Source organism: Lonchura striata, chromosome 9, assembly GCF_046129695.1.
Source record: "Lonchura striata isolate bLonStr1 chromosome 9, bLonStr1.mat, whole genome shotgun sequence".
In the NCBI taxonomy this organism is placed as follows: domain Eukaryota; kingdom Metazoa; phylum Chordata; class Aves; order Passeriformes; family Estrildidae; genus Lonchura; species Lonchura striata.
The window spans coordinates 743,287-813,788 of NC_134611.1; the positions used below are offsets into that span (position 1 = coordinate 743,287).

Here is a 70,502-nt window from a genome sequence, read left to right on the forward strand (position 1 = left end):
AAAGAGATTTATTCCTTATTTCCTGCAACATGCTGTTTTAGACAATCAAAGCCCACTGTCAGACATCTACATATGCCCAGTGTGCCTGCAGCAAACACCAGGCTGCAGATCTAAGCCACTCTACCAGAAGAATTTCTCATGGCTCAGCTTTATTCTCCTTCCCTGATGGTGCAGCCTGGAGCATGGAGTATCTCTGCTGCCTTCAGGGCTTTTCCATGGCATTGTCCATCTCAGTTTGGACACAAGTGCTGTTTGTCATAAATCAACCCCCTCCTCCCCCAGGCAGGAGAGACAGGCATCACCAGCAAGGAGAAAGATCCTAATTTCCCCAGGATGTTTGCGTGGAAGAAATGCCTTTTGGGCTGCATCTCCTCTATTCTTCATGGAGATAAATTAATTAGGTCCTAATTAGGTCTCCAGAGCCCAGAGGGAGGACAGCAGGTAGGGGAAATGGTTAAGGCTATAGGACAAGGCTGAGTGAGCAGTGTTAAGGGATCTTTGGTGGGATGCTCTCTGATGAGACAACACTCGTGCCCAGAGGGACTTTCCCTGGGGATATCCCTGCGTGTTCCCAAAAGCCACATGAACCAGTCTGGCTGCAGAGGAGCTCCTCGTTGTGTTCTGTGCAGCTGCCCATGGGGAAAATCTGCAGAGAGGAGCGTGGCTCCCTCCAGCACCTCTTCTTTGGGGTTTCTCACGGGAGGACATGAGCTGCCTTTCCCAGAGCTGCCCAAGGCTGCAGGGAAGAGCTCTGCCAAGGCTGAGAGGGGCTGTGCCTGGAATTTCAATGCACAGCTCCACCTGGATGCAGCACAAACATCCCGAGCGTTTTCAACGGGTTTTATTTTGTTTAATAAAAAACACCAACCAAGCTTGCATGTATTATCTTATATATATAAATATATACAGTATATATAAAACAAATGCATCTGGACAACGCCTTTCCCTGTGGCACAAACTGTAAGGCATAGAAAGGAGTGTCCTGACAGTCCTGTTCTTGGCACTACAGAGATCCCCCTGCTACACTCCCCCTGCTCACACACCCACGCTGGCTTTGCTCTCTTCTTTGGCTTCTTGAGGCAGCAGTGCTGGGAGTACTCAGCAAGACAATGGAGCTCTGCAGAGCCCAAGGAGCTTTTCCAGGCAATTCAGACAGCAGGAATCCATCTCGCTGCATTAAATGGGCTTCTGGCAGACTGATAGGAATGTGCTGCCTCTGTGGCACAAGGGACTGGAGGGATGAAGGTCGGGTGGATATCATGGAAATTGGTGACCAAACAAATTCTCCTCCTAGGGTGAGCTGGGGCAGCGGGGGGATGAGCAAGCTTTGCACCTCAGCGTGCTGGTGGTGGCACTCGTCCGTGGGCTGAGATTGGCAGAGGTTTCTTTTTGCAGTAAAAAAATGGAAACCAGCAAGGGTGAGACTGTCCTTTACTGAAGAAGCTCGTAGTATATTGAGCAGAAGCAATAAACCCGACGATAACAAGAATAAAAAAAAATGGTGGCATTATCCCAAAAGGAAGGAGGAACCTTATCACTCACAGGTTCAGTTTGCTCCCTGTGTTCAGTTCTAGGTGAGGGTTGGCTTTTTTTTTTTTTATTTATTATTATTTTTTCTTTTTTTTCTCTTTTATTTTTATTGTGGTTTTTTTTTGGTGTTCTCTTTTTCTCTTTTTTTATTCTTTCAGCACAGACAGGTTGCGAAGCAGGACGGGTGCTGTTGTGTTTTCTCCTTCTGCAAGGCAGCTGCCCCAGTCGTTAATTGACTGTGGGCACCTGATTCCTCTGTAAACTATATTCCTTTGCCTTCAGTCTCAGGTTGGCAATACTGTTGGCCATGTTCATGCCCTGCGCCGGGCTGGTGTTGGTACACGTGGCAGAGTAGGTGGCCATGGCACTGAGGGATGGAAAGAGAAACATCACGTCAGACATGGCCTCCAAACCACAGCAGAGCCCAAACCCTGGTTTTTTCCATACCTGTGGGATGTACTCCTGGTGTGGTGTCAGCAGGGAATTACCACTCCCCTTATTTAACACCCCAGTAAATCTTTCCCCTGCTGTTCATTTACCCAGCACCAAAACTGGCTGAAGTCAACAGGAAAAATTTCCACTTCCTATTTTCTAACCCAAAAAAAGGTTTGCAATGAGGTCAGCCTGCCAGTTAGACCATTGTCCTTAAAAGTATTCCCACTGGAAGCAATGTCTTTTTGATGAGACCAATTTCTGGTTTTACAGCCTGTGAAATCACGTCACTTCTGAAACACATGTTACATTAAAGAAACATTCTGGGAAAAACCCATTTCAACAGTTGGGATGTTTTCTCATTTCAGCCTTTTGGAATGAAAATTTCCACATTATTCCCCCCCTCAAAACTTCAGCTGATTATAAAGAACATGTCCTAAATGCTGAAGGAAAAAACCCAAAACATAAACCACTTTTTCTCCCTTCAAACTTTATTAATGAAAAACCTCACTTCTGACAGCAGAGGCTGAACAAAGATCTCCAGCTCCTTTCTTATGCTACCAAAAAAATCTGCAAAGCTGCTTTCCTGACCACTAGAAAACTTGTTTAATCCATGTGTCCCATGGGTTTCTGTGAAAAGCAGCTCCCCCTGCCAACTCCCCAAAACCCAGCAAAGTATTTGCTGCATTTCCTTTTACATGGGTCCACAAACCAAAACCAGTTGAGAAGCACCACATGAACTAGAGGTATCCATTTAGCAGAGAATGTTCAGGAGGAAAGCCCAAATGCTCTGCTGGAGGCCAGCTCAGCTCTGGTGCTGACCTTTCCCATCTGCCTGCCTGGTGGCTCACAGCTGAGGCTCTGGGAAATGCTCTGCTCCATCCACAGACAAAAAAAAACCACCAAAACCAAGATGGGTTGGGGTTTTTTGTCTTTTTGTATTTTCCTTTTTCTGTCTTAAAAAAAAAAAAAAAAAAAAAAAAAATTCCAGCACTGAACTCCACAACTGGAAATGCCTTTGCAACAGCAAATATCCCTGCAAGGACACAGACACCTGCTGCACAGATCCAGGCTGGAGGCTGGAGCTGTGCCTGCTCACCCCAAAGTTCTGACCTCCCAGGAGTTTATCTGCCACCCAGTGCTGTGTGAATCCTCAGTCTGCAGCAGATCCAGACCAGGGAATGTCAGCATTTCAGCAGCATCCAGAACACGTGGATGTGTGTTTCTGGAGCTCTTCTCAACCAGCTGCACCCCCTCATTTCCTCTCCATGGCTGGGCAGGTTGCTCTCCTCACCCCCAGGTGCTGCCTGCAGGAGGGTGCAAAGCTCCACAAGGTCTAAACGTGGTGGCTACCTAAGCCCCCATGCCCATCAGCTTCTACAGGGTGCATCTCTCCCATGTTTTTGAGCTGGAAGAAGTTTGGAGACCTTTAAGGCTACTCTGAACTAGATTAAAACAGGGGTTTTCAGTCAGGGCTGTAAACTGTCCCCATTCAAGCCAGGCTGCTGGCCAAGTCTGGGCTGAAACTCCTGGGAGCCTCAGGCTCCCAGCTCCCCAGAGGTGTGGGGAAGATGATTTCACTTACTGATGCCCAGTGAAATCCCTGCTAAACCAGGGATTAGAAGTGCTTTCTTTCATCAAGTTATTCCAGCAGGAGCAGTGCACAAGAAGGCTGTGTCCAAACACCAGAACAGCTTGAGGCTTGCTCCAGAGACTCTCCAGAGTCTAATAAGGGTTGAAGTCACCCTGCTGCCCCCTCCCTCCACCCCATTCAGGGAGAGAAAAATCTTCCTCCACTCAGCTGTCTGCTTTCACGAAACACAGAGGAGCATCGTGTTTCTGAGGCCTAAAATCCTTCTTTCAAATAAGGTTTTCAGTGGCCCGTGGAGCCAAAGGTTGCTGGAGTGGGAAGTGCAGGCTGCCAGTCTTATTTTCTTAAGAACCTATGCTAAAAAATGCCTAAGTAAAACATTTCTCAACTTCAAAAAAAGCACGGTATCTTCTTGGCTGTCTGCGTGACAGAGATCTGCAAATAGCTTTGGTTGACCTGTGGCTGAATGTATTTGGAGAATAAACACATGGATTGAAAACTTTTTCCAGATCTGAGAGTAAAACCAGCCCTGGCCACGCTGCTCCAGGTCCTCCCCAGGAGTGGCTGCTAATCAGGGGCTGCTACAGCACTGCTGGTGAAACATAAACTTTAAGGAATTTAAGATTTTAGTTAGAACTAAGCCTTATTAGAATTAATTAAAATAATAATAATAAATGAGTAGTCCTTGATGAAGTTAAGAGTTAGTAGTTAACTAATAACTGATTGCTTGTTAGCATAATGTTTAGTTAGCTGGGTTTATAATGAAGAATATAGAGACTGACAAACAGCTTTTAGGAACATCAGACAATTGTGTCCTCCTCTGTTCTGAAACCAATTGAAGACAAGGAATGGGAGTTCTACCAAGAGTTCATTTGTCATATTTGCATTGAAAAGGTAGAAAGGTCAGAAGGAGGAAGACTTCATTGACTTCCTCATTTTGGGACCCCTCCCCATGAAAGGGACACCGACCCATTTCAAGGGACAAACCACGCATGCTGAATGGCTTTTGGAGTGATCAGCATACAAAGCGAGGAATGGGATGTACCAAAATGATGAATATGTATTTGTATTTTGGGTATTCAATACTTGTATGGATAAAAAGACTCTGTAATCACTTGGAAGCTGCAGTGTGGATTTGGGAGTGATCCTACACACAGTAAACACACACTTTCTAACTTTATACTGTTAGAGAGTTTTTGTCTGTCACAGTTGAATATCAGTACTAGATCAATATCCATATTTTTTAATAAATCACTGGAAAGATGGGGAGGGAGCAGGGGGCCATGCAAACACTCCACATGGCTGGAGGGTTTCACTATTGGAATATTTGCATGACTTTACTGCAAAGCTTTAATGAACCTGTCCCTTTCAGGTGAACGTGATTGCCAAGAGATGATGAGTAGGATCAGAAACCCTGGGGAGCAGGGAGTGCCTGAGGATCCTGTGCACCCCACAGTGTGGGCAGCAGCTGCTTTGTGCTCCTCTGCCAGTGCAGGACAGTGGGAGGGTGCCACTCCAGCCTGCTTTGCCTTTGCTGAAACATCTTGGCTGCAGACAAGGCAAGGGGAAGGTGTGTCTCTGTGGATAGGCACAGCCTGGAGCTGAGGGGCTGGAAAACCATCCCTAAGGCTGTCCCTTCCCCAGGTTAGCACATCCCAGGTGCTCCAAGTGACCTCAGACAGCCCTTCCCAGGGCACCCTTGGGAGTTACCTTTGCAGGGCCTTCTCCTAGCAGTGATTATGAAGCTCCCTGTGTAAACATCAGCTCGGGAGGGAGAATCTCTTCTCAGGAGTGTGAGAGGTAGAAATAAGCCATGAGCATTGAACAGGGGTCTGGTACTGTGACCAGTGCAGTCTCACTGGGCTGGGGAAGGAACTCGCTTCCCTCCCCTGAGCCCACCTCCCCAGAATGCTACACCAAGCAACACTGCACAGGGAGGAAGCCTTAATCCCTAAAAGAAGGATTTTCACAGAGAGCAGCCTTCAAAAAAAAAAAAAATCCAAAGGATAAGGGCCATTTCTAAGATGAAGCTGGTGGCCACCAAAAGCATCCTTTTCCATACCAGGAGTGGGTGGGTCTGTGGCTTGTTCTTCTGGACATACAGGGTGGATGAGGAGGACCCCACAGAACGAGCAGGATGACCAGACCATGTGTTTGCAGCTCTTACTGTGCAAACAATGCTTGGAGCAAAAAGAGGGTCAAGGTGACCCAGCAAGAGAGGTCCTGTGCAGGACTCCTGGCAGGCAGTGGGAAGCTGGCAGTGACCAGGCCAGATGAACAGGAAGAAATCCAGCCAAAGGCTTCATGGTCCCGACCAACAATGAAGCCACTGTGCTAAAAAACACCCGCCAACCTCATTTTTAACTGCCTGTGAGCCAGCTGGCTCCCCACAAACCAACACATCCTGTGGATCTTGAGCCCACACCCAGCTCCTGCAGAGCCAGGAATGGCACAGAGAGGACAGGGAGGCCTGTGATGTGCATGGACATCCCAGATCCTCTGAGGCTGGGCTTGCCACAGCCATGCTCCTTTCCTGCCATCCCTTAAGCAGCACCGACCACGGGAGCTGGACACTGAGCACCAGTCTGTCACCTGGCCCTTCATGCAGGCAAGCCACAGTGCAACATTCACACACAGACTGTGCTCAGGCAATAGGAAGAAAGTGCCCAGCGCTCTCACCAGCCCAGTGCTGAGAGCTCTGCTCCACAGGGATGCAGTGAGCTCCCAGCCCTTGCTGGCATCCCAAGCAGTGAGTGCCACGGGACAGACACAGAACTCCCTCTTCTGGACACTGTCTGCTGGCTGAGCCTCCCTCTCCTGGATCTCTGTCCCACGGAAAGGTTTCCTCCTCGCTATAAACCAGAGGCACTGGGGAAAACCTTCTGTTTCCATGTATGTCTACCTGAACATCTTTCAAAATTCCCTGAATGTGCAGAGAGAGCCCCCCCAGAAAAGAAGCTGCCAGAAAGACACAGTGACTCTGAGCTGGGACCACAGTGTAAAACAGGCGAGGAGATAGGGAGGGAACAGGTGAGTTAAAGCAGTGGATGGTCAGAGTGCTGGATCCTCCAGCCGTGGCTGCATCAGAGCTGTCTGAGGGCCGCTTTTGGGATGGTCAGCACAGTCCCCCACTCACCTGTAGGGCGAGGCGGTCCCCCAGGAGAGATAGTCGGTGGGTCTCGGGGCGGGGCGAGGTACTATGGGCTGCTCCACGGCCGTCACGTCCCCTGAGTAGGATTTGAGCAGAGAGGCGTTCTTGCTGGCCAGCATGGCCCTCTCGTTCCGGCGGAACTTGGCTCTCCGGTTCTGGAACCACACCTGCAGCGGGGACAGCGGGGCCACCAGCCGTCACAACCGGCTCTGCCGCTCGCCCACCCCTGTGGCACCGTGCCCTGCGGGCTCTGGGAGAGCTGCCTGCTTCCCTGGCTGCCCCTGGGTGTGGGAGCCCCCCCCTTGCTCTGGGGTCCCATGTGGTGGGGAAATTCCTCCTCCAACCCGTGCTTCCAAAGAAAAACTGCACAGGCTCTTGCTGTTCGGTCTCAAGGCAGTTTATTGTTAGTTATCTAAAAGATTTTCTTCTCACGCTGCTGTGGTTTGCTCAGCAGCTCAGGCAGAGGCACACACACACCCTGACATCCTCTCTGACTGCTGTCTTCTTCTTCTCTCCCCCCGCCCAGGGCTGCTGCTCTCTTTTATATGATATATTACGTGTTACATGTTTATGGTTTTCCCCCAAAACCTACTACCTATATTACAAAGTGCTTTTCTACTCTAAACCAATCTGTGAGTGCCAACATCACCAAAAACATGGAGGCAAGGAAAAAGAAGGAGGAAGAACAGGATCAGCCCAGTTTCCTCCATCCTAGAACTTCTGACCCCCATGTACAAAGTAAAAACCCCCCTGTACAAGTGTTAAAACCCCCTGTACAATACTAAAAAAAATTCCCCTCTGTTTTGTAACTACTTTTACTATCCTATCTAACCCTTCGTGACTGCTTGTTCCACCTCCAAAGTTGGTAACTTCCATGGCTCAAACTCAAAATCACAGCTGTTTGCAGCTGCCTGCCAGGGTCTAAAATGCTTCTGACCAAGGCCTGGAACCTCTAAAAATGTCTGAGAGACGTTTTGAGTTCCAGCACCTGGGAACCCGAGGGGTGGCATAATCCTGGTGCCTGCTCTGGCCAAGCCCTTGGGTGAGGGGCTGCCTGAGGGACACGGGCGATGGCAGCAAGGTCTGGCAGTGCTGCCCAACACGCCGTGTTCCACGGTCTGCTTCGACCTGCAGAAGGTGCAGGCCTGCAGGCTGAGAGCTCGAGGCAACATCAGCAGCCTGAGCATCCAACATCTTGGCCATATGGACACACCTGAGCAGGCAGCTGGTGAACGGGGCGGCAGGTCAGGCCTGGCAGTCTCCCTCAAGGCAGGAGCTTGGTGACCCTTGTGTGCCACACAGACCTCAAGGACTTCTGCTGCCTCTCTGGAGAGCCCTGATGATCCCCCAGGTGAGGTGTGCCGGGTGTGAGCCGTGGCATTACCTGAACTCTGGCCTCAGTGAGGTTGACTCTGCGTGCGAGGTCTTCCCGTACGAAGGCGTCGGGGTAGTGTGTCCTCTCAAAGACCCTCTCTAGTGCCTGCAGCTGGCTGCTGTTGAAGGTAGTCCTGTTCCTCCTCTGCTTTCTTTTCTTCTTCTCTTCTGAGTTCAGCTGATCATCTAGGAGAGACAATTGGGGATGTGAAAAGTGAGAAAGCCACGAGAAATCCGCAGCCACGGGGTGAACGACCTCAATGGTTTCAAGAGGGAAAGGGTTTAGGAAGGGGCTTGCACAGTTTTAACCCCACAGGTTAACCACACTCTGTTAGTCCCCACATAAAGAGGAGATGGAAAGTGCACTGATCCCAAGCATTTATTTTTTAATTCCACTGTATAAGACTTGTGCCGGATCTCTTAAGCTACCCCAGGTCTCAGCTTCCTTATCTCTAAAAAGCAGCAAAAAAAAAAAAAAAAAAAAAAAGCCCAAAATGCATCTCCCCACTCCTGAAAATCCCGGAAATCTCTTCTGATGGCAAAGAATCACAAAGCCCTGTTCTCTCTGCTTCAGATTTCCAAGGACTGCTCTGACCGGGACGTAACACAGCTCTCTGGGGTAAGAGCACACTTTTGGACACTGCTAGTGAGGAGCAGCTGTGCCCTCTGCAGCATCCTCCTTGCCTTGCTGAGCCCAGCAAGGTGTTGAACAACCACCCATAAGAGCACATATTCTTTTTCACCTGGTTTGCATTTACTCAGAAATTAATCACCACATCTGCATCATGCCAGCATGTGTGGGGTGCCACCAAAAAATCCACATTACCCTGGGGGAACCTGAGCCAATATTCATGTCAGCATTAAAGTGCATTAATATCTGAATCCATAAAAGTGCATAAGCTAGTGAATCATATTTTAAGTTCATCACTGTACATCTTGGCCCAGGTGACAGTGTCACCACTGAGAGTGCCAGGGCTTGACCTGCTATGTACAGATGGAGAACAACCTCTAAACAGTTACTCCTTTTGCCATGTGCAAATATGACAGCTCCTCTTATCCCCCTCTTCTCCAGGGGGTATGTTAGGCACAGGCTGACAAGGAAATTAGAGTCTGCAATTGCTGTCCTCACCACTTGTTTGTGTTGCTTTTCACAGCCCATCTGGTACCAGTTCCTGCACCTGTACACCTTCAGAGCAAGGCCCATCCATTTGAGAACAAAAGGACATTCCTCTTAAATTAAAGCATGGTTTTCAAATTCCTTCAGGTTTACAATGCCTCCATCCCTAATCCTCCTCCAACAGCCTGATGATCCCCTGAGGATCCTGATGAAGGCTCCTTTCCAGCCTGGGGATCCCTGGGTGCAAGAACACACCCTTGGTTTTTCCATTTCCAAGAGGAAGTGTTTGGAACTAGTTTTTAACAGGAATGCTGAGTTGTAAAGCTGAGCTGGAAAGGGGCTGGCAGAGGCAGGAATGTGCAAGGAAAACAAAGGCATGTAGGAATGAATCAAAGCAGGGCTACAGGTGAATCTATCAGCTCAGGTGGTGGGAAGCAAAGCGGTGGAGCAGAGGGATGGGATTGAACTGCTGCTTGTGCAGAACTCCCTGCACACATTTCTCCCCGCTGGAGGGTTTAACACTGTCCCAGGGTCCATCCCCTATAAAGAAGAAGAAAACCCCTGTGTGTCCCTCTCTTGACTCATCACCAAACCCTTCTCAAAAAGGGTCAGCTATTTCCCCCTGGCTCTGCTGGCAAGTTTCGACATAGCTGTGCTGCTGTGCACCACACAACACAGCAAACAGAGCCTCAGGGCACAAACGTCCCTCCAAATGCCACAAACGCTGCAAGACCAGCTGCTGGAGAGCCCAAAGACAACACGGCCTCCTTTGGAGTTACCCACTTCATGCCATTTTCTAATCTAAACCCTGTCTATGCAGAGCATATGAACAAATCAATCAAAGCCTTTGGGACCCCTTCAGAATCCTATCCAAGCCTCTGAAGCATCATTTCTGCCCAGAACACAACACCCGGCTGGAGGGAACGCGAGTCTGGCCCTTGCTGGGTCCTGCGTGACAGCTACACATGAGGAAGGGTGAGCACATCCCTCTGGGGAGCGAGGAGAAGGGCCAAAGTCTGTAGAACACCGGAGAACAAGAATTCCCCCTGCCAAGCACGTTAGCATAATTTGCCTGGTTTCCTCCCGGCGTAAAGCGAGACGCCAGTGATTCACAGCTCACCTCGTAATTACTGAGCCCAAAACCCAAAAATAGCCGGGCTGGGGGACGGAAAGTGTCCGTGCTGGGTGACTCATGGCTGGGTCACCGCTGCCTCAAGCACCCCAGCCTGGGCTGCCACGGAGCAGGGATGTCAGTCACCCCCTTTTTCCAGGACAGAGCTGCGTGGAGGTGACAGCAAAGCAGGACCTGCCACAGGGAGCCGTGGAATTTTGGGATCTCCTGTCGCCGCACCTCTGGAGCGCGCGAGATCCAAATGTCAACAGGAGCGATGTGGGCAGCAGGGAAAAAAAAAAAATAATAGCAGGATATTAATGCAGAGTAGCACGGGGTTGGTCAATCCTTGTGTCTTGCCATATGCTGCTAAGGAGGGGCTGCACACACCTAAACCCAGCCTGCCTGCCAATGTCATCTTGCTCACAGCGCTCCGGGCTGCCTCCAGCATGTCAGCACCGTGTTCCTTCTTCTCTGACAATGTTTCCTTATCAGGAAACAACCCTGAACCCTGAAAAATGGTATTCCTGAAAAATGGTATTCCTGAAAAATGGTATTCCTAAACAGTGTTGACAGCATGAGTGACTGGAGTCAGCAGAAACGGCGAGGAGAGGGAAACAGCTCTAAAGCTTTTTAGGTAGGTCAGAAGTCTTTCATCAAGGTTCTTTTAATCAGAAAAATTTTCTTACACGAGGCGTTCTCAAAAGCTGAGCGGTGTGCAAATGTGCCTCGCAGAGAGGTCGAAATGTGCATTCTCCTCTCAGGAACCCAGTGCTGGAAAATCTGGGAATTTCATTGCCAAATCCCAGCCTTCCATGCTGGGACCACGTTTCCTGTTTCCACATTTGCGTTTTCCTGTGTTATTTCTACCTTTCCCCATAACTTGCAGGTCCTGGTGTCATACACAAGTGCACCAAAGCATTTTCAAGTGCTCCTAAATGATTCAGCATGAAACACCCTATTCTTTTTTCCTCTTGCAGCGAGGCAGATCCACACTTGCAGACACTGCAATCTGTTCTCCTCACTGCACAATGTCTGTCCCAGTGCCTGTAACTATTGCTGGGGCACTGCTAGGCAGCTCCTCTTGGAATGCCACATTGAAAATTAAAAAAGCCCAATTAAGTTAAAAAAAAATCCAAACATTAAATTAAATTAGATTAAATTAAATTAAATTAAATTGAAAAAAAAATCAGAGTTGAGAATGAAATGCCTACGTAGGAGTTTCAAGATTGGTATTTTTTCATCAATATTTACAACCACAACATATTTTAGATTTCCAGTTTGCAGGAATGCTTGCGCATATTTGCATTCATTCCAGGTCAGAAAAAAGCTAATTTTCAGATGGGATTTACATTGTGTGGGCAGTTTGGAAAAGTTTTGACCAGTTCTATTAAGTCAAGAGCCAGCTATTATAGTTCATTAATCGGATCTGAATCAAAAGTAAACCACTGGATTTAATTAAGGGAGGGACAGAGACACTTAACCACAGTATAATGTATGGTAAGGCAGCAAAGATTTGTCACATCAGTTATAGAAACTGTAAAATAAGAAAGGATTCCAGGAAGAAAATAAGGACTCACACTCTAATCACAACCTTCAAAATAAGAAGCTAACATTTGAACACAGATTTAAGAACAAGCAAGACAAATGATTTCACAGTGGAAAAAAAAAAAAACCCTATAAATTAAAAAGACAACAACTCAAAACCCTTAAAATACAAAAAAAAAAAAAACAAAAAACAAAAAAAACCCCAACAAAACACTGCAAGCAAATGAAAGAGAAAGTTTTATTCAGATTGGTGGAGAAAGAAAGGAAAAGGCAGAATAGAAGGGAAAAGAACATGGTTTTTAATTTGGTTTAAACTTAAATTTCATGAAGCTTGAATAGAAATATTTCTGGGTGTTCCCCCAGCTCTGGGCAGGCTCCTCTCCCCAACATCAGCCATCCAGTTTACAGCCCATCACACACTCCCAGTCCAGTTTTACCCACGCTCTGCTTTGCTTTCGATTCATGACATCCCTCCAAAACATTCCAAGACTTTGCGAGCAGGGCAGCTTTGTCAACTGGCATCATAAAATATCCAAAATCAAAACCCAGACCCGAAATGTTTCATCAAAGCAAAAGCAAGGCTCCAAGCAGAGGAATGGGAACACACGAAACCCACACGGTGACAAAGCCCCACTGATGTGCCACAAGGCTCACTCGCTTTTCCACCCCGCTCCTCCCGAGGGCTCGCTGTCCAGCAGCAGCATCCATTGTCTTTGCAGATGTGAGCAGGGACAGAAGAAGGGCAGGGGCACATAAATGGATAAGATTTCATGCCCAGAGCTGCCTGAAGAATCTTTCTTTCTAAAATCTCCCAGGAGAGAACGAATTCCAGCTCATGCGTATTTCTGCGCGCAAGAAAAGCGTTTCAGAATGGAAACAAGGTTTGACTTCAGGGCACACAAATGTTATGTGGAGAACATGCAAGGACCCCACAGCAGCCAGCACAAGTGAAGGCAATATGGAATGAAGATAACACTTAAATAAAAGTAAATATCTTAAGGTAGGAGACGCCTATTAAGTCATGTCCTTCAGTACAGCAGTGATACCAAGCCCAGTGATAAGTGGTACAAGTACAAGTACAAGTGATAAGAGCAGGTTTTTATTCTGAGTATAGGTCAGACTATAGAGATTTTTAAACTATCATTTTCCTCTCATTACACAACACTAGCTGAGCTTTTTCCCTAACCTCTGCTGCTTGCTTTTTTCCCCTGCACTGTCTTAATGTTCAAATTATTTCAATTACAGAGAAAATGCAAGTATCCAAAGTTCCAGTCTTGTTAAGAGCACCAGGAACACAGAAAAAAAAAATGTAACAAAGAAACAGATGCTCTATTTCCTTTACGAGCCATCTCTTGTGATTATCTCTCAGTCAGGTTCAAGTTTTGCACATAAATAAGAAGTAGTTCTGTGCATGAGCACGAAGCTTCAGGAAGGTGACACCGAGTTTTTCATACCAAACCTGAGTTTTAACATTAAACAGAAAAACATGCATATTTTCAGCGTTACCCGTGGGGCTACAGCAGTTCCTCTCTGAAGTGTCTGCAATGTGGGACCTATCAGGGTGATTTTTAGCTGCCTGCACACAATTACAGATCATTACAGAGCTGTGAACGGCTGCTGCGTGGATAGCAGGGAGAGCCCTCTATCCTTTGAAGGCCTTTTTAATAAATCCCTACTTTATTCCTTTAGCACTGACTAGCCTCTGTTCTAGGTAGCCTCTCAAGGCATCACCCTGTTGCACTTGGCTCTGCCTGCCAGGCTGTCCTTCAGGACAGTGGCCTGAGCAGAGGGAGCTCCCAGCTGCACTGTGGCCAAAGGAGACATTCCCAGGTGGGATTCAAGGCACAGCACAGGCAGTGACTCTTGGTCCCTAGAATGAGGTCTTGGGGTTGTCACTTTCCAGGTGGAGAACCTATAGATGCCTCCAAGCTCCTGAAAAGAGTTTCCAGCATGCAGTCTTCACCCAAACTTGAGTGCAGAGGCTTTCCCCATGTTCTGGTCTGCAGGGATAGGGTCCCATCAAAATCCCAACCTGTCCTCCTCCTGATCCACAGACAGGGCAGCATGAGAAGCCAAGAGCCCTATCCTAAGGCAAAAGTAAGCCAGAACTCCTTTTCAGGGTGGTTTCAGCTCTGGTGCTCTGCCTCTCATCTGGTGGCAACCTGTGGAGCACATGGGCAGTTACAGCAGCTAGGATGTGAGCTTTCTCTAACTACTTCAATGTTCCCACTTGCTGGAGCTGACAGATGAATTATATTTGGGGGGGGGAAAAAAGGAGTAATCATTACCCCATGGAAATCCAGAGAACCTCACTGGAAAGCCTTAACATTAAGTGTTAATTATTGGGAGAACAACATTTGCGGGAGCAGAAGTTTATATCCTCCGCAGAAATTGCTACAAAGCCATGGAAAGTCCCCCTACATCCCACAGACCATTCTGAGTTCTCCTGCAACAGTTCTGCTTTTATATTCACTAGTTTTTCTTCTGGGCATCCTACAGCTCATAAGGCACATGGCTTAGTCCTGCTCTTCTAACAAGCCTTTCCGACGGGTCTTGGGGTCAGAGTGTTCCCATAATACAATAAGCACTGTATGGATCTCATAAGCTCCAAGGCACAGTATGTTATGTGTTTGGAATTCCTTGTATGCTTTTATACTTTGTTTTACATATTGTAATTTTTATATGCATTACCACATTGATCCTTGGAAAATTAATTAAAAAAAAAAAAAAAAACCAAAAAACAACAGACATAATCAAAAGCAAACACATGCATTTAAAAGCCTGCCAGCGGCAAATCATGTTCTGTGAGACTGCACTTTGTAACTGACAAAGAGACCAAACCACCAGGCCATGGCAGAGATCCAGCAGGGTGGATGCACCACGCTCGGGAGGGGACGGGATCCAAGGGGGCTGAGCTCCCCCATGTCCCCCTTCAGATCAGCCCCACGCTGCAGAGACACCGGAGTGGGAATGCACTCGCAGAGCTGCGCCGGCCAAACCCCACCACCAACCCCAAAGTGTCACACCCCGAATGTCCCAGCACAGCACTGAGTGCCACGGTGCCACTGTGACCTCCAGAGCTCCCCGAGAGCCTCTCGGCCTCCACAGCCTCCTCACTGCTTGTGAAGGCTGACCTAGAACAGAGGCTGGAATAAAGAATAAAGCAGGGATTTATTAGGAGGCCTCAAGATAAACCAAAATGATCACAAAATGCACGACCGCACACGGGGTCTCTAACTTTTGTAAGTTCTGGTCCATTTGCATATTGAAGTTCATTGTCCCATTCCAGCTTTAGCCCATGAAGTCCCACCCTGCTTGTTTTTCTCTCTTCAGCCCACGTTGTTTGTGCTCTTGGGCCTGAGATCTGGATCATTTGTCCTTGGTCCCCAGCTGGAGAAGGAATTGTTTTGTCTCCCTGGTCTGTGCAGAGAGCCACCATCCCTTAATATGAAGCCCAGAGCCACACACTAAAGCAGCACAGAATCTGAAAAATAGAAAAGCTAAAACCTGAGGCATCAGTCTGAGATCTGGATCAGTGCTTGAACGCCTGTGAACTCACGGCCTTGCAAGGTCAGGGGTTTGGCTTCCAACACCTCTCCCCATCAGCTCCCGATGTTTCATCTCAGGAATGGCATCAATTCAGCACAGATCAAACTTCCCAACCTCCGCCCTGCTCCATCGGTATCTTCTCACTCCCAAAGATGCCTCTCCACGTTCTTGATCCCCTCCCTGCCGCAGTTCATTCCAGAAAAAAAAGAACAAACCCTTAATAAAAATTTCTCCTTTCCTGGCCAGCACCCTTTCCCTTCCCTTCTCCAAAGACTTGAACAGCCAAGCTGTGGGACACTGCTCCCTTTCATGCACACGTGGTGTGCTCCAAACCAGCACATCAGCTCAGAGTGTCCTCCAGAGCCACCACTGTTGGGCTGTGCAATTAACCCTTTCCATGCAGGAGCAGGCTGAAGCATCAGGAAGGCCAATATCCACATCCACCTGGATGTGCCCCACAGGCTGCCTCAAAGACATCGGCAACAAGCACCACTGCAATTAGGACAGACGGGTTACTAATCTACTTTCCATACTCATATCCCCCTGAAGTGAGCTCCGTGGGGTTACACGTTATGCCAAAGCCACACGGTGTTATTTCCACCTGCTCCCCTGCTGGATTTTCCTAGTGTCCCCTTCTCTTTACGTATCCCCCAGACCCACAGCTTGCCATGAATCATGAACAGGTGGAAGCCGTGAAGCAAAGATCTGGCACCTGAACTCTGGGCAACTCTGCTTTTAATAAATTTATTCTCGCATTTAGAAAAAGTGGCCAAAAAATCGTCATGAACTTCAGCTAGAAAAGCTTTCAACTAAGGAAAATCAGATATTTTTGCAACAAGCTGACTAGTGCAAAAATAAAAAGGAGGGTGAGGGAAGAAAAAAGAAAGGGTTTTTGTGTAGACAGAAAAGAGCTGCTCTGGGGGGGATTTTTTTCCAGTCCACATATCCCTTGCAGATGAACCACTTGGCATTTCAGCTGGCTCATTTCCAAATGCTGTGGCAGCCACAAGAGTCTTGCAAAAACTCCCCAGCAAGCTCCTCTCAGGGGGAAAGACTGACTCAAGCTGAGTGGCTCCATGAGTGTCTGCTCATCCAGGTCCCCACTGTGCTGCTGAGAAGTGCCATTATCCAACAGCCATCCCGACTGGATCTGGAAATTCACTTGCATGGGTGTTTTGCTATGTGGGACCTACACAAACAGACTGATGATGACCAGTGGGATGCACACGCCAGCTGGCTCCTCTGGTAGGCAGGAACACTGCTCCCAATGGATATTTCATCTGTGTATTCCTGGAATATCCAGCACTGCAAAGGGCATGGCATGGAATGGCTGTGCCAGGACCACAGGGCGCCACGGGCCAGGAGCAGGGGAGGCGAGAACGGCGGCGAGAACACGGCAACGGGCTCTCCAAAGGCTGTGCTCCCCTTTCATTAGCATCCAAGAGCAAATGTGTTTCAAGGAAATTGGACCACCACCACCCCTTCCCGAGCAAACTGGACTGGAGCCGCTGCAAAGCTTTACTTAGAAATCCATTTTTTTTTACTGCTAATGGATTTTATGGGTCCCTCTTGATCACAACTGGAAAAACGATGGCATCCAAGGTCCAGAAATAACATAACTTGAGCCTGGCTCTCAGCATCCAGCCCACCTGCCTTTTGCAAGGGCTGAGCATCCCAACCAGGAGCACACTCCTTGGGTGGGGGATAAAGGACCTTAACAGTTGCTGCAGGAGGCAAAGGGATCAGAGCATGTAGGGCATTTTAGAACAACTTTCTCCTTCCCAGGTCCACAGTGAAAACCTGCTCTTCTAAGGAGAAGGGACAAGGAGGCTGCTGTCTGGGAGATTTTTGTTGGACATCCAGCAAAACAGGAAGGCAGATGGGACAGACCATGGGCTCCGGATGCTCCACACCCCAGCTCTGCAGGACGCAAAGGGAAATCAGGCTCAGACCCCTCTCCATCCTCTGCCTCTTCTGGACGGCGAATGCATTTCACATTAGCTAATAAATTGCTACATCTTATGTTTCTTAGCCTGCTGGAATGATGAATATTTTGGAATGTATTTTGAATGGTTCCTTGCCAGAGTGGAACAATCATCCAGAAATCTGAAATCAGAAAGCTGAAGAATGGAAAGCCCTGTCTTTCCAGAGTTCACCGCAGTTTGAAAAGCACAACTCCCAGCAGAGGAGGCAAAATAATGATTATGAGGGTTCCCGTGAATTGAGGCCCACAAAGGATATGTTGGAAATTACAATCCTTAATGTGGAGTAATAATTTTTGCCTCTGGGTGATGAATATATTATAGGACATCTGTTTATTCCTCCCCTTCATGTGCCTGAAATGTCAGATACTCTAACCTGGAGGACTGGACAATTAGGGGTCCTGTGCAGAAATGTGGATAGCTCAGCCACAAAACCCTGCTTTTGGTCTGGTGCAGGGTTAGCAGAAAGCTGCTGCTGCTTTTGCAAAAATTTAACACAATTTAAGCCCTCTAGCTAATGAATCACATCCACTGCCAGACCAGCCACATCCTCACCTAGCCAGCAGCACCTCAAGACCAGCAAAAGGTTGAACAGCTCTCCGAAATCAGTTCACATGCATCATCAGCCACCAGGGCTGAGCCAGCTCAGCACAAACCCCAAGCCTGGATGGAAAGTCTCCATGGATAAAGGAGACCAGAAGTGGTCTGGTCTCACTGGAGCAGCTCCAAGAAATAAGCTTTTCTCTCCCCCATAGAGATGGGCTGTCTAGACACATTGGCAAGGCTGTGCTGCCGAATTTGCAGTGCTGCATCCTTCTCACATCCAGCCTGTCAAATACAGCAAATTCCTGTCCCCCAGCCTGTTAGCATGGGCATTTTTTCAAACTTCCCAGTGTTACTTATGTCCAGAAATGCCATTATGTTTAATGAAAAGTTTTTAAACAGATTTCTCCATACGTGCAGGATGAAATCTTAGATTTTCTTTATCAACCCTCTGGCAAAATAATTTATTATTTCATTAAATATTTTTTGCTAACAACTAAAGTAAAAATAAAGTAAATCGGGTATAAAGTATTTTTAAGCCAAGAAACACTGATATGTGAATATGATTTGCAATGGAAATGTAGGAAAAAATGTTCTCCAAATAATCAAAATACTACTCAAAAAAACCTTTGGGAGTGAGGTGATGTTTTTCACTGGAGAAACAATGTTTAAGAATATTTAGAGAGAGCTTAGCCTCAGGGCCACATTTAACACCGTATGGAAGTGCAGATTTAAACCCATCCACATCAAAACTGCCCTGAAATAAGCAAATTACCTTCCACCAGATTCAAGACCGCAGGGGTGAGATTAGTGTGAGTTACACAATTTCTCCACCCTCAGAGGTCCTCAAAGCAAGCTAGAGGAAGGTGTGCCAGGGCTCGTGTAGGTCAAAAAGCACATGAAAATTCCATATTGCCCTGGAGTAGAGGTGGACTGTCTCTGCTCACAACACATGCAGCAGCCCCATGTCTAGAGGGGTGCAGACAAAAACAAATCACCTCCAAATAAATCACAAATGGGATACATTGGCATTACATTCACGCTGTTGACCTTCACAGCAGAGAAAAGAAAAGAACAGCAAGTAATGAAACCACTTTCAGTGTGTGGTATAAAGGAACACAGAGCAGCTGTTTCATTTCAGCTGCATGCACAAGTGATAGCTGGTGAGTCCTGCAGCCCCATTTCCCACTGCTAGCAGGGCACAGAGCCTCAGGTCACAGAACCTCCCTCAGCCTCACTGTCCTACTGACCCCACACCTGGGACTTAGATTTAGACAGAAGCATCCATGGGATGGGTTTTCTCTCTGCTTCACTGCAGCACCCCTCAAGGGAACTTCAGAAACCACCTCATCCCTAGGAAAGAAAGCCCAGCTGCTCCTGGCTGCTCACAAAAACCTCAAGAGCCTTCAACTTTACTTAGGAAATCTCCACCAAGCTCTCTGGTCCTGTGAGCAAGTGTGCAGGTGGTTCCCTGTCAGAGGTGGCTTCTTCCCTCTCCCTCTCCCTCTCCCTCTCCCTCTCCCTCTCCCTCTCCCTCTCCCTCTCCCTCTCCCTCTCCCTCTCCCTCTCCCTCTCCCTCTCCCTCTCCCTCTCCCTCTCCCTCTCCATGCCGCTCTCCACACATCTCCCAGAAGAGGGGACCAGGGATGGCCAGCTGAATGTCCTCTCTGGCCAGCCCCCGGGCCCAGCCAGGCGCTGGACATGCTGAGCTGGAACCAGGGAGCAGCTGTGAGCAACCAGAGGCTCCTGGCCACGGGCCAGCACTAGCCCAGGTGCCTGTGGGCACGTCCTCCAAGTGGCCCCACAGCCCATCCCACTCCCACCAACTTTCCAGGCTCCCCTGGAACCACAGATTGAATTCAATTCCTTCATGGGAATCCATCAGCATCCTGATGTGCCAACGACTGTACCTACAACCTGGACAGAGCCTGGGTTTTCTGGTACAGGTCAGCTCCAAATGTCCTTCCACCCCAGGCTCGAGGGACACTCAGAGTGGTGCTGGGTGCACTGAAACATCCCCCACGCTGGCCCTGGAAGATGCAAATTGCTACACAAAGCCCACTGCCATGCAGCATGGTGTAACAAAGATCAGAGCACCCAAAGAACCCCAAACCAGCTGGGAGAGAATTAAAGCACGACGGGCTGGTCCTGAAATAGGCTCTCTTTTTCTTTTAAGCACAGCTCATTAAATGTTTGCTGGAAAAACAGAAAAGCATTTTCCACAGAGAGGAGGACATCCAAGAAAAGCCCTTTTGGACATAAATTGGCAAGAGACTCCCAAGCATTTATCTTCAGCATAGAATGTGCTCTGTCAGGAGGGCTGTAACTAACAATACGCTGAAAAACACGCCACAGACTTCCACTGTATTTTATTTGGCACTAAGGGGTTATTCCTCAACACAAAGTATTCGCAACTGGCATCGGTTAAACGAGAAATTACAACCTTCAAAAGACTTATTTAGCATCAGCTGCAGAAAGTATGGAATTTGCCAGGGGCTTTGATGACAACAGATTATTCCCCATAAAACGCTGCAAGCGCGCTCGGCGACAATGCTGGGCACGAGCTGCCGGTCCAGCGGGGGGATTGGGAATTCAGCACTTCCTGCCCCTTCTCAGGAGGCTGCTGCCTGGCTTGGGACTGGCCATATCCCTCTCCTCAACTCTCCAGCTCGCTGCCAAGCTCAGCCACAGGGCTTGGGACACAGCGAGCTGGCTCCTTGCTAAGCTGATGGCTGCTAAGCTCTAAGCAGGCTGCAAAGATACCCCGAGCTCATTCGCCCCACAGCTCGTTAACTTTAAGAGGAATATGAGGGAAACCTCCCATTCCTCCAGTCTGGATGGTCAGCTGGGATAGACTGAGGTCAACAGCGTGGAGGTTTGGGAGCTCCATCACCTCCTGATCCTGCACAACTCAGCCACAAGCCAGGACAAAAGGCAGCCTCCCTTCCCTGTTCCTGGATTATTCCCACCTCCCTGGGAGGAGGAAAGAGCTCTGCCACCAAACTCCTCAAGCCCTCAAGCTTTTTTTCCACTCAGGCTCTGGAAAAGGAGAGCTCCAAGCTGGGAATTCCTGCTGGTGTTTGCTCGGGATGAATGCGGGGTGCACACAGGAGCCTGGGGAAGGGAAAGGCCATCGCTGGCTGCCTGCACTGCACCGGGGCTATCTTTAGTTAACCTGGAAAAAGTGACAGGGATTCTCACAGTCCAGAAACAGTCTCCACCCTGGCTCTCAAAGGGGGCTCCAGAGAGGTCAGCCTGAGCTCTGTTTTCCTGCCACAAACCTGGAGCCTGCTCGGTAAAACATTCACATCCCTCTGCTTGGCAAAAGCTTTTCTGTTTCCTACACCAGACCTACAGAGACAGGGGTTTATTGGGCAGATGCCCTTTGTCTACCTTGTCCTGGAAGGAGATTTAGCCATCCACAGGACTTGTGCAGCACCAAAAGAGAAGAAAGGGGAAAACAAGTCCTTTTGCAGGCAGCTGCAGCCTGTGGCATGCAGCCTGCCCACTCCAGCACCTGTAAAACCCAGACCACACCAGTTAACCCCTGCTCCTGCAAGGCCAGCAATTGTCACCTGGCTTCAAATTCAGTGTGTCTGTGAGTCTTTCCAGGACTGGGGAGAAGGGAGAGCTTTGCCATGGTTGTGCCACTCAGAGCTGTTCATGCACAGCAGGAGCAGCCAGAGCAGGACCAACCTAAATATTCACGCGTGCTAAGCTGGATCCTCCCAAAACTGTGCTCCTGCCCCCGCTGGAGATCAGCATCGACACAGGCTCCAGACTGGCTGTGCCTTCTCTCGCTGCATTCTCTGCTCCTTTTTAACCTTAAAGCTGGCCGAGTCTCACCCTTCCGCCGTCCACGCACTGGCAGAGTTGTGCTTTTTTCAGCCCAGGTTTTAACACAACCCCAGAATCTGAATCCTACAATAAAAATAAAATAGATAATTAAAAGCCACGATCCTTCAAGGAGTCACAGCAGCGCTGAGAGTGGGCTTTGCTCTTGCTGTGCTGGCGTGGCACATTCAGGTAGTAAGTGACAGTGTTCCCATAAAGGCTCTGGGCACTCTGTTTCGTGAAGCAGGCAAAAGCCAGCATCCTGGCAGTAATGGCCTGTCATTAGTCAGTTGTTTTGTTTTAAAAGCTGAAGTGTGTCAGTTAAATCCTCCTGCAGAGCCAGGTGTTGCTCTAGCCACTCCCAGTCGGGCACAGAACTAAAGGCTGAAACACTCAACTTGAGACAATGCACAGGAAAATCTCAGCCATTTCCCGGCCCACAAGTCAGATGGCAATTTCTATAGGGCAGAGCCTGGAAAGCAGACCCTGGAGTCCTCTAGAGGAAAAAAAAGGCCTTTTAATTTGCTCTCCCAAGCCAACATCATCAGATGAGTGTCCCGGAATCCTGTTTTATTTCCCAACCTCTGACGGGAAGCAGCGCATCCAGCCGCTGTCATCCGCTGCCACGGATCCTGCCCAGCTCACAGCGACCACTCCCAGCTCACACTCTGCTTTTACTCACCAGATGGTTTAAGTGCCCCCTGATGAACAGAGACACTTTCCTGAATCAAAACCAACAGGAAGAAAACCCCAAGTCTCCACGCAAAGTAAACCCAAGTTGCATTTCAACCAAATCAGGTCCCAGCATTAGAAGCCTTACAGGAGCTGGAGATGAAAACCTCCTTTTAAGCTGGAAAACTTATCCCTGGTGAAGGATGGATGAGTTACTAAAACAAATATTACATTTGGTTCTGACTAACAGGACTCTGCTCAGGGGAGCTGAAGTACTCCCAAAGATTATCATTTATGCAGAGCTGACTTCAAGTCCTCTTGCTTGCTGAGCCCAGGCTGTGATACAAACTACAGATTTCTTCCACAAACCTCTTCTGTTGGTCAGGCATTTGCTTCTCAGTTGTTCTGGCAGTTTTATGGAATGTACCACCTGGGCACAGAGGTGATAAAACACCAAACCCCTCAGTCCTGGGCATGGGTTGTAGCCTTTCCTCGTTACCTGCCAGCCTATGGCCAAAATCAGGTGTCCCATCCTCAGTGCCTGCCCCAGGAGCCCTGCTGCTGCACTCCTCCAGAGCCATGCCCACAGAGAAGGCCACCCTAATCCCAGATCTGCCCCATAGCTCCACCAACACTGGCTGAAACAGGCCAGGCTGTCCCAGAACAACACCAAATCCCTGCAACTGCCCAGACAGCTTTGGGGAGTCCTGTCCCAGCAGGCAGCCCTGGTTACTGGGACCAGCCTGTCTCACTTCCACCTACTCCCCATGCTTCCAGTTTTCACACAGAAATGGCTTTGACTTCTCTGAAATCATCAGAGGAAATAAGGAAATCATTGTCAAAGGCTTGAAACCCAAACACTTTAGAAGCTGCTACTGATAGTAACCAAAGGGCTTAGAGGAGGGAAAATGCCTCCTGTTTGCTCGAGCAGAGATGCTGCTGCTGCACCATCTCCCGCTGTGCGTCTTGCCCTTAAACTGCAAAATCAAAAAAGAGGGAAAAGCTGCTGGAAAACCCTATCAAAGATCTGTCCCTCTCTCCTGGCTTCCCACCCTCCCTGCTCCCTGTGCTGGCTGAGCTCAGGGCCGGCTGTGCCTTGCTCAAAGCCCTCTGAAGCAGCCACAAGGACACAAGGACACAAGGACACAAGGACACAAGGACACAAGGACACAAGGACATAAGGACATCCTCTCCTCGGGGATGTGTGGCAAGCAGGAGAGAGGCAGCAATGGAGAAGAAGCCATGGGGCAGAGCTCACAGGAGCTGGGTGTTCGGAGAGCAGGGGGTGCCCTCAAATCCCAAATCCCTCGAGCTGCCTTCCAGAAGGGCAGCCCAGCTTTCCCAGCTGGTTTCAACTGGCTCACCAGGGGAAATGCTTACAATGCAATGCACTCTTTGCCTCTGACCTCATGGCAGTTTTTGAGGAATTGGCCAGTTTCAACCGTGTTTTGACCATTTGAACAGAAATCGTGAAGGTAATTCAGCTCCTATTAGTTTTTTGAAAACTTGGTGGCTCAGTAAAAAGAAAGACGATTATTAATGTCAGCAGAAAAGACCAAGCAGCTGGGTGAGCCCAAGCTTTTACAAGACACAGGAACCCAGAGTCTCACACTGCTGCTCTAACAGAACAAAGGAAAATGCCAGCAGAGCTCAGCCCAGGTTGCTCCATGGGCATCCCTGGAGGTGCACAGTGGCAGGAGCAGCACTGCCACCTCCACATAACCCCCCCACCACCTTCCTGGTCAGACCAGCACTGGAGGAGCTGACTGAGCAGACCAAGCTCCAGATTTTGGTGTTTTTAACTACGAATTGTGGAGAAAGCCGAGATGGAGATGATTGGGAGTGCAGCATCACCTATACCTGTGTGCCATGCAGGGAGGGAATGCATCCCCCGCTTTGGGGGGACACTGGCCACCCCACCCCGGCCATCCGTGTTCCAGACCCCGCTGCCACAGACCTTCCTGTGGGCTTGGGCCAGTAGATGGCACCAGAAGAGCAGAAAAGCCCCTCTGCATCTCCCACATCTCCCGCAGCACCATCCCTGCCCAGCGCGCAGGGCACGGGGCACTGGCACCAACCCATGCTTGCCAGCTCTCCATTTTAAAAGCCTGTTCAGAGCTGACTTCCTCGGGGCTTCGAAAGCTCTACCGCACAAAATCCGGGAGGAAAAAAAAGAGATTTCAAACTAAGAGATACCCTGCCTTTTGGAGGCTTGGAGGCTTTTAAAATCTCTCTCTCTCTTTTTTTTTTTTTTTTTTCCTCCTGCAACTCAGATGCTACTTTTAAACGAAACACAGAAACAAAGTATTTACCCAATGCATCTGCTTTCTCCATAATTGTTTCAATTTCGAGAAGGCTTCCCCTATCCGGCCAGAACTAACAGAAGTTCTCTGCCTGCTGCATTCAAACGGGGTCTGCATTTCTTGATGTAGAAGCAATTCACTTGAGAGGTGCTGGGCTACATTTTCAGATAGGAAGGTCCTCTTCTCTTTGGCTCTTGTGACTGTCAACAAACACTGTTAGAGGACAGACCAGTGCTGCTCCCCCAGCAGCTTCTGCTGTCAGCTAATGACAACATCCCTGACTCCAGCGGGTTGAGCATCACCTCAACCCTCTCAAAACAAGCAACAGGACAGGCTGAGGCCAGGGTGGGCATTTTCCCCAGGAGGTACTCACCTCTCTCTTGCACACCAGGTGTGCAAGAATTTTTCTCTTTACAAAGAAGATGCCCCAAAAGAGAATCCTGCAGCAAATTCCATCCACATCAGAGAGTTAAGAATGATCCTATTCCCATTCCTACCTTGTGGTACCTCCTGATCATCAAGGTGAAAACCCCTGTTTTCAGAAGGACCTGGGCAAAGATGATGGTGGTCTCCAGGGATGGTCTCTGCAGGACAGACAGGATTCTCCCAGTCCCTGTGTCAGCTGTGACATGTAACCAGATGTATGTGGGCACTACGTGGTGGCAGCCAACACCCTGGAGCTGCAGCCATGGCTCTGCCTGTGGCAGGTCTCATGTGCTAAGGGAGGCACCAGGATTGATTCAGAAGCTTAAATCCTGCTTGGAGGATCTGGGACAAATTCTGAGACCACCTGAATTTTCACACCCAGACTGAGTTTTGAACATGGCTCAGCCTAGCAAAGTTTTAAAGCAGTATTTTGATCTTTCCCCCACATCCCCGTTATTAATCATACCAAAGGAAAGTGTAATTTCTCCAAACCAAACCATTTGCCAAACCATTTCTCGGCACATTTTTTACTTAATGTCCCTTCTAGGAACAGAGCACATTTGGAAACCTCCATGACTTGTGCTCCTTGGCCAGCAGCACATCCGTGACCACATGTCCACAAACACCGAGCATGGCTGGAAAATGACCATGGCAGCCAGGTGGAGAAAGGCTCCCACTGCCATGGGCTCAGTGCTGGAGCAGAGAACCAGCCACGAGGGCTTTGTTTTATGAAGCTGCCTGGAAGAGGTGCCCTTCTGCAGCTCTTTGGGCATTCCTGGTCTAGCAGCTCTTTCCCTGCTGGTGACAACTGAATGGGCAGCAGAGTGTGGATGCAGGGGACGGGCGACTGCTCTGATCATCCCGACCCTGCAAACCCTTCTGCTCCCTTCCCTTGGTGCCAGCCCTGCACAGCCACCTCTGATCCCCCCCCCAGGAGCTCACCCCACCACTTCAGAGATGCTCTGCACGAGGATGCTGAGCACATTTATCCCTCTTCCCACCACTGATTAGATTTGCAGCTCTCCCTGTTTTCCTCATTTTTCCTGGAGCTGGCAGGGTTGCAGCTACAGGAGGAACTGCTCACTCAGAGCCTCAACCTGGCCAGGAATAGCAGAAATCACACACTGTGTGAAGGCTTGTTGCCTTCAGAGCTGCAGTGAACTCCAAAGAGGTCCTGAAATACAAGAGAAAGTTGGGCTATTCCCGTGGCTGATGTTTGCCCTTCACAGCCCTGCAGAGGCTTTCCTATCTCTGCTATTCCTAACAGTGGGATTTTGGAGAGGGGATTGTCCCATAACTGTGTGGCAGCTGGCTCACATAAGGGCCTGAGTTATGATCAGAGATGAGGACATTGCTTTCCTGTTGTGTTTCTTGCTATGTTTTGGTTCAAACCTGTAAACAGACTCGTACCAAGTGGATCTGTGTTGTCCATCTGGTCCTGTGTTCTGATTTCCTGGCAGGAGCATCCCTGACATGGGATCGTGCAGCACAGCTCCTGTCCCTCAGCCAGAGCCCAGCTCCTCAGTTTCTGTGTGAGACTCAGCCATAGCATTTCACCCAGTCACCCCACTGCTGAGACCAATAATTCATGCCTGACAAAAGCTGCTCTTCCAAAAGGGCTTCCAGACATTCATGGATGCAGCAGCCAGTGCTCTCCTTTGGAGTTATTGCTAGTGATTACACAGCATCTCACAGCTAAAAAATGTGTTTCCTACCTCCTCTGAATGCATGTCTGGCTTTTGCTCACAGCCACTGGCTCTTATTCCACCTTTTTCTGATAGATTAAAGAGAGGAGGGAGAAAGACTTCTACCTCAAAAGTCACAGAAATGTGGATTTCACTCCATTATCACAAGTGTCTGGAAGAACCCTTGCCACTGCGTGTCCCAAAAGGGACAGTGATCCCTCACACAATCTAAAGTGCTCCCACTAAAGTGGGACAATCTAAAGTGCTCCCACTCAGAATGGAGACCAGGGAAGCAGAGCAGAGAGCAAAGTCCTTCTGAGGATTCCTGGGGAGCAGCACCATGGGGTGTAGCAAGAGAGGCAGGGAGAACAGGGAGCCTGGCATCACAAAGCAAGAAAACCAGGATTCAGAGCCAGCTCCACGCAGAGTTCTTCACCCCCCCCAGAACAAGGCATCCCCTTCATTTGCTGTGACCTCCTCCAGACATCGGCTCTCTCTGGTCAGGGGAACACACAAAATGCACAAAGGCAAAAGTGAACCCATCCAGACTGATGAAGGGCAGCTTTCTGGGGTGGTTTTCCTGCTAACCACATCCCAGTTTTTCTTTTCCATCATTCCATCCAGTGACTGTGACCCTTCCCCATCCACACTCAGCTCAATGGGTGCCTCCTGCCCCACAGGCATCCCAGCTGAACACGGCACAGCAACCTGGAATGTGGGGGAAATTCAGAGGCAGCATCATTGTGCTGGCCAGAACAGATGAATCTCAGGATTAAACAAGTCCCCACTAAAGTCATGCAGCCACTGAAACTTGGGAGGATTCCCTTCCCAAAGTAGGATGAGCTCTACGCTGTTTATTCCTTGACATGTTTGTCTCCATCACATCTGTGACTGAAGTCTCTTCCAAGGTTTCCTTATCCTCTCTGGACCTGGGATGATTTCCCTACTGCCTCACATCTGCAATGGCAGTAGGTGGGCTTGGAATTCAGTTCATACCTGAGCCTGAGCACCTCTTCCTTCCTTGTAAACTGGAGCTGGAGCTCTCTTTACATCTTCTCTGGACCCTTTCGGACTCAGTTTGCACCTTCCTTGACACACAGAGCCCACCTGGAGGCCTCCCCAGGGCTGAGCAGCACAGGGACAAGATGCCCCACAAACCAGGCAAAGCTGTAGGACGTGCTGGGGGTGAAAAACATCTGTCTCTCATAAAGATGTGGCGTTCTGCATTGAGCAGGAGAGCTGGTCCAAGGCCAGACAAGCAGATTTGCAAAAGGCATGGATCCACAGCACTCCAACAGAGCCTCTTTGCTCCCAGCTCATCCCCCCTGGCACTTGACACCAGCAGATCCCATGCTGCCCTCCTTTCCAGGGAGAAACACTGCACTGTGACATGGGGAATTCTCTGTGATCTCACCAGAGGAACATGGGCAACCTCTTCCCTCAGCAAGCCAAACTTCTCTGCTGGGAATCACTGGTGGAGACGAGAGGGATCCACCCTGCCAGGGCTCCCCTGGGGGAGCAGCTCCCCGCAGCTGGAGGGCTTGGCTGGTGGCAGGGCATTGAGCAGGAGGGTTTGCACCAAAATAGGCCATTAGTGAGGACGTGGGGCTCTGCATTCTTCTCCAGGCCCTGCATTTTCCTAACGGGAATGCCTCAGAAAACCCAGTGGGGGGGAAAGAGGAATTTACAGTTCCCTTCCAAAAACCAGCCTTTGTTTGTTTGATCGTTTTTTTAAATGATCGAGTAACTTGTGAATACATTTTCTGATGATTCCCACATCCTCCCAGCTGGAGAACGGTTCATGAACAGACTCCAAGCTCTGTAAATGAGCTTGTTAGTCATAAGTCTTCAAACAGGCTTGATAAACAACTTTCAGCCTGCAGGATATTCATCAACCATTCTGTCTGCCCGGTCTCCTGACACTAATTTATTATTTACAATGAGAGATCCCTCTCCTAAATCACAGGTGATTTTTTTTTTTTTTACTGATTAGTTGATTTAAAAAAAAAAAATGAGGAGAAACAATGAAAAACAAATCACAAACAAGCATAGTGCTGCAAGCACTTATTCCTGAGCAGTCCTCCTAGTTTCCATGACACGTATCAGAAGTTTTCCAAATGAAACAAACTGTAAGTAACCATCTTTTTTGGCCAAGCATCAAGAGCAGGCTGTAGCCAAGAAAAAGAGTGTGACCATCCCAACGAGCCGCTGGGAATTGCACTGCCTGCCACCAAACACTCCAGGGACCTTCCAGCTGATCAGCACGTGCTGCTCCTTGCATCCCTTGGGCTTCTGGAGAGCCCAGGCACTCAAGATGTTCAGGAGATTCACATCCACGTGCAGAAACCTAAACCTGAAAGCCATCCCAGCCCACAGGTGGGATCACACTGCAAACAGCTCTGGCCTCAAGGGCATGGGGTGCACTCAGGAGCATCCGAGCATCAGGTGGGTTCCCTGCAGGAACAAACCTTGCTGAGCGTACTCCAGGTCTTGGAAAGGCATATTCTCAATGCTAACTCCACAAAGACAAGCAGATGAAATAGCAGTTTGCTGGGGATGGTGCAGAAGGAGGAGAATCTTCCCAAACTACTGTTTAAGACAAGCTCTTACATTACACACATTGCCAGAAAATTCCAAAGGCCCAGTGCTGTACCCAGTTATATTGGCAGGAAAACTGAGGCATGGCAAAGTGATCCTGAGAGGGAGCATAGAGTAAAACAGACCTCAGGATTCTGTGGCCAACACACAAAGGTGTATTTAAGCAACAAAAGTCGGGCTGGGTCATCCAGTCTGATGTTTGGAGGAAGAAAAGCCCTTCTGTCCAGCTGAGATTTTGAGTGCAAACCTTTTCTAGCTGGCTGCTCCCAGCACCAGCACACACCTGACCCTAAAAAGCTGCCCTACAGTTCTCCCAAGTGGAGCAGCCCTCTCTGCCTGGGGGCTGCCCTGTGTGTGTGCATCAAACCCACGCTGTGCTTCCACCACCACCTCAGCTCAGACTGACAGAGTCCCATCAGCAGTCACAGTAAAGGCACCAGGACGCAGAGCTTGGCTCTGGGCTGCTCTTGAGAGCTTTTTTCCCTCTCCCTCAGTGTGAAATCACAAACACAACTGCTCTGACAAGCTCAAGCACTCAGAACTGGACACGCAGTGCTACCAGCCCGTGCCTACAGCCAGCCTTCCCTGGGACACAGCCTTCCTGGTTCACAGGACCCATCCATCCCAAGCAGGAACTGTGGGCTGGGTTCACAAACCCCTGCTCTGTGCCTTCCACCCAGGCTAGAGGTGAGGCTGCTGGCAGGACAACCAGCACAAAGCTACCAGGACTTGGGGCCACAAGTTGGGAGAGTGCTCTAAAGCTCCATGGGAAACCAGCCCTGTGGGGACAGCAGCTGCCTGCAGAGCCACCAGCAAGGCCAGCCCTTTGCAGCAGCAGCCCCAGAGCATTAACACTCTGTTTTCACTGTTATGGCTCAGGCACTTTTCCCTTTTAAGTCCAACACATCCCCACCGAGCCTCGTTGCAGCTGAGCTGACACGGGGAGAAGTGACAGCTCTTTGAAAGCTGCAAGCATCCCTAGTTTTTTTGGTGGTTTCTTTTTGGTTTTTTTTTTTTTTTTTTTAAATGTGGATCATATTAGTGACACTTCCAAAAAAGAAGATGATTTCCAGAGGCACTGAGCAGGTCTGGAGGGCCCTGCTGGCACACGGGCTGCAGCTCAGCCCAGCTCTCCCACCACTCACTCAGCAGAACAAACCCCAGAGCAGACACACCACTCCAGCCCCCAGGAGCTCTAAACCTACTCAGCCTTCATAGCTCCAACACTATCCTGAGAGGGCTGGCAGCTGCTTGGATCTGCCTTCTGCAGCCACCCACCCTTGCTCCATCAGCACCGGGCACCCTGCTTTGATCCCAGTGCCCTGCTGCTCTCTTCAGAGCCCAATTCCATTTTCCTTTTCCAAGCCTGCCCACTCAGCAGCTGCTGTTGGCAATTCCCTCTTGCCCCAGACTGGCAGGACCACGGGGAACTTTGATTTTGCTTTGGTCAGGGAGGCCAGAGGAGAAGTTCATCTGCTGGTGGGCTCAGAGCAGGAAGCAGTGTCCCCAAGCTGCTGATGAGCTCCAGCTCTCGGTGCAAAAGAAGTTTTGCTGCCTGAGCAGATCATCAAGACGTGGAGAGGGTCCCAGCCAGATCTTGAGCGTCTCTTTGGATCTTTGCCCTGCCCAGCAGTCTTGCTGACTGGCTGGAGTTTCTCCTGTAGGAAAATTTCTCTAGCCAGAATGGGGGAAAACTTGGGTGGAATATGAACTGGATGCTGCAATAGGATGTAGTGATTTGTTAAGAGCACAGCTGGCTCCCTTTGCCTCTCATCTAACCTTCCCTTCCAGGAACACGAGGCACCAGCATGTCCTGGGCTGCCACCCCAAGGCAAACGTTCACTTCACATGGGCACGTATGAAATCCAGACTGTCTGGGACAGTGCTTTAAACACTGGTGTAACCTTTTCTCAGCCCCTGAAGGTGAGAGAGGAGCCCAGAACGCCATGTAAGCTGAAATAGATGCTCCCTGGCTTGCTCATCAGGCCTCTCTTCCCTCTTGGCCTTCACAGACTCATCCTTGCAGGTGCCAGGCTTTCCACTGCAGGAGGTGGCCCTCAGCTTCGGCACCACTGCTCCCTTCCCTTCTCAGCCAGAAGCCTCCAGACACTCTCACTTGAAAGCAACTTCTTTTTCAGTGATGCCCCAAGTGCCAGCAGGCAGGCAGGGCAGCTCTGCTGAGCTCCCGTGCCTAGAGATCAGCTGGGCCCAGCAGGAACAGTGCAGGAAGGGAAACACAGGTTGGGAACACAGCACAGGTTTCCAGGGCAAACCTGCATTTACAATGCAAAGGTGAGCAGGGCCGTGAAAAACTTCAAATTATCTCCAGTCAAGGAATGAAGTGGATGGAATTCTTCCCCGTGAGGCCCTGGCACAGGCTGCCCACAGAAGATGGGGCTGCCCCTGGATCCTGCAAGTGTCCAAGGACAGGCTGGACAGGGCTGGCAGCACCCTTGGATGGTGGAAGGTGTCAGGGTTGGAACTGGAGGCTCCTCCAACCCAAACCATTCTGGAATTCCATAAAACCAATCATAGCTGAAAAGCCCCTGAGGTGCTGAGGAGCTCTGGGAGCTGTGCTGGCCCTGAACAATGGGAAAACTGTCCCAACACAGGGTAACAAAGGACAAATCCCTACATTGCACGGCTGGTGGCACCTACATCTACATGTGTGTGAGTTTCCACTGAGTCTGTAACACAGAGCCTCTCTAGAGACCTGCAGTGGGTAGGAAAAGGCTGGGCTTCTGCTGCATCTCCCCCTCAGGAGGAGGCACTGCTGCCATCCTTCTCCATGCCCTCCAGGCTGCCAGAAAACCTGCTGGGATTTCACCCCTCCTCTGAGCTGCCTGCTCTCCCACCAGAGCAGCCAGCAGGTTCTCAAGGTATTTTCCACATGCAGCGACCAAACAACAGGTTTTTCTTGGGGGAACCAGTCTAAAAAACTGCTCCACCACCCAAGCAGGAGCTGAAGCCTTTCTGTACCTGCATGTAAAGCCAAGAGGACAGAGCCGTGGACAACAGCTCCTCCAGACAGACCGTGATGAGTCTCGCTCCGAATCTCCATAATCCGCCCCAAAATCCAAGCCTCCTTTAGGAAAGGCGAGCAGGGTGGGGAACCAGCAGTGCAGTGATTCATCCTCCCCAGAAACAGAGGCCCAAGTCTGGAATACTGTGACACTTGGTAAATATTCGTGATGTACTTCATTATGCAACAGAGGCCCAGCAGGAACACAGCTCCCTCAGGGCTACTTAATAGGGGTTTCAAAAACGATTAAATATATCATAAACAACTCGCAACCAGGAATAAACACCTATAATCCCATCAAGTCATTCTGGTGGTGTCAAAAACCATGGGAGTCAACTCGGTTACCGGGGGCAAAAATAAAAATACATCCCCGAAGGAATTACAGTCCTGCAATTCTGTGCCTGCCTTGTCAAAAACCCAACTCTCCCAGCCCCTCCTGCTTCTGCTCTGTCCGTGCTCTTGCTCTTTTCCTTTCAGGCTTCCTCACATCACAGACTTTGCTGCATTCTGCACTTCTGCCGAGAGGCAAAAGGATCGAGCTCCCGACTGCAGACAGCAAAACCGTTCCATGCCCGCACAAAAATACTCCACTGGCCGAAAAAAATATCTTTTCTTGCGTGACTCAAGGCCGCTGGTCAGGTCTTCAAACACTAATACTCATCAACTGGCACACACATAAGTGGTCCATTGAATCACATGCAGTGACTCGTGTGAGTAAGGCCTGCACAAATTAACCCTGAGATAATATTTTCCCATGCAATCACTGCTTTATACAGCATCAAAAAGATGGAAAATAGACCGGCTAGCAGTGGAAACTCAGTGCAGATGACAGAAAGCTGATGTTCATTAAAAGCATTCAAGCAGTTTAGACCAAACCTTTCAGTTTTATGAGAGATTTCAAAATCTAATTTTCATGGAAATGTTTTCATTACATTAAGAAGGGGGAAGGAGGGAAAGTAAAAACCTTCGGCAAAATCTTTTTCAAATTAAAAAGTTGGAAGCTCTGAGTGGATGGATTGAAAACACAAATACCATCAGCAAATTATGAGACCATGAGAACCAGGAAGCAAAACTGATTATGATCAAAAAAAAGTGAAATTCACAAACAAATAGAAGTTTCTTTTCACCCATCAAAAGGAAAAGCACTCACAAACAGAGCCAGCTCCCTCCTCTACATTCACATGGCTCTTTTTTCTTTGTTAATAACAGTACCTTGACCACTTTCATTTATTTCTTTGTGCCTTTTTGCTTTTTAAGACTCCAGATATGTGACAGAGCCACATTTCCACCTTCTGTCTTTGTCCAGAAGCTGCAGAAATTTAAGTAACAAACACAAAACGCTTTCCCACTTCAAACTGCAGGATTCAGGGAGGCAAGAAAAATATCTGACACTGCGATACTCGCTGCGATAACCACGCATCTGCCAGCCTGAGGCCAAAATGAGATAGATATGCCCAAGGAACATAAATGGAAAGGAGTTAATCAAACTTCTAACAACTACTTGGTGTTTATTATCTGTTACTCAACCTTTAGTCAAGCGAGCTCTCCTCAAAGCCTTGAGGAGAAAGGAAAACGCAGGAAAACCGGCACGCGCAGAAGATTTTGCCGACAAAGAACTGCGTTTTTCATGCAGATAATTTACAACAAGCTCCAACGTACAAACAATAATGACCTGATCCTGGCTTTTCCTACATCGGGTTCTGGAAGAGGAGAACTCTGGAGAGCCTTTTTTGGGGAAGATTCGCTGCGGTTGGTGGGGACTGAGGCACCGGCCGGATTCCCCCGCTCACCCGCTGGAGCCTGAGGACATCAGCACCAGCTGCTGCCCCAGGGCTCTCGGTCCATCAGCAGGACAAGACAGGAAGAAAACTCCTGGGTTTCAATCAATTTTCCCTCTTCTATCTATCAGTTGTACATCCCCTGTCTACGGACTCGGCATCTTCTAGGAATAAGGGCTGTAATTTGTTAACAAAAGAGCTGCTCAGTACTCCAAGGTAAAGCAGAGGCTTGCAAAGAAAACCCTGCGGATGTCCCAGGCGCTTCTTCTCACCTTCATTCTCAGCAGCTCAAGGAATTGCTTTCCACATTTCCAAGCAGTGGCAGAGCTTTTCCACCTCTTTTTACAAAGGCATATTTTTTTTCCTGAAGGATGGAGAGGCACAGGGGCAGAGACAATTCACTACTTAGACACACTTTTACTCCTGCAGCAACCTCACTTGTTCTCATTAAAAAGAGGCAATTAAGGCAAAATGAAAAGCCATGTGGGAGCAGACCCGAAGTGCTCCAGCTCAGGATGCTGTTTCAGACAGCCAGGAGCAGCAGTCAGAGGGTTTAAGGCTGGCAGCAAGGGACAGATCTCTGCCCCAGCTCATCCTTCCAGCCTGTGACTGGTGGCTCCCTGAGGCAGACGCTGCCTCCAAACACTGCTGCAGTGAGCAGCCATCCTCAGCCCTCCCTGGATTTGCCAGTCCTTCCTTAAAATAACACCTATTTCTGACCTGTGCGAAATCCTGGGGTGAGGAACCCCATCACCCAACAGTGAGAAGGCTGAAAAAGCCTTTCCTCGACCTGCTGCCAGGGCAGAGGAGCTGAAGGCACCCGATGCTCTGCCTGACCTGCCTGAGCAGAGGAACTCACTCACCTTGTCCCAGCAGGGTTTCTGGGATTTCCTTGAGAAGGAGCAGCAGTACTGAGGGCTCATGATGCTCACTGGGACAGAAAAAAAATCATGGGGGTACTCAGGCAGCCCGTGCCCAGCTTTAATTGTGAATCAGCCTGCTATAATGTCACCCACCTGAGTGCCAGCACTTTCATACTGAAGAGAGACTAAGGGACAGCAATAATCCCCAAACACACAACTTGAGCATGTAATGGACTGAAGCATGGTTTATTCACTTCTTACAAAACTTATCCCAGCATAACTATTTTTCTTTTGCTGTTCATGCTTTCTCCACATCGTTTTATCAGCCATCAACTGTGAGCCTCAAACAAACCAACCAAAAGAAAAAAAAAAAAAAAAGCAGAAGTCAAAAATACCCATCGGAAAAAACAAAACAATTGAGAATTACCCCAGAGCCACAAGCTCTGGGAACCCACAGGCAAGTGACAGGTTTCTGTCACCCTCAAAGGGCACAAATGCAATAGGAGCTCGTTGCCTTTTCTGGAAAGTTTGGGGATCCCCTCAGCTCAGCTGGGACCTGCACTTTCATCCCTGCTTTAGCCGGACTTAGCGAAAGTTGCGCTAGCACAGCAAGAGTTGGTTTTATCCTAACAGGTCATTTTGTGACAAATTTGCACTGAGACTGCAAAGCTTTCCCAGCTACACAGCAGGGGTAGGGATTTTTATTTATTTCTTTTTGCCCTGATATTTATCAGCTTTTAGGGTAAGGTGTTCAGAGCGAGGAGCTGAATGAACTTGGTAAGAATGACAGCTCAGCAGCACTGCTGCAAACTCAGCTCCTTAACCCACGGACAGCTCTCCCTGCAAGTGTTACAACCACAGCTACTCCCAGGAATGTTTTTTCTTTTTAATAAGAGAGACGTTTTATCCTGAACCTCTCTCAAATAAAACAGTGGTGAAATATTTACTTCAATCTCAAACATCCAAATAAAACCTGTAATTTCTGTGTCAAACTACTTCTCTTAATTTTTGTTTATAAAAACAGCACCGATAATTTGGTTTTTCCCTTCAGTTTGGAACAAAACTCAGTGGCAAACCAGCTGATTTTCCTTCAGGTTGGAAGAACATTTTTAGTATTCTTGAGAAATTTACAATTTCTTCAAAAGGCTTTTACCTTTTCTCACTTAAAAGCATGGAGCCCCGTGTTAGCTTTTCCACTGAACCAGTTCTCATTTTTCACCGAGAAAAGCTCCTACCTCTGTTGCACTTCCTAGCTCCAGCACAGTCCTTTTGCTGCATGGATTGCATAACACTTCACAGGACACACTCAGCAGGTAGGGAAACTGAGGCACGGAGACTCCCAGGATGTGCTAAATGCATCCATGAGAGACCCAGAAAGCCCAGATGACAGTTCTGCCCATAAACCTGGTGGAATTTATTCATTTATTCCTCTCCCTTCCTTCTTTTATTTTTTTTTTTGTTGTTGTTGCTTACTTTAGAATACTTCTAAAACTTTCTAATTCACTGCAACTGTATTAAAACTTTTACAGCATTCAGCATTCAGAGAATTTCCAAATTATTTGAAGTGGTAGTTTGGTCCCTGCCCAGCAGTGCTGGCTAGAAAACAAGCTCTTGGATTACTTTTTCTGGGGGGGTTTTTTTCATGGTTTAAAAGCAAGGTGAGTATTGGTGAAACGCAGCTCTCCTTGCCCATGCTGACCAAGCTCGCAGCTGGAAAGGGGCAACGTCAGGAGTAAATGAGGAGTAAATCCAAATAAAATATGATAAAGCAAATTGAGTACAGAGCAAAAATAAAAAAGACTTGTCTGCATTTGATATCTTGTGGATTCTCCAGCGGCACAAGGAACTGAATCGGGGGCGCCGCAATCGCTGTTTTCCCCACTAAAATACACAAAATACACACCTTTAGAGCCAGAAATTGTAGTTTTCGGGCCCTGGGAAGGGAAATATTTGCAAGGCATGTCCCAGCGGCGGTGGATCGGCTCTCGGGGGAGCAGAGGAGCGGCCCCGGCTCGCTCGCTCCATCCCGAGCGCGCTCCTGGAGGATGCTCCCCGCCGGGATCGCATCCGGCCGGGCCGAGCTCGGGGCTCCCACGGGCGCTTCTGCAAGGAGCGGCTGCTTTTGGGAAGGCTTCCCGCTTCCCCAGCTCGGTTTCCTTCGGAATACCGAGAAAACCACGTCGGATCCACGGGGAAAAGAGGGTCGGAGGTGGCTCCCGCGGGGAAAAAAAAAACCCAAACAATTAAAAAAAAAAAAAACCAAACCCAAAAACAAACAAAAAAAATCAAACCAACAAAAAAATCGAAAAGCGAACGAAAATTTCAATTGGCATTTTCGTTCGCTTCTCCTTTCGTTTCGTTTCGTTGTTTTTTCCCCGTTTTTCGCCGGGAAGCTCCCTCGGAAGCGAGCCCGTGTTCGCAGCCGCGGCCAGCCCGGACTCTCACGGAACTCCCCGCGGCCGGGGATGTAATTATTTTAGCAGAGAGCGGCTAAAGGGGGATAACTGACCCTGCACGGCCCCTGCACAGCCCGCTCAGCCTTTCTGCCAGCGCTGCGCTTGGGAAACGCCGCGCAAGCCGGCGCCCATCCCGCTGCCGGGGCCGCTGGGCTGGCCGGGCCACGGCTGCTCGAGCTGCCGGGCTCGGACTGCTCCGGACGGGCAGCTCAGAGACCGGCCTGGCCCCTGCCCTGCCCGCCGGGATCGGGGGAACGGGGGCTCGGGGAGAGGCAGAATGCGGCTCCTCCACCTGGGAGCCGCGCACGCACCCTCGGGCTGCCTGCGAGCCCCGGCGCTCCCGGCAGGGCATCGGACAATCGTCCGCACCCCATCCAAACCCTGAGCAGCCTCCCGGTGTCCCGCAAACCACGGCGCCGGTGCCCGCTCCGACGGGCAGGACGGACGGACGGACGGACGGACGGACGGATGGATGGAGGGAGGCTCAGCGCCCACAGCGCCTCGCCCCGTCCAGCCAAGCGCCGTTCTCAGCCCACCCCGGCAAGGAATGGACGAGGGGCCGAGCCCGTGGGCCCGATCCTGCCCGCTTCTGCTCTCCGGGATGTTCTCCTGCTCCCCGCAGGGTGCAGGAGCCACGGCCCCGGACCCGACGGGCGCGGTGGCGAAGGGCAGCTCGCCCTTTTCCCGGGACGCGGCTGGGGAAAACAAGGCTTTTCACACGCCGGTGGGTGCCGACCCCGCCGGGACTCCCGGCACGGCGGGGAAGGGCGGCTCGGGGAGCGGGGGAAGCCGGGCTGAGCACCGGCGGAGCCCCCCGGAGCCGGCGCCGCCCGCCGCGGCTGCCCCGGCGAGAGATGGAAGGGGAGAGGATGTCCCCGCACTTACTGTCCTGCTGCGGGGTGTCGCTGCCGCTGGTCAGCCCGGGGGACTCCAACAAGCTCCGGCCGGGCTCGCCGCCGCCCTCCTCCGCCTGGGCGGCCACCATGTCGCCCGCCTCCTCCAGGTCCAGCAGGTGACTCACGGAGAAGTTCTTCTTGGCTTGTAAATTGTCCAGGCCGGCGGGGCCGTCCAGGCGGGCGGGCAGCAGGGCCTGCCTGTCCATGGCGTGGGCATAGCTGGACGCCATGGTGCCGAGCGGGGCTTTTCTGCCCTCGCCCCCCGCGGGCGCCCACCGCCCCCGCGCCCCCCCAGCCGCCGGCGCTGCGAGGGGGGAACGCGCACGGAGCGGAGCGGGGCGAGCGGGACGGGACCCGACGGCGGCGGCTAGGGAAGCCCGAAGGGGAGCGGGCAGGGCCGGGCTTAAAACATGCCGGAGGGGAGAGGCGGCGGCCGGCTCGGGGCGCCGGGGCGGCGGCGCGGGGAGCTGCCGCCGGCCGGGAGGCGCAGGGCGGCTGTGGGGCCGCTGGGGCGGGTGCGCCCCGTCCCTCCGCCCCGCCGCCGCCGGCTCCGCTCCCTCCGCCCCTGCCCTCCCCTCCCCTCCGCCCCGCACTTCAAACGGCGGGGGCGGCTCCGCTCCGGGCACCCGCGGGGCCCCGCCGGGACGCGGCTCCGGGACGGGGCTGGCAGCGCCGCGGGCCCGCGGGGGGCGGCCGGAGCGGGGTGCTGGGCTGGCCCCCCGCCCCTTGCCGGCCGGCGCTGCACCTGGAGGGGAGGGCGGACGCACCCCTGGGAGTGAGGAGAGGGATAGCGAAAATGAGAAATGCAGATGAAAAGGTGAGCGAGGGTAATGGAAGAGAAAGTGCGAACAGGAGAGAGGGAAGGTAGAGGAAAAACAGCCAAAGGAGAAAAAGTGCGGCAGAGAACTGAGAGAAATGGACCAAGACAGGAGTAAAGCGAAAAGAAAGGAAGGGAAGGGAAAAAAAAACCCCAAAAAAACCCCGAGGACACAGTCGGAGCTCCTCAGGCCAGCGAGCAAAGGGGTCCCCGCCGTGTGTGCTGGCCCTGGTGGCCCTGTGGCCGGACACCGGCAGTGGCCCTCGGAGCCTGCCCCGGGACAGCGGGGCTGGCGAGGGGCCGGGGCCGCGGGCCAGCGAGCGCCGCTGCCTCCCGGGGCTGCAGCCGGGGCTCCGAGCTGCCACAGCCAGCCCAGAATTTCCATCCCCCCTGATCTGGGGAAAGAACATTTGATGCCATCAAAGGGCTCCAGATTGAAAACAGATGTGCTTCCCGAGCCTCTCCATGCATTTAATTAAGGCACAGGCATGGAGGAGACATTTTCATCATTAGTTTGCTTTCAGTTCCCCCCCCCCACCCCGCACCTCTGGTCCCAGTTTACCCTTTGCAGTCTCAAAGACCCAAATGAGCAGGGCAGGGCTGCAGAGCTCTGCTGGACCCAGGTTGGGGGGTTGTGGGGGTAGACAAAGCTGGTGGGTACTGGATGGAAGGGCCAAAAGAAAAAAAAAACAAAAAACCTTGGGGCAAGTCGTGTGTGTGCACAGAAGCATGTGGGTGTGCACACACCCAAAATGCTGCGGGTGCATCTGTGTATGCAGCACAGTGACTTCTTCTGCATCTGAAGGAGAACTTGTGTGATGTCCTCCGGTACATGTCCACATGTTGGATGGGGAAGGAGTTGTGCCTTCACATGGGTGTGCAAGGCTGTATCTGGCTGGCTTTTGTATATTGGCATCTTGTCCTGTGGCTCTGCAGGTTCAGGCTAGGCAGGGTGTGTGTTCACCTGTACATACCCTAATCATGAAATGCCCCTTTTTCTCTGCCTTTCCCAGATATCTGGCTGCTGCCTCTTTTCTTGGTGAGCTGGGGTTTACTTTCTTTCTCCCTGACCTGCTTCAAATGGATGTTTGCAGCTGGCTGTCCTGAGTGGGTGCTGCAGAGGCCCAGCCATAAACATCCCTTTCCACGGGCAGTGGGGTCTGCTCTTAGCCTTGGGGTGTCAGAGGAGCCACAAAAACCAGACCAAGAGGTCTCTGTGCCACCTTCAGCAATGCCCTCACTGACATCCCTGGTGAGATCTCCTCATGCCTAAGTGCATCCTTCAGACCATGCTCCCTGCCAGCCCTGGGGTTGGGGATGCAGCCCAAATTTCCCCTGGAAAGAGGAAGCGCCCAGCTCCAGGACTGAGGCTTCATCCTGAGGTGAGTCCTGGCTGCTCCCTTCACGTGCAGCACCCCCAGGCTGAATTCCAACACAGGCTGCCTGATTCACATTCTGAACGTGACCTGAACCCCTCCTACAGCATAACTGGATTTCTGTCACTGGGTGGGAGGGACAAGCTGAATCCAAGGGGAACTCTGACAACTCTGTCTGTCCCAGGAGGAAGGAGACTGGGAGCAATGCCTGCACAGAGCACTACAGGGCTGCAGTTCATCTCTCAGTTATCTCTGTTCTGGCCAGACAGGCCCTATGCCAAGGCACACCTAGGATGTGGAAATGAGTGCAGTGGGAACCTCCTGGGCTCTGACAGGGATAGTGCCTGTGCTGCCACCTCAGTTTATGATGCATCAGACCCGAAGCAGAGGTGATAGGGTACCCCAGTTCTCGCAGTCCTGAGGCTGGGAAGGACTGCCATGCCACAGATGGCCCATGGCAGCAGAGCCAGGCACCCTCTGAACATCCCACAGGCCATCAAGGAGCTGATCAGACATTCGTTTCCTCCCTCACCACTGCCCTGTGTCAAGCTGAACAGGTAACTCCCCTTCCCCTCTGTCCTCCCATCCCACTTTTCCTCTCCAATGTGCACCTGCCTGGAGCCTGCTCACAGCCCCATTCCTCCCTCTCCCAGCTGTCCAGCAAATGGTTGCCTTCTGCTCACACTCCCAGCAGGGCAGGAGCCTCTGAGCTACTTCTAGCAAAGGAGAAGAATAAAAAGCCCAGAAGTCCTGAAACAGCCAGAAGTCTGCCTGGTGAAGCACCCACAGCTGAAAGGCTCAGCCTCACACCACAGCCAGACCCCAGTTTTGCCCTTCCAGCTCCCAAAAGTGGCTGTCACGTTGAAGAACATCAGTGAGACTCACCAGCTGGAGCCTTGCCTCAAAACCTACCTCCCTTCTGCTGTGATCATGTCCAACACTGGGAGAAAGTGAAGCAGAAACCCCCATTTTCCTTTCCCTAGTTGCATTTCAAGAAGGGGAACCCCAAATATCTGCATCTCTGCAGATGACCAGCACATTTTGCTTCCGCTTTCTTTTCTCATAGAAAATCACAAACACCCTGCAGTGCCAGTGAGAAAGCCCCTAACTGGGAGTGTATTTTTGATTCTTGAAGTTTCCCATGAAGTCCAGCACTGGCAGCTCCTGTGGTTCCCACCCCCAAAATGTGGGCTGCCCAATATGCTATAAACCCTCAGGAGCATTCCCTTCACGTCTCTCTGAACAGCAGCTTTGGAGCTCCACAGTGTTGGTGCCACTTTTCGGGTACAACAAACAGGACCTGACGAGCCTCCCAAGGGTCTTGGAGCCAACAAGAAACAGCCAGAGCAGATGAGCAGCTGTAAAATCCCCAGCTCACACCCCTTGGGGCTGGCATTAGTGGGATGCAGGAGGGTGCAAAGCAGCAAGAAAGCCAAGATTTCCTCTGCCCTGCCCTCACATCCTGACCACCACACCCTGTGCCTCTACCAGCACAGATTGCCCCCTTCTTTCAGGTGCCCTAAGTATCTTTTCTTCCACCTGGGTTTGAATAAAAGAAACCAGACAGAAGAACCTGTGGTGCCTGGGTGTGTGTCCTCAGCTGGTGATTGTATCATGGCATTCAGGTGAAGAAGCATTTTGCTCAGTGAGGAAAAGTCCTTTGGGTCTCCCCTACTTCATTTTCAGTGTGTGAAGTCTTAGAGCCCTTTTTTGATCTGCCAAATGCGTTTCATCCCAGAAATTAAATACGAAAATAATGCAGGGGGGCAGTGAGGAGCAGGAGCTGGCAGCCAGAACAAGCTTGTGCCTGTAGGAAAGCTGACCAAAGTGCACACACCATCTATTCCTGCTCTGTGCAGGTGCTCAGCTGTTTGCAGACATGCTGCATGCCCTCCAGCTTTGCTCTCTTGAGGGCCTGGACGGGGTGCAAGCAGTTTATATTGGTGCTTGAGAGGGCAGCAGGGCACAAATGATGTCCACTCCTCTCCTAGGCCCAGAGCAGCTTTGCAGAGGGAGTGCTCCAACACAGGCACCCCAAAACCTCAGCCACGGCTCCTTAGGGGAAAGCTGATGAGAGGCACGGATTCAGAGCATCCCTCTGCCTCTGGCTCTTCTCAGCCTGCATCCACAGTGTCCCATGGCCTGCCCAGCCCAGAGAGATCCCCACTGCTGGACTCCTTGATGCCACAGTGCTGTGGAGCCAAACCAGAATTCTTTCCCCCTGAGAAGTTTTCCCCCAGCCATCCCGTCGTGCTGGTTCACTTTCATGGCTGGCCTGAAGCCCTTCTGCACTTGCTGCAGTCAGGGCTGGGTGAGCTCTGCCTGGAGCTGGGCACAGGGAGCACCTGCAGGAACACTTGTGTGCATCTCACATCCTTTTTCAGGTGTGGGGGGGATTTTAGGGGTGTGTGCTCATAGCCAGACCTGTCCCCCACAGACTCCTGCTACAGACACACTTGGACCAAACCTCCCTCTTTTTTTTCCTCCCCACACAGAGGTGTGTTATTACATCTGTGGGGATCAGGTAGTCTGCAGTCCTTCCAAGCTGTAAACTCAACATCAGGGTTTCTTTTAATCCCAAACATCTTGATGTCATCTGGAAATGCTGTGAGCAGTTTATAATTAGGGTTTAGCATGCAGATTAATACCAGCAGCTCCAGGGTGAACAGACCATCAGAGTCTAATCAAAGCTTAAATGGGGCAGCAATTTAGTACTGAGATTTATTATTCCTCTGCACAATATTTTGAACCAGAGGCTGAGTTCACAGCACACACAATCATTCCTGGAAGTGCTATCACATCTCCAGTCAGAGCAAGGTGCCTTGTTACTGGTTCACGGGGGTGATAAATACTTGGCTCTGGGAACATATTTAGGAATATCACAGCACTGACACTGTACAAGATTTAGAACCTGAGGCAGGAGAACACTTGCACACGTGCTCCAGCCCCATGTGGATGGTGGGGCAAGGCCATGTACTTGCATTTTTCCTTTTGCTGTGCACCAGGTGTAATAAGGGAGGTGTCCCAGGATAGCAGCTGAGGGGATTTTTTTGCCATCTCCCCTGGCCGTTTGTGGGGAGGAAGGATGGAAAGCTTTGTGTTACTCAAGGGGGGCATGAAGCCACCTCACAGCAACAGAACCTTCAGGGGAGCTGGCACTCTGTTGCAGGCTCAGCTGAGGGCTGGGGAGGGAGTTCTGTGCCCCATGCAGCCAGGGACAACTCCTCCTGAATGGTATTCCTGGCAAGCCCCTCTGGACGGCTCCTGGGAGTACCCCCAAGTCTCAGAGGTTTGATTTTCACAGTAGGGGCAGCTGGGCTGGCTGTGCAGCACCTGGGTTGGAGTTTTCACTAACAGGGCTCCAACCTGCCTTGCCCAGACCTCCAACCCAGTCTAGACTGGAGCCTTTCCCTTGCCTTGTCATTTATAAAAACACAAGTGGAGGAGGGGGCTGCGAGAGTGGAAATTTCTTTATCAGTTTGTCTGTAACTACTAGTCCCAGTTTTCAGATTCTAAGCCAGAGCTGCCACTGCTGTCACCTAGCTTTCAACAGGGATGACAGGCACACTCACCAGCTGCCAATGGCAAGAACTGCTTTTCTGGTTCCCTTTTCCATAATGTTTCCACCAAGTGGGAGAGGGGCTGTGAGGAATGTCCTGATCCCAGCCTGGCTGCTTGTGGATCTGAACTAGAGTTCAGCTCTTCCCTCCCTTGGCTTTGCTTTGCCAGGGATGCCATGGGGCTGGCAGCCCTGCTTCAGGCCCCAGGGCTGGACCACATCTGGGCTGGAGGGGGCAGATGTCACACACTGTGGCCTCCCAAGACAACCCACGACCACGGGTTCCACCAGGAAAGCACAGAAGCATCAGCACAAACACCTCCTCACCACAGTTTTGTTGCAGTGGCTATGAGCTGTTTGAGCATGGGCACAGTCCTGCACAAGGATGATGCCTGGGTTTATTGCTCCAGCACCTTGGAGGACTTCAGTGGATTTACCTGCCTGGTAAGAAACCAGGCTGTGGCACTTTCAGGTGTCCTGTTCTGTCAGAATCTGAGGTATTGATGATCCTGAGATTGTAGAAAGACTCTGTCTGTCAGCCCCCTGCCAAAGCAGAAGCCATAATTGGTCTGTGCTGGTTTCCAGGTTGTTTATTCTGTTGATCTCTCACATGTTCTACTGCCCTGCCCAGCTCTGTCCTGCAGGGCAGCGTGTGGGGCTCTGCCCTCAGTGGGATGTGACAAACATTAAATACCAGAAACTCCCTGGGCTGCATTTACAAGAACGTGCCAATATCTGTCACCTACGTTGGACAGTGTGTCCCCAGCCTGAACCAACAGAAAAATGCCAACATTACAGTGAAACATGGAGGGCATGAAGAAGGAGAAAAAGGAAAGACACACCCAATTTCCTCCATCTTGTCCCCTTTGGACCCCTCATCTAGAATCCTAAAATTTTACTTTTGAACCCGTGCCACACTTAATTATTACTTATATCAAACACTCAGAGCTGGTAATTGATCCTGTAAGATTGAAAACTCTTTTCCATGGACAGAGATCACAGCCAGTGTCTCTGGGGGCTCTGTCCAGGGGGGTTCCTGACCCCTGCCAGGGTCCCAGACCTGCCAGGGCAGCCAGAGGGAAGCCCTGGATTCCCACACTGTTCCCGTATGACAGCGACCTGGTGGCACTGAGACAGCCACCAGGACCTGCAGCCACTGCCCCCTGCCCCAGGCCAGCTAAGCAGGGCTGGCCAGGCTAAATGAGGGCTGAGCTGCATGTTCCCAAGGGCTCAGACTCGAGCTGGCTCCAGAGCTGGCTGTGTAAGGAGCCCTGGGTTTGGATAAGCCGGCCGTTTAACCGGGGTTTTATTACCAGGCAGGGGAACAAAAGCACTCAGAGGTCACCAGGAACTTTAATCAGCACCGAGGGTCATTGGATAGCAGGATAGGAGGGAGGAGGGCAGGGCCCAGGGCACACAAATAAATAAATAGATGTATTGAAACCACCTCCTTCCTCCAAGAGATCTCTCTCTCCCCTGCTCTATGTACACACTCTGCTCCTTACAATCAGACCTTCAAATGGTCCTAATTTCCCCAGCAGAAAGTCCAAGATCTCCTGCAAATTTAACTAAGACATTTATCCACAAGGTTTGGTTGGGTTTTTTTGTTTTAAATCCCTTGCTGCTGGAGATGAAAGTTCAGTCTGCTGGACTGCTCTTGGGCTGAGTATCAGATATCCCTAACCCCGGAGAGAGAAAATGTCCCACCAGCTTCTCTCCCCTGCAGGAAAGGAAAAAAAAAACCCACCACCTCCCATAATCAGAGTCTGGGCAGACAAATTGGCACCACTCTTTTCTCCCTCCACCCCCCTTTCTGGAAGAGGACAAACCCTTCAGAGCACAGTCACAACTCACAAATATTTGTGGGTATTATATTGCAAGAGGGGAAAAAATCCAAAGGAAGGTAACTGTTAAAAGCTTAGTCCCTCTCCCATGGAAAGCAGCTTTATGCACGTCCATAAATCTCCTTTGTAAGTGGCCATTAAAACTGCGTCTTGTTTAATTTTTTTTTAATCTAGTTTAAACACTTTTTCTCATCTTGCAAACGAATGATGTCATTGGCAGGCCCAGTAATGAACAGAAAAAAAAAAAAAAATCAACTTTCTAATGTTTTGGGGGCTTTCTCTAAATGCAAACCCTTCAAAACCAGTTTGCTAATCCAGCCAAATACTTAAGCACGTGCTTAACAACCAACTTGTGTTTAAGTGCCTTGCTCCCATATCTGTCCACACTCATCTCTGGGCACAAATGATGTGCCTGAAGGGAGGAGAGGGTTTAAGCTGTGGCAGGGTGAGAGTCCCTGGCTGCTGAACTGTTGGGCTACTCTTTGCACGGGCAACACAACAGGACAGAGAGCCCACAGCATCTGCACAGGACAAGATCCTCACTTTGGCTGAAAGGCTCCTTGCTGGCTACTTCTGTTCTTTGGGTTTGGTGTGTGGCTGGAGGTTTTAGGGTTTTTTTATTTATTTATTTTTTTTTTTAATTTTTTATTAAAAAAAAATTTGGAAGCTGTTTTAATGAAGTAGGAGCAAAACCAAATAGCAGGCTGAGCAAACGGGGAAAAATAAATGTGAAACTTGCAAATGGATAATTGGTGTGGTTTTAATTAAAAAGTGGTTAACTGTTTCGGGGTGAAGAGCATGGGTTTGGGTTGACACCATCTGAACCCTGGAAAGAGCACGTTAAGCTGTTCACCATACTGTGGGTTAAGAAAATGGGAAATAAATACATCCCAGCCCCTTGGAAAACCAAACCATCTTTAGGGCTCAGCTGTAAACTTTCTTCAGCAATTTATTAGAGTTCCAGAAAACACTTGTTGAGTAGCCTCGGCCTGTAATAAATATCAGTCCTTGTTTGTTTGTTTTTGTAATGGGAACAAAACCACATCTTTTTCTTTCTCAAGTGGATAATTTAATTACATGGCAAGAAACACATTCATTGTCCAAAATACCCAGCGAAGATTGCCACAAAGCTCCCAGCTCCGTGGTGAGAGGAGGCGAGCAGAGGCAGCTGATACCAGAACTGGATTCAGGGAAGGTTTCTGTGGTGGCACGTCCACTTTTGCTGCAGCTGACACTGGGCTTGTCACTACAAACAGGAGACAGGCACCTCTGTGCAGGGCACTTCTTACCCTCCACAGAGCACCAGAAGGGAAGGGCAGAGGGAATCAGAGGGAATGAGGGGCAGGGAAGGGAAGGGACCTGTCTGGGCCACACAGAGGGTCTGAGGTGGCAGGGGGGGAGAACTGACCCATCTGCTCTCATGCACTGCCTCAAGCCTAGCTCCCATCTGAAAATACCAATGTTTTCTTCTGGAGGCTGAAATCCTGGAACATTTCTTGCTCTGCAGGTTGTCACCCCTTCCGTGGGGACCTGTCCTGGCCTCGGTGGTAGGGGGCAGAGAGTGATCCCTGAATGCCTGGAGGTGACACCCTGTGAGAACAGGGAGTGCTTGGGAGCACCCAACCCCTTCTGTGCCCCCATTTCTGAGAGCCTGCCTTGCAGAAAGAGAAACAGGAGTCAGTCCTTTAAGATTAATTCTCTATGGGCTTGGTTCACTCATTCCCTTCAGGCAGCTTTGGGTTTAACCCTAGAAAAGTGTGAAATAGCTGAAGGGGGGCACTATGCAGAGAAGCAATGACCCAGTGCTCTTTCCCAGGGATAGCCTGGCAGTGATGGTCAGAACCCAGGAATCAGGTGGCTGCAGAAAGACAGACCCTCACTCCTCTGAGCTCGTCTTGAGGGGCACAATTAACGTGCTGATGTGATTAAAGCCACGTTCAGCTCTGGGATACGAGAGCCAGATGCACCAGGTGACTCCTCCGAAGGTGCTGGTTACCTGATTTGTAGCAAATCAAGTAGAAATCAGCCATTCCTGTCCACACAGCTCCATCGTGCTGTTAAACAGCCAAACCCTCTTCTCTTGCATGTCTTTGAGGGAGATGAAATCCATATGGCCCAGAGAGTGAGCACAGGCCAGGGATGGAAGGAAGGACAGAAACACCATTTCTTCAGGACAGAAGACAATGGAAATGTTTCCACTGATTCCAACAGGTTCTGAGTCAGCGGCTGCAACCAATTTTCCTCCTAAATGGACTTCCATATGTCTAAAAGAGTCTCGCAAGTGCTGGAATTTGTTACAGAACAAACCTGTACTTTATTACTCTGCTCCCTGATTCCCAGCGTTTCTCCCTTTAAATTCCTTGCTCAGCCATTTCTGGGCTTCGGGGTTCACTTCTGAGAAATGCATTCATTTCTGAAGCAAACATTTTCCATGGGACAGACAGAGTGAAGCCTCCCCACTCTGCTCCCAGATTTCACTTTGCTTTGCTGGGAACTTGTGTCTCCAGGTTCATCAGAAAATGATGTAGTTCTCTGTGCAGAGGGAAGCATGGTGAGGAAATCAGACTCATCAGACCTGAAACCTTCTATATTTTACAGGTTTCCTCTGAAACATAGATATTTAGGCAAAAGTTGAGCAAATCTGGTTTTTACCAGAAATTTTCTGTTTGCCACATCTCTTAAAACAAAGAAATTTTCCCCTCTTCATGGCAGGAATCTTTAAAGATTTTTCTGTTTTCTTCTTTCATTAAATCAAAACAAAAATTGGCAAAATGGACTTTTTCCTTTTCATCAAAGGCTGTTTCCTATCCATGGTACCATTTACTACAATTAAAGGGATTTAGGAACCATTGTTCAGTAGTGGTTTAGGGACTACATGGGACACTTGCATGACTTGCTTCATATCCATATTTGAGAGCGATCAGAAAAGGTTAAGCAGTTAAATACCTTTTATCTCATCCTGAAGTGTCAATGAAAGACAGGCTTTCTACAATGTCTTGAAAATATGGCACCAGTTTGATTAAATTCCTTAAACTGAATACAATTTTCAAACTTAATGTTAATGCTACACTGAAACAGCCATAAACATTATAGTTTTCAAATTAATCTGTTTAAGCAAAAATATTTTCTGCTTCCTTGCAAGAACAAAAGCACAGGAAGAAACTTTCAAATCAGCTCCCCCAAGAAACATCTCTAAGGCCCCATTTAATTCAGAATTTCAAGAAGTTTCTCGGTTTTCCAAGTTTTTTTTAGTTCATGCTAACATTAGTTTAAGGGTGTTGGTTCGAAATGAAATCTCAAAGCTTTTCATTAGAAAACAAAGCCAAAACCCTTGGACTTCTTTTTCTTCCTTTGCCAAAACAGTTCGCCAAGCTGATGTGAATTCCCAAACATTTTCAGCCAACCTAAAGCACAGCCTTTGGCAAATACATAATTTGCCTAAAAAAAAGAAGTAATTGTCCCGTTCTAAGACCAAGGATAAAATCCATCCGTGATTTTAAGTGCTCAGGCTGAACAATGATGAAGTATTTGCCCTGATGATAGAAAAAAAGAAATAAATTTTGCTTATTACTTTACATATATATTTATACGTTTCTGAAATTTATATACACACACGGCCCTTTCCGTCCAACATGAATATTTTCAACACAGAAAAAGTAAAGAGAAGAGATTTAGTGCTGATTAGAACAAAAGTCGCACTGTACCTTACAGATTTCAGCATGTCTCATTAAAACTGGGCTTGAAATATACATATCCTTTAATAAATAAAGCTTAAGGTACATAAACACTGCAGCGGATATAAATTATTTTAACCAAAGTATGTAGGGAAAAAAAAAAATTACTGGAACACCATGATCCAGGGCATTTTACAGTAAATTGGACTTCATCAGCGGTTTTGCATTTTTATTTGATTTTGGAGTTCCTCCACTAAAGCTGTAAGTTTTGTAGAGTTTATTTCACACCTTGTAATTTAAAACGTTACACTCCATCGAAATTCCTCTCAAAAAAAGGACCCGAGTAATTAATGTCTTTGAGTTCAACGTTCATTATATCCCACTAGTGTGAAAATTCATAAAAATAAGACATGGGATTAGGAGCTTAACAGCCTCACACATTTGCAGAGCTGCTGCATTGGCAAATATTTCCCTGCCCTTTCGGAGCAGAGCATTCTCCTGGCTGCTGTCATTTGTTTCACTGGATCATCCAAGTCATTAGAAAATGCCTGAAAAGCAACTTCCATGTCTCACACTCGTATTTATTTTCTTGGAAGCAAATAAATCAGATGGGTCAGGGCCATTCCTTCCCATGCTCTTCTTCTTTCTCCATTTGGTGTTTTCTTCATTTCGTGTTTTAACCCCTCGTGGGGACAATGGGAATTTTGGCCCCGTGGAGCCAGGGGACTCCAGATGCCCTTGGAAAGGAAGCTGGGGTTAGATTGCAGAGAGCTGAATCGTTTCCTTTGTGCAAACACGCTGGGTTCTCCTCCCTGGTTCCAACAGCTCCGGGTTGAATCACAAGCTCCGTTTTGCCCTCGGCAGATCCATAGATACACTGGGTGAATTTGTGCAGCAAACAGTAATTTTGACCAGAGTTTAATTTTGGAGGGACATAAACCACTCATGAAATTGAGCTGAATTTGACAAGCACCGTTTTCCAAAAAACCAAACAAAACCAACAAGCTTAATACAGGAGGCTCTTTTTTAAACTTCAAAACATTTCATTCCAAAGTGTTTTCAAAGCAAAGGGGTTGACTTCATGTAGGTGTTTCTGAAATGAACCTTTTGGAGGTTTTATTGAAAAACCTGACTTTAGAAAAAGAAGGAAATTCAACTCTAAAATGGAACATTGTATTTCGGATCAAACACCATGTCCTAAGTTGACTCAGTATTTCTCGTTTTTTTATATATATATATATATATATATATATATATATAAAGATATATTTTTTCCCTAGTTCTTTTTTTTGCGGGGGTGGGGGGACTGTTTTGGTTCAAAACAAACAGAATTGCTTCATTCCCTGCTCCCCTCCCCCAGGTATCTGAATCTGACCACACAAAGCATCCTTTATCCACCCAGGTCGCCGTCATTCACCCCAGAAGGCGCTGGCCAGAAACCCTAAGGAGCAGATCAGGGCTGCACAATTCCCTTCCAAACCGGGCAATTCCTATTGTGCCGAAGTTCCTTCCACATCCCAGCCTCCCAGCACGGCTCCCTCTATGGCTGACAGGGAGAAATTCCAGCCCAGGATCCTCAGGACCAGCCACATTCGATGGATCCAAGCTGTCCAGTTTGGATTTGGAGATATTTTAATCGAGGGGAGGTGAAATCTGTGACAGATCTGTTCTTGGGCAGAAATCTCAGTGGAAATTGCTGCTTTCATTGCTGCACGTGGCTGTGCAAAGGAAAATCTTTGTCCAGGATGGACATGTGTCCTGGAAATTAATTTGGAGGCCCGCAGCAGCATTCGAGTGCTTTGCTGCTGACTGATACTTTGGATTTACCTTTCTGCCAAAAACTTTTTGGCTCCAAGACAGTGCACAGTCACCAATCCAAGGAAGGGGTTTTCAGGAAGTTCTCTAAGGAAGAAAGAGCGTGCCAAAGGAAAGGCCCCTTAGATTTTACTCTGTACATTTTTGAGCAATGCAATTAACTTTTAGCATCCTAACTCAGGTTTGCACATTTTGCTCCATGAGCAGTTCTTCTTACTGAAAGGAGTTAACATACACTTTCAAAAAAAATGAAAAATTACACATATTCTTTAAGCTCAAAAAAAGATGCTCCTACTTCAAGCTTGATCTGGAGGCTCTGCTGAAGCCTCCCTGTGCTCTCAATCCTCAGAGAGGTGTTTTGCCCTCAGAGCAAACCATCTTTGCAGCAAAAGGGCAAAGGGATTCTAAGGAAACATCAGGGCTCCTCAGATGGGTGAAAACTGGGAGATCTCTCAGCAAAGTTATTCTCTGGTTCGATCAAAAAAAAACCTGTCATCGTATGCTGGGGCTGGTGAAGGGGTGATAAAATCATTCAGCTTTGGGACACGAGCAGTTCTCTCAAATTTAAATGAGATGGAAATGGAGCCAGCTTCTTTGGAGAAGTAGCTCAGCTCTCAGCAAGGATAATGACTCTTACAATTTTCCTATAGCTGAAAATGGAGCGTGTTTCAGAGCAGTAAACAACCACCATACTCTTCTTATGAACTTATCTTGCATCATAGTCCTGTCCCCTGGTGAGGACAAAGCACCGGGAACACGGTGTTGTTTTCTGTGGGAGCAGGCAGGGAATCAGAGCCTTGCTTGCTCTGAGGATCTCTCCACCAGCTGCCACAAACACGAGGATGAGTCACAGATGGCTGGGTACGGTTGGAATCTCAACAGATCTGAGTGAGTTTGGGATGCTTCCCACCATGAATACTTCACTCCCTACCTCACTGCAGATCCTGCTGTGCACGTGCTTTAAAGGGTGACACAGAGAAAGGCCTATGTCACTATAGGACACGAGAAAGAACCACACTAGCTGCTGCTATTGTCATGGTAAAAGACTAATTAATTTTTTTCTGACTCTAGCATTTATAGTTTTCTAAAGGTGACAGTGGATTGGAGGGTGAAAGTGCCACCTCTCCAACGACACTCGACAAATCACTAGTCTATCAAATCCCTCCGCCTCTGTGAAGGAATACAAAAAAAAAGTTATTTACAGAACATGTGTGAGAAAGTTTGCTACGAGAATGTAAACTCAGAAGGCTTTAGAAAATCTTAAAAAATCAAAGCGACATGTCTGTGCCTTGGCAAGAGAAAAACCATTCACCTCAAACACAGTTCATGGGGCAAGAAGACCCAGGTTCAAGTGTGGCAGTGGAGTTTCCAGTTAGACCTTGGGTTCCACTCAGCTTCCACTGCTGAGAGGCAGCTTATCCATCCCTGCAGGAGGCAGGAACTATCAGTTACCAGTCAGGACACACAGGGTGGACTTGGTTGTGCCTATGAGTTAGAGGATGTGTTGAGATCCTTTCCAGTTCTGGCATTCCAGAACAGGAGAGCACCCCAGCTACGCCATAATCTTGCTTGGAAGGTACACCCTGAAAAGACACAGGCTGCAGGTCAAGTCCATGCACAGCAGCTGCTGAAGTAAGATATAATAGTAATGCAGCCTTTCAGCAGGAGCAGAGTCATGTTTTTCAAGGAATCATCATAAGCATAACACATACCAGCACAGCTGGGCAGTACTGAGACAGAAAATTTTGTTTGAGGGTACCCAGGACATGATTAAAACTGTTGTGATCCCATGCAGCAAAACTCTGATGGAGTGTATACCACTCTTCCTGGTCCAATATGTCCTCTGTGGTCCAACAGGATTTATGCCAGATGGGGGTATAATATGTCTTCCTGCAGTCAGTGTAAAATGTCAAGCCAATAAAAACACTATATACCATGTTCTAGCTAATTCAACACAAAGAGCAGTGTGCACACACCTGAAGTGGAGCAGATTTGTCCTGCCAGGTGATTTTGCAATAAACAGCCTGAGTGCTATTGAGGTGGAATCCTAGCCCCATCTATTGCCCTGACAAGCCCCCACCTCGTGCTCCGTGCTTCAAGAAGCCTCCTGTCAGTTCCAGCTCACGTGCAGCACTCAGGGACAGCAATGCTGCTCTGACAGGTTATTCACCATGAGCCACATCTGTCAACACAGCCTCTAGGGAACCCAGCAGAGATGCAAGGAGTATTGATGTTTGCTTTGTTAAACTTTGGGCTTAACACCAGAGACTCTGCTCATGCCTCTTGGCCTTGAGGTAAAGGAAAGGTCTAGAGCTGCCACAACTCCATCTCCTCAAGGAAGTGCAATTATCAGCTGAAGGCTTGGATAAACTTGACTAAATTTCCACAGAAGGAGAGTGACAGTGGCATGCTAACCTTTCATTACACAGAAACACATCTCAAATGCACAGTCAATAGCACAAAAAATGAGTGGCCACTCATTTTAGGGTTAGCTGGCCATTTCTACCACAGAAATGACTGTGTCAGCATCTGCAAGTATTTAAAATTCTCAGGCTTTCTTGTTTTTATCTGCCTTCTGGGCTTTTTTGAGGCTTTATGTCAGATGGTGCTGAGTTTTCAAGCTTTTCTCCACAGGTATGAGGCGATTGGGTGATCCACAGAGTGCAGAGCCAGAGCTTAATCCTAACCCTAACCCCAACCCTAAACCTAAAACTGGGGACTTGTGATGGGAGCAGATACAGTATGGGGAGAAAGTCACAGAAGGAAGAGGGAAGACCTGACTGTGAGAGGTTTAAAATGACCCTGAGAAAATCTATGCATTGAAGGTTTGTAATATTGAAGGGGTGAAGAGGAAGGAAAATATTAGACAAGAGGAGGAGGAGAACTTCCGTTCTGTTTGAAGAGACCACCTGAGCAGGGAGTGGAGTGGAGATGATACCTGAGCTGACAGACTGGAGGACAGTGCAGCAGGTTTCCATCTGGGCTCTACCTGATCATCAAAAGCAACCCCACTTTAGGAAAACAAGGTGCACAAATTTAGCAGAGGAGCCTGGGGAAGTATTGTCAGTATTGTCTTTTAAGGACATAGCCCTGATAGGAAGTTTGGCATCTTTTCTTCCTGACATAGGTAAGAAAAGCAGACAGAAGAAACCCAGAGAAATGTCAGCTGTTCTTCAGGTCCAAAGCAGAAGGAGGAAGCTATGAGGCCAAGCAGGACTGGGAAACAAAAGCTCTGAGTTGCATTAGCTCTGTACCAGTTGGTGCTGTGAGGGAAGCCAAGTTTCTACCTTGCATGGATTCCCTGTGCTCTGGTGTGCAGCTGAGCCCTGGCCGTCCACAGGGTGGATGTTTTAGTGCCTGGCTCTTTTTAACTGGCACATGTTAAGAGCTTTGAATTAACAGGTGCATAAAAACTGTCAAAAAACACTTAGCTCTCAAGACAGTCTGTCGGTTGTATTAAAAATATGGTTTTATGTAACCACATTCTCTCAACACTTGCTAGGTATTACGGCATGGGAAAGTCACTCGCCCTTTCCAAATGAAAGCAGCGATGTTTAAACTCTCCTGCAAGGAAAAAAAAAAAAGAAAGAAAATGAGAAAGACTACAGTTCCTCTGATCTTGCCAAGGATTTGCTCCTGTTTTAAACACCAAAGGTTGATTTCTTCCAGCAGAACAGGACTGCCCTAAAGCTCCAGACTAGGGGCAAGCACCCCAGCAGGTCAAAAGGCCAGTATCTTGCAGGCTTAGTGAGGTGGAAATGAGGGGTTTTTGACAACTGAATGGGAAGATGTCTCTCTTGCTGACTGAGGAGGTGGTATTTACTGTAAGCATGGCCCGGGTTCAAAAAAAACCACCCTAGTTTAACAGGGGTTTAGAGCTAGGAAAAAAGTCAATTTGTGCCCATATTTGTGCCCCTGTTTCAGAGGAGGTTTAGAAATAGTTTTAGTTCTCAGTCTCCTCTCAGTCATGAATCCAGAACATCTGGGATCCCAGAAACAAAAGCATCAGGTTTCCAGAGTGGAAAGAGCTCTAAGACACAGGTCCAGAAGAATTTTTAAAACTCTTGAAAGCATTTCTGAAATCCGTTCCCTTTCAAATATGTGGCAAATACATTAAAGTGGGCTTTGGATTAGTTTTACTGCCTCTTGATAAAAGCCATTTGCACCTTTGATGTGTTTGAGAATAGCAGCTATCCCAAATTCCTTCCCCAGGCCTTGCCTCCACCAGGAAGTCTCCTGGCTCTCCCTGGAATGCCCAGATGGGTTATCATTTGTCACCTCCCCAGAGGTGACCAACTCAAAGCAAACCTCCGGGGTTACAGACACAGCAGGTGAAAGCAATGGTTTCTGAGTGCAAGTGTTTAGGGTGTAATGGTGAACATGGATACCCCCAAAGCCTGGGAGAAGTGGGAAGAACAGGAGGGATGTGGGCTTCTAAAACTGGCTGTGAATTTAATCCTACTGAGTTTTAGTTCTATGAATTAAAGCATTTCCAGTGCCACTCTGTGCTCACCCATCTTCTCCTCAGCCTGGTGGCTCTGGGGAGCCCTGGTTATTTGCCTGGCCTGGAGGACAGATGGGTCCATGCAGTTTTTTGGCAGTTGCTGGAAGTAGAAAGGGAAACTGTTTGAAAGACAGAAGGAGAAAAGAAGTCTAGTGGCTTGGAAGGGTGCAAGTAAGGAAAGACTCCAGTGTGGCAGGCAGCTGGGGCAGAGGAGAGTGACTAGTCCTTGAAAAGCAAATGGTGACTCCCTTCTCTGAAAAGCAGACAGAGCTTTGTTAATGTTGAGGCCAGAAGGAGCCACCATGAGGGCCCAAGTGCAACTTGCCAGGCCAAGGAAAGTATTTTCCAACAGCTTCTCAAGTTCTGCCAGCAAAAGTATCATCCCTGAGAGACTCACAAGGGGACTGTCACTGACAGTACCAGATACTGTCCAGGAGTGGAGCCTGCCTGCTTGGCAGTGCTGTTTCCTCAGAACTGGTTAATGTCAGTGAGACTGATGAACACTCCACAGTAGTTAAGGGATGCAGTGGGGTGTCATGGAGAAAAGTCCACTGCTAAATATTTGGATTTGAGGAATGAAGAAAAGAAAACAACTGGCATTTTAGCAGATGGGGGGAAAAGAGATCTGGAAGCAAGAAGAAAATCCTGCAGAGAATGAGGCATGACTTTTTAAAACAACTGCAGGATGTTCTTCTTGGAGGCTCAGAGAAGCACGTTAGGAAAACCCTGGAATGGACCTGGTTCTTCATGAGCACATCCTCACGCCAGAGTATCATCTTCTCCATGAAGCAAACCACCAAAACGTGGGAGCAGCTGCAGCTCACACGACAGCCAAGCCAGAGACACAACCTCTAGGAGACCATCAGCACCACAGACAATGAAAAATGCACCATCAGCAACCAGAGTCATCACTTAAACAGCTACAGAACTGGTTTTTTACTGTTTTTTTTAACTTTTTTTTTACTATTTAGGACGTGATATGGGTTTGGGGTGATGCTCAGAAACCTACTCCAGATGCAAACTGGGAAACTTTAAAGAAAATTATGTCTGAATTGGATTAATCGCCTCCTTGGGACAGGGACAGTGTCTGTCTACACTGGAATGGGGAAAGTGACTTAAGCCTGCAAAGGCAGAGCTGTACCTAGCTCGTGTGTCCAAGGCAAGTGAGTGCACTCAGCAGAGATTTTGGCAGAGGCTCACAGCATGGCTCTGCCAGGAGTTTGTTGCCCAAGCTAACAATCCAAGGGACAGCCACTTTATGACTCTTAAACACAGCCAACAAACACTTCTAGTGAGATGTCCTTGGTGGGCCGAGGGCTCATGACCCCCTAGGGCAGTGGCACTACAAAGGGCTTCCCTCCCACATGGAAAAAGGAAGGGAGCAAAGTAACACGCTCAACACCATCTGCAGGACACCCAGCTCCTATCTGTGAAGGAGTCACAGCAGCAGGGAGTTGCTGGTACCTGCTGCCTAGGAATGACTCCCAGAGCTCTCCATCCCTTCACTTCTCCTGGGGACACAGTGGTCCACATGGAGGCAGTGGCCAAGAAGGCCAGCTGCCCTTTAGCTCCGTGGTAGGCAGCTGAAGGGCTCCTGTTTCTGTTGTTGCTGGACTTAGGACTGCAGAACAGCCACAGCCTCACTCGGTATCCATCACCAGCCAGGCACCATTGCTAAGCTTGTAGCTCATGGAATGACTCTTCCTTTGCTCTACTCCTTTACTGGCTCCATCAAGGAGGAAGCTGTGGAGGTGAAATAGCTCAGTGGGGTCTCCTGCAGGACAGTTAGGGACTAATGCAGGAGCAAGACAAGGTCAGCAACTGTGCATTTAGAGCTGCTCCTGCTGCGTGTCCTTGTCTGCAGCTGTTCCATTACAAACCCTTCACAGTACTTGAGGGCTCCCAAGGCACAGCAAGTTCAGAGCAATGCTTTCTCAGGCTGAGATTTGGGGCTCAATTTGGCCCTGCATAATCAGGAAACACCAGCAAACCAGAACAAAAACCAATTACTGCAGAGAAAAATGTCAGACATTTGAAGGGTGAGGTAACACCTTCACACCCTGATAACATGGACATGAGAGGATCACATCAGTCATGCTCATGATACATCACCAGCCCTTACCAACTGCTAGAGTAAAAGAACCTTGTGTGGGAAAGTTAAAAAGGCCCATCACTCAGGGATTTATTTGTGACTCTTTATTTGTGATTTATTTCACTTTTATTACCCACAAAGCATTTTTTTTTTGATGTTTGTGTGTTTTTGTCTTACTCAGCTCCAGCCCTTGAAAGCTGACTGAGGGAAGGCCATGGCTTCAGCCCATGCATGGTCTGAGTGAAGTGACTCTGTTCCTTCATTCTGCCACATCCTCCCCAATCCTGAGCAATGTAAGAGACTGAAGGGATATCCCCAACACTGCAGCTTTCCTTTGGAATGATTTTTATCCACTCCAATGCATCAAAAATCCTGAAATGGGTTCTTTCATCTCTCGGAGTTTCATTCTTTGCTGTAAGGAACCTCCAAGCTTTTCTCTTGCTGCCTGCAGAAATGGATCCCAAGGCTCCACCAGAGCACAAGGCTGAACTGGGTACAGGGCAACCTATCCCACCCCAAATTTCCATCAGTCTCCAGAAAACAGCACATGGTGGAGCCAAGGAAAAGGCTCCTGGAAAAGGAGTCATGTGTTGCATAACCCAGCTCTAGAACTGCAGTCCCAACATTTGCTTTCCAGTCCCAGATATCACATGCCTGCTGCTGCTGGACTTTCTGCACTCCTGTCATCACCCACCACTGCCTATTCAATGGGACACCAGTCCCAGCCCCTGAAGGATGGAGTGGCTCAGAGTGCTGAGACTGTTGAATCCCTGCCACTCGTAAGAGGTGTTTTACTTGCTTGCCCAAGAGCAATTTCTCTCCTCTTGCACTTGTGTGCCAAGTGTGAAAACCAGTTCAGACATCAAAACCCACTGCTCAGCACTGGCAACGTGGAAAAATAAAATCACTGGCTGATCAGCCAAACAAGCAGGTGGGAGTGGTAAAGGACAGATGCAGGAGAAAAAAGGTACTAAACCTGCCCAATGCTCCCAAGTGCCTCGTTAGACTGATTTATGTTTAGTTAATTGAGAAAATGACCCTAACTACACAATCCAGGCCCTAATTCAGAAAGGCCCAGGCTTTTTAGTTTCTCTACCTGAGCCTTAAGAGGCATGATTTAAACCCTGTAACTAACGGGCTGCCAAAGGCAGGGATTTGAAGGATCTGATGTCCTATCATGCCGAGGGGGTGAGACTTGGCTCACTTCTCTTGTTACTTGGTCTTTCCCCACTGACGTCTGAGTTCTCTGCTGGAACATAAATCAGGGAAAGCATGAAGGAAACCAGTTTCATGCCCATCAAAGAAGCCAACACTCACTTTAATGGGACCATGCAGACCAGCCTAAATAGGGCACTTAACAAGCATGTGGTTTCTATAATACCAGCCCACGTCTCTACACCCTGTTTGCACTGCCACTGGCAAACCCTTTGTCCATTACATGCCACACCTGCTGATATCCATGGAATTAGAAGGGGATCATGATATAACACCAGAGTGCTGAACACAGGATTTCTGGGATGGATCAGGCTTGTAGAAAAATTTTAGCATCTCTCAGCAACTGCATGAACCCTTACACGCAGCTATGGCATGTGCAGGAGAGGAGCACAGATACCCAAGACAGTTACTCAGAACCCCACTCAAGTACCAGGCTTGGTCCAGGACGTGCAGATGCTCCAAGATCCCACATAAGGTACATCTGGTGAAGTTCCAGGCCTCAGGTGTTGGTGTTTAATCCAAACTTGAACCTTTACAGAAGGGAGTTAGGAACAATAAGCCTTGAAGTCCTACTGTCCTAAGCAGAAAATATAGACCAGACAGAATTCCAGCAAAGGAAGGAATTTAACAGTGCTCTGCCCCTTTCTTGGGCTCCAGAACTTCCCCAGAGGTTAAGCTGCCATGAGCATCCCTTTCTAGCATGTTCCTAATGCAGCTGATCAGGTAACACAGTACCCCCAACCACTAGGCCAGTCTCTACATTTCTCTCTTACTAGCTTTTCCTCATTCAGTTCAGATGGGATCCAGGCCCAAAGGAAAGACTCCACTGCATCACAGAAGGTATTAGGAAGAAAAATGGCTAATGGAGAACCTGAGTCCCTCCCCAGAAAGCTCCCCTACACTCAAACCTCTTGAGAGCCCAGCTTCATCTGGCTGGACATAATCAGATTGGGGGTTGTCCAAGTGTTTTACACCATGCTCTACACATCCATGGGAACCCCAGGCTGAGTCATGACCATCTGTGCTCATTTAAACATTTCTTGACAGAGGAGGGAGTGCTAATCCTGATATTCTGGCCAAACTGCAACACAGATAATTAATACTGTGCTTTGTACTTTGTCAGTGGTGTACATTGGTGTTTTCCAGTTCTTCCCATAATGGTAATGTGGTGATCCAACATAGAAATGGCCACGTTGCCAGAGGAAAGTCCCCTGTGCCAAGCCCTACAGTGTTACTGTCAGACATCACACGTCTCCATTTTCCCTGCCATGGGTGTTCAACCTCAGCCCACTTGACACTCAGACTTTTACCTCTACTTGTGCAAGAGTTACTCATTAAAAATCTGCCCACTCATTCCTGCGCTGTGCTGAGCTTTCCATTTTTCTGAAGATACAGAAGTGGACAGCACACCTGCCTTTAGTACACACCTGCCTTCAGTGCACACCTGGGGCAGCAGGACAAACATTGTAACATCAGCTACTACAAAGGTAGAAATGGATTTGCTTGAAGAGCCTCAATTCCAACAGTTCTCTTTCCTTCAAGGAGAAACAAGAAAAAAAAACCAAGCCTTTTGTTGCACCAAAATCATCTCCTGGCATTTCTGACCAGCACACATGTTGTTACAATTAGGACTGGACTCCTTGGCTCCGGCACAGGGGGAATTTTAAACCGGCACACTGGCACCCATCAAAACATTTGCGAACTTCCAAAGTGGAACTGACACCATGGTAGTGGTTTATATCACACGTCAGAGAAAGGCTTCACAGCTGAGATCAAACAAATTAACTCTTCAGCTGCCTGTCCAGCAACAGCAGCCTGATACTGGGCTGCTATTGTTACTCCACGAGGCTGTTTCATGTGGCTTCCAGCCAGTCCACTTCGCTTCGCAGGCTCAGAAGTTAAAGACAAAGAGAACTGGCCAGAACTTCAACAAGGGACTTGTAAGAGAACAGAAACTGCTGATTTTAACAGCATCTTCCCTCTCAGGCAGGAACAGCACCAGCACTATCAGAATGGTACACAAGAATGTTTCAGCCTTTAAACAGTTTTGTTGCATATAAACTTATTCCCTTTTAAGGAACTCATAATCTTAAGCAGTCGTCAAACAATCTTTGGACTTGGAATTTTTTGGAACACCACTTTCAGAGTTCAAACAATAATCTTACCTGTGACAAGCCTATCAGAGAACCATAAATTATACGCAAAATGATGTCTGTGTGACTTCTGTAAATGCCATTTGCAAATTCAACTCTTCAGTCAGAAGCTCTTCTGTGTGTCCCTGACAGGCTGAACACAACTGTAATGAGGAACAGACCTATTCTCTAGGCCTTTGAATCTCTTGAGGAACAACTGGGGACAGCTGCAGAGGATGGAAATGAGAATGGTACAATTAAATTACTGCTGCACTTCCTGGTATCCCATTCTGAAAAACATCAGCAGGTCGCTACAAGGTGTCTTGCAACAGCAGACACAGCAAAGGAAGTCAGTCACCATTTTGTCACAATACCATCAAATCTTCTGCTTTAGGTCAGGTTTTCCAGCAAAGTTACAGGGAATGCAGTGTACCAGCAACAACAGGGCAATGCTTCATATGTATTTCTAATACTACTTTGGAGTTAGATTCTAACTCCAATTAGCCCAAATTACGAGTGGCTGCTCTAGGAGGCATATTTATCCCACTTTCTCCTGTGTATGGAAGGCACCAGGAGAGATTTTCCACCGCTGCCCCGAGCCAGTTAGTTAAAAAGATTCCTGCCAAGCTGTATCCTGCCATGTCTTTACTTCATGTATTTCCATACTTTGGAACAGCCTTTTTTGAGGTTTTATTTTCACCAGGAAAGTTGCCAAAGGACGTATCTGATTCTACCATTTATCATCTCCTGTGGAAAAACAGGCTTGGATCCCTGTATTAGTCTCAGATATCACAACTGAAAGTAAACACACTGCGTACAAGATGCACTGATTTATTAATAGAATAAAACTGAAATGTAGTGACATGTTTTTCCACTGTTCAAGCCATAGAGACAATCACTGTCCCATTTATAGACTTGGTGGCATCATTCAGCAACTCATTCATAAACTCACACCCAACACATCCAGGTCAGGTGTTCCAGGAACCATTCCCACACTTCCCTGGTACCAAGAGGTTAACTGTCAGTGCAGAGTTTGCAGCTGCAATCAATCTATGGGAGATTTTCCTATGTTCTCTTTTAATTCCTGAGGCTTTCTCCACCTGGAATAGCTTTTTAAAGCATTCCAACAGCAATAGAGCAAATCAGCTGAACTTCTTTGGGGTACTAACCTGCTCTTCAGGCAAGAAAATGCATTAGATGTTCTACAAAAATAGGCTTATTTATAATATACTGTGGAGATTATTCATTACAAAATGAATTATTGGCTAATTATGGCTAATTATTGGCACTTTGAGGCAACTACAACAGAGAAAAATCTCTGCAATTAAACAGCTTTAAATGTTACACACTCTTTTGTGTGTTTCTACTTCTACATTCTGCAATGTCTTAAACTGTAACCCATCATTTTTGTTAAGCCCTAGCAACTGAGATGTCATAGCTAATAGTGTTATCAATGTACAGCTTCATGATTCAGCATTGTCTCAAAGGAAGTGATAAATATGAGGTATTACAACTGTCTTTGCAGTTTGCCTCAATATGCAAATTTCCCTTAAATCAGCAAATAGTAACCCCATGAAGGCAGTTAATGTAAGCACTTGGGTTTGACAGCAGGATAAACCGCTGGAAAATAATCCCTTATGGGTACAGAGGAAGAAAAACATCCTATTGCAGTTGTCAGAATGTGTTCTGAAGCAGATCCAGGTTTTCTCCTGTAGGTATCTTTCTCTTACACACTGCTCAGAACAGGCATCTGTGGGTATCAAAAAGCTGAAAATCTTTGGACAAACCCTACTGTTCACTTCCAAGTGTCCTGTTTCAGGAACATACAAAAACCCATGAAGAGCTGGGCAGTAGAACATGAACGTACACCAGAACAATGACAGGTGATGAATGCTAAATGTGTCTTGTGGAAAGTCTGAAAACAGTAAAAAGGAAAAGAGAAATGAAGTGCATATTACTGGCACTGCTGAAGACAAGATACAACACACAGCCACAAGCCTGCAGAGAGTACCTCATCCATAACCACTGGCTTATCTGCACCCAGCAGTCATGTGGCAGAACAAGCTGAGGAGCTTCCTGAAGTCACATCTACTGCCTGAGTTTGGCTGTCCACGTTGGAGAGGGCTTTGGTCCTGGGGTTTTGGGAGTGTTCAGAAACTGCAGGAGAAGCAGCAGCAGCATGGTTGGCCTGCTGGCTCTCCTGCACACCACTGGAAGCAGGGTTCTCCTGGGCTGTCCCAGCATGGTGGCTCTGTGCCTGGCTGGATTGTTTCCCTGCTTCTGCCTCCTGTTGCTGCAGCATCTGTTCCACCTCGATCTCGAGCTCCAGATTTTCCTCATCTGCCTCCACATCCAGCTGCTGCATTAACTCCTCCAGCTTCCTGGCCTTGCGGAGCTCATTCTGCTGGATGATGGTGCAAAGGTGCTCCGTGAGGTGCTCCTTGATCTCTGTCTTGTGCTGCAGGTCCAGCTTGGCTGCCACATACTCGGACTCGGCCTTGTCATAGCGCTTCCTGCAAAACCATCAGCATTTCTGGAGGGTTAATTCTCACAGCACTTCACACTGACACAGGCACAGGCACTTCAAGAACCCCTGGAATGCAACATGCTCTGCAATGCATTGTGCCAGCTGTTCATGACATGCTGCCACATTAGCAAGAGGGAAGAAAATAAGAGTGAATTGATCAAAACTTCTCTGGGCAGTGGGGGCTCTGCTGTTGTGTATTCCAAGAGTTAACTTGCTCAGATTGCATCTCAAACACCCATTTTTACTGTCTGTTTGAAGAGATGCATCACTGGCAGGAGAAAGAACCCATCAGAAGTGGCAGTGTTTTCACACTTCTAATCAACACCCACTCAGTGAACTGAAACACCACCAAGCAGTCAGGTGTTTTTCTAACGCAATCACCCCCCCAGAGATACAGATGCTCGATGGAGCACATTGACATTTGGATAATGTGCTTTTCTGGCCACCCATAACCATGTTCAGAAAATCAGGGGCAGCACAGACTGACACAGCACATGACATCAACACAGATGTAGAATTTTATTGCAAGCATCCGTCCCGACACTCACCTCCTGCCAAATTGCACTTCCTGTCATGACAAATACAGCAAAAAGGGAATATTTGAAGTATTTATTGAGTTAACAGACAGAGAATATCTAGCACTTTAATGGCTGGTGTCCACATTAATGATGCATCTTTCACTACATCAGTGAACCCATGTATCAATTCTAATTAAAAGATAGATGCAATCTTGCTCATCAGGAAAGGGAGCACACAAGGGCTTTTGCAGCCTGACTACAGAGCACTCAGAAAACTACTATTAGTAAGGTGGTTGAATAAAGAATCCAGCTCCCCTATGAAACCAGGTTCCAGTAGCTACTTAAACAAAGCAACAGAAAGATAGGAGAGGTCCTTTGCTTAGTGAAACAGAAGGAAATAAGACATGGAAAAGCCTTCCCAAATATCTTCTTTTATATAATAACCACATGACTTTTACTCAGCTGCAAAGGCTATGTCTGCAGTGGGCAGAAGATGTCCACTTATGTTTCCCCATTAAGAAAGTCAAGATTTCTCTGGATCAGATATCTGAAGTGGCAAAACCAATGCTATGCTGGAAACATCTGCACAGCTAAACCTTTGGGCTGAATTACCATTTATTAGTCACACTGTATTTACAAAAATTCTATTCCACAGCAATTGTCAAATGTTGCTAACTAGGTATGTGCTCAGGACTATTTAATATTGCACTTTCTAACACAGTGAAATGCTTTGTGTTTTAGCCCTAGAACAAAAGGCAAATAATAAGAAATTGCTTGAAAAGATTCCACTTAGAAGTAAATTGGCTTTGGCTCATACGAACTACAACACTGGAAGTATCTACCTCACATTGCCAAATCCCTCTCTCAAGAAAACACCTAGTAAATTAATGAAAGTCATTAAGATTTTGGTGAAGTTTATCTACTTGTGCTACTAGCATCTCCTTTTGCTACTGTCATTAAAAACTGCTTTCCTAATGTCAAGAGATGCTTGTGCTCTTTAGCCAGTAAGCATTTCAAATAGATACGTTATTAAAAAACTTGGGTAAGAAGATTTCAGGAGCATTTAATGTTTTTAGAAACCAGATGAAACCTAAAATCCATGGAAATGTTTCTCTTCTTGAGGACACCAAATTCTGGGTTCACATGCTATCAGCTATGCTAACTACAGTTAATCTTAGACAGTTCAAATGATAATTACACCAAAGAGATCCTAATTTTTTAGCTACCAATGCTATTTTTTTTCAAGACTAATTACCAGCTTTATTGGCCTGTGGTCATGGAATGGCAGAAGTCAGAAGGAGAAATGAGCATTTAACACGTTGAATGGTGAACCAAAAACCGCGAGTGAACATTTCTGCTTTATGAACCGGCTGCACAAACATGCTGCTGTTGATCTACTGATGTTGTGGTTTAGCCACTGCTAATGGGGTATTCCCATTAATTTCTTGCCTTTAAGGAACTCATCACACCCACACTGATTAAAGGCACATTGTGAAGGGTTAAAAGCTTCCCTCTTCCTTCAATTTTTGGTCCTAGTTGCAAAAATGCTTCAGCAGGATTATACTTAATTTTAAGCTTAATTGGTCCCATTGATTCCAGCAGGACCAAAGCTGTCATGAACAAGCAAATTTCCCTGAACAGGATTTTCATTTCAGGACTTTTCAAGAAAAACCTCTTTCCCCCTGAGAAGAAATAAACAACCCTGAAACAATAAAGCAGGACTTATGGACAGCTGCACACTTAAAGCAGGACCTGTGTCTTATGACAGCAGTCTCCACTCAGAAAACCTGCTTCAGCTCCCAAATTCCAAGGGAAAAATTAGGAAATAAAAAGCATACTTTTACTTCCAGATCTGAAAGCCCCCCAGACTGTGACCGCTTCAGCTACATGTTATTACAGTGACAGGACTTCATTAGTGTTTCAGTGAGAGGAAACAGCATTTTCCCCTCCCCTCAGGCAGGGCTGCTCCCTGTTTCCCCCTCCCTGGGTGCCACTTACCGGGCGTAGGAGTAGTCCAGGCTGGCCTGGTCGATGCGGTTCCTCAGGATCCCGATGTCAGCAGACACCATGTCATCCAGAGCCTGCAGCTCCTTCTGAATCCTCTTCAGTTTCACTGTTTCAGCCTGAGTTCTTTTGGATCTGCAAAAGGAAGATGATTTTTTTGGTTGTTGTTTTAATTTCCTTTTCAAGCCTCTCTTCTTGGCATACTGGGCCCCCTTTCCCTTGCAGAGCAACTGACCTCTTTAGGACCTGTTCAAAAGGTTTCTCCTTTATGTTGTAGGGCTTTTGATCTTTTTTAGCATCCACAGGGATCTAAAATGCCTGCTATTAAAGGACTATGGCAAAATTATGTAATGACTATAATCAAAGTGCCTAAAATGGATTGTGTTTCTTCACTGTGGAAACACACAAGAAGCTGCTGTACCTAAGTAGTTCTTGGTGTAAGGAAACAGGAAATGGCTTGGGGGGAAGTGAGAGGGGGAAGGGTTTTTAGTTCTGCAAATATCCCCTTTCAAAGGAGCCCAGTTAGTAGGGGCCAAAAAGTCACCTAACCTAAGCTTGATTTCCATTTTGTAAAATTATTCCCAAAAGGCCCAGCCAAACCCCAATGAAGTGAATGGAAAGTTTTACATTAAACACAAAGGATTTCAATCAAGCCTTATGTAACCTTTTTCAACTAGGCCATTCATTCCTAAGTCCTGAAAAAGAAATGTTACTAAGGGCAACACGCTTTGATGGATTTCATTCCCAAGCAAGCCAAGTGACTTTCCACAAGCTTTTACACCACGTCACTTTGCCATCATTCATCACCAGCAGCAAAATGATGCCTCTCAGCCACTGCTTTCCACCCAAGGCAGGTCCCTGAAAGCAAGACTAGGTGTGCAGGCAGGGCCAGCATCTCTCATTTGACCAGCTGATGCAGGTGGAGGGAAACAGACACCCTGTGATATTGCTGGGAGCCCGAGGAAGGCCTTTGAGTGACAGAAGTAACCCCTTAGCTGTCACTTTATGTGCCATATCTCTCCTCAGGCTTTGTTTCCAGGAGGAAGAACCAAACCTGGTGGCCACACCCATGTTTGATGTCGTACAGCGACTCAGAATAAAGGTGCTTGTGTTTTATCTCTGCCTGGCAATGGAAAATGAAATTTTCAGGACTTTAGCACAGTGCAGGCTGTGTTCACCTATGCTACCCAATCTAGCTCTGATAGGCAGAACATAACACATGCCCGGGAGAGCACTGCAAGCCCGAAAACTTCACATCACTGTGCTTGATCCAGTGTTATCAGCTGTTCCAACATAATTCCCTACAAACTTTGCCTTCTGTACAGTCTTAAACTACCTTAAAGGTGCCATAAAGTTCTTGCCCTGAAGAGCAAGAGCTAACAGCTGTGAGAATATCTGCAATTTTATAATTTCTAGCCACTCAGTGGTAAAACAGTACCTTCTAAAAGCTGGTCATCTTCTCTTTTCAACATTTTCACACACTAATGAGCCAAAAGTCCAAACAGAAATAGCTTCTTCTCACAGGTTACGAATCAAATCAACTTCCCTTACATCCAGCAAAACCAAATCAGGACCAGAACCCTGACAAGCATCTGAGCACCCCAACTTCCAAACATGACCTCACTAACAAATTTAAGGACTTCAGCTAATCCTCCAGTTGTGTAATCATCTGTGCACAGAGCTGCAGCTTGGGAAGTGTGAAAAGCTTAGTCACAACTTCATAGCCAGCACTTGTCATCCAAGGGAAACATCCATCACAGCTGCTCACAGAGCACAGAGAAGAGGAAAAAGTACAATTTAATTCAAGATATGAAACTGGTTGCAGATGAAGAGTCAGCCCTTGCCCAGGCTCAGCCCCACCTCTCAGCAATGGCTCTGGCCAGGAGTGCCTTCTTGCGTTTGTTCTTCTCTTCTATCAGCCGCTGCTCCTGCTGGAGGATTTCCCATCGGGATTTTTCCTGCCTGCTCATTGACAAGAACATCAACATTAATAGAAAGTTCATTTCTCTCCCTGCTGCCCATGTTGTAACACAAAGATTCACTGTCATATGTTCTGGAGCAAACTCTTAAAAAAGTCAAAGGAGTTTTTGGTTTTGGTTCTGAGGAAAGAAGAATCATCTGCAAGAAGCCATTCAGACCAGTAAAACATTTCCAGATGAAATCTGCTGATCAGAACTAAAACCTGCATAACCAAATAAGCTGCATGGAACACTTTTTCATAATTTTTCATGTAAAGAATGTGCTTCCCTATCAGGTAGTAGCAGTTTCAAGTTTCTAACTGGCTAACATAGCCTCTTTCTTGGAAATGTTTTTTTTCCATAAAACAGATTCTTTCACAGGTCTGCTTTACAATACAGCTCCCAAATAATTAAATGAATACAAATGAAAAGTTGGAATGAGTTATAATGAAAACAAGCAGCAAGGAAGAACAAGAATTTGCTTTTGCCACCAGTGAAAGACTGATAAGGATTCTATTTCCTAGGTTACATCTCTTAAGAGATACAACCATCCCAAAGGATGGAAGGCCAGGTCTCAGTGAGGGGGCACAAGGGCACAACCTGTGGCAGGATTTAGGAGAAACAAAGAACTATTTGCTGCTTTCCACCCCACAATGTTCTTCAAGCCCTCACTCAAGGAGCCTGAACTTAAAAATACCCAAATAACTCAGCTGCACATCTCTTCAGATTTGTCCTCATCACCCTACTTCTAAAACCTCACATACAGAAATATTTTTAGTAAGAGTTAAATTCAAGCATCCAGGCTGAGAAGAATCCAGCAGATTCAGGAGGTGACTGTTGCAGCTAAATGTCATTTGCTTTCACCAGAGTGAAAAAAATTCTCAGCAAAGCTCCAGCTGTTTTCTCCCCAGACAAGCAGTGTCCATGTTTCTCCCACCACAAAAATGAGATGAACCAGTCCTACCGGTGAGCTGCACCCACAGGAGGAATCTGAGTTCATAAAGTGCTTCCACCCTGGTGCAGGGAGCGCAGGCAGGTGATCCCAGCCCGGAGCTGGGCAGGGAAATCACAGGCAGCACAACCACCAACCACAGCCTCTCAAGGCCCCACTCTGCAAAACAGAACCTCCTGGATCCTTCTGAGTTTAGAATTTGAGAGAAGCCACTGCTGCTTCTCCACACAGCTGCTGCCTACTAGAAAATGGAATTATTTGATCTCGCAGAGCTTCCTACCAGACCCAAAAAAGTTGACCTCACAACCAAAGAACGAATCGATACAGAATAAAAAACCCCACCCCTTGATTTTACCGACTTACTAACAATTCCACTTTCTTTCTCTCCACTTGGCTGTTGGGCTTTGCAGGGCGGGGCTGGGCACTGTCCCTGCCATTACAAGACTCTGCCGGTGTCACTCCCTCCTGCTGCTCTTGGCTGTCCCTTTGCCTCTGATCCCCAGGTGCTGGCCCGGGCTGCTGGGGGTGACAAGGTTTGGCTTGTGGAGCAGAAAGCAGCTGCTCTGGAGTGACAGAGGCTGCTCCTCCCTGCAGCCCCAGCCTCTGGCTTTGCTGCTGGAGGGCTTTTTCCCTTTGCAATTGCTTCCGAGTCTTGGGCACAGCCTGGGGGCGAGGCTGCTGCTGCTGCTGCTGCTGCTGCTGTGGTGGTGAGGGCTCGTACAAATCTGTTGGTGAAGAAACAGGGTTAAAAAACAAATCTCAGTATCAAAGGCTCTGACAGAGCTGTTCTGGGCAAGCAAAAACCAAAATAAGGAAAGCACAAGGCAGGGTGTCATGGGAAGGCAATGTGGGGGAAACCTCAGGAAGCTGGAAATGTTTTGTTAGCCTAAGATTCAGGAATTTTCAATGATACCTAAGTGAGGAGAGGGAGGAATAAGAGGTCTGGACTGCAGGCCTAGAAGAAAAAACATAGGTGGGAGTGAGATGACTCTTGGGATAACCATGACGAGGCAGATCTAGGGCTAAGGAAGGGTTCCTGCCTGCATGGTGGGGA

The 70,502-nt window shown here is 48.3% G+C and overlaps 2 protein-coding genes across 5 annotated transcripts in view; both read right to left on the bottom strand.

Annotated features, from left to right (window-relative positions):
- Nucleotides 1-818: 818 nt before the first annotated feature.
- On the bottom strand, nucleotides 819-38,694 carry PRRX1 (paired related homeobox 1). The gene is made up of 4 exons (XM_021545810.2): nucleotides 38,451-38,694; nucleotides 8,089-8,264; nucleotides 6,690-6,871; nucleotides 819-1,897 (listed from the first exon to the last, which is right to left on the bottom strand). The coding sequence occupies exons 1-4, from the start codon at nucleotides 38,689-38,691 to the stop codon at nucleotides 1,759-1,761; spliced, it is 738 nt and encodes a 245-aa protein (XP_021401485.1). The 5' UTR covers nucleotides 38,692-38,694; the 3' UTR covers nucleotides 819-1,758.
- A 23,610-nt stretch (nucleotides 38,695-62,304) lies between these two features.
- Nucleotides 62,305-70,502, bottom strand: part of GORAB (golgin, RAB6 interacting) — a 9,199-nt gene continuing 1,001 nt past the window's right edge. Inside the window, exons 2-5 of one of the 4 annotated variants that reach the window (XM_021545890.3) lie at nucleotides 69,816-70,173; nucleotides 68,399-68,500; nucleotides 66,533-66,673; nucleotides 62,305-64,002 (exon numbers count right to left, since the gene is read on the bottom strand). In XM_021545890.3, coding sequence (XP_021401565.2) covers nucleotides 63,537-64,002; nucleotides 66,533-66,673; nucleotides 68,399-68,500; nucleotides 69,816-70,173 — 1,067 coding nt within the window. In that variant the 3' untranslated portion in view covers nucleotides 62,305-63,536. Of the gene's footprint in view, nucleotides 64,003-66,528; nucleotides 66,674-66,773; nucleotides 67,648-68,398; nucleotides 68,504-69,811; nucleotides 70,174-70,502 lie in introns of those variants that run through there. The other 3 variants (XM_077785253.1, XM_077785255.1, XM_077785254.1) reach the window with 3 other exon arrangements.

Bases quoted from the DNA above. Each gene is read 5' to 3' on its own strand.
- PRRX1 (XM_021545810.2), bottom strand. From the start codon at position 38,691: ATGGCGTCCAGCTATGCCCACGCCATGGACAGGCAGGCCCTGCTGCCC. The intron at 8,265-38,450 runs GTAAGTGCGGGG...TGTCTCTCCTAG, and splicing joins CGACACCCCGCAGCAGGACA to ATGATCAGCTGAACTCAGAA. The intron at 6,872-8,088 runs GTAATGCCACGG...TCCCCGCTGCAG, and splicing joins TCACTGAGGCCAGAGTTCAG to GTGTGGTTCCAGAACCGGAG.